This window comes from Callionymus lyra, chromosome 14, assembly GCF_982586985.1.
Source record: "Callionymus lyra chromosome 14, fCalLyr1.hap1.1, whole genome shotgun sequence".
Taxonomy (NCBI): Eukaryota; Metazoa; Chordata; class Actinopteri; order Syngnathiformes; family Callionymidae; genus Callionymus; species Callionymus lyra.
Window position 1 is genome coordinate 16,571,289 of NC_141831.1, and position 68,229 is coordinate 16,639,517.

At 40.5% G+C, this 68,229-nt stretch overlaps 9 protein-coding genes and 2 non-coding genes across 16 annotated transcripts in view; 4 read left to right on the forward strand and 7 right to left on the reverse strand.

Moving 5' to 3' along the window:
• Nucleotides 1–1,609, reverse strand: part of LOC148066189 (cornifelin homolog B-like) — a 3,781-nt gene extending 2,172 nt beyond the window's left edge. The window contains exon 1 of one of the 2 annotated variants that reach the window (XM_087807644.1): nucleotides 1,480–1,609. The gene's annotated coding sequence lies outside the window, so the exon portion shown is untranslated. Of the gene's footprint in view, nucleotides 805–1,479 lie in introns of those variants that run through there. The other variant, XM_087807643.1, reaches the window with a different exon arrangement.
• A 1,584-nt stretch (nucleotides 1,610–3,193) lies between these two features.
• LOC148066190 (uncharacterized) lies at nucleotides 3,194–5,696 on the forward strand. Of its 2 annotated transcripts, XM_087808041.1 has the most exons (3): nucleotides 3,194–3,244; nucleotides 4,973–5,183; nucleotides 5,271–5,696. In XM_087808041.1, the coding sequence occupies exon 3, from the start codon at nucleotides 5,273–5,275 to the stop codon at nucleotides 5,621–5,623; it is 351 nt and encodes a 116-aa protein (XP_087664167.1). In that variant the 5' UTR covers nucleotides 3,194–3,244; nucleotides 4,973–5,183; nucleotides 5,271–5,272; the 3' UTR covers nucleotides 5,624–5,696. The 2 variants fall into 2 exon arrangements, with proteins under 2 accessions (XP_087664167.1, XP_087664165.1); XM_087808039.1 differs by lacking the exon at nucleotides 3,194–3,244 and having other exon boundaries at nucleotides 4,896–5,183.
• A 1,095-nt stretch (nucleotides 5,697–6,791) lies between these two features.
• trnav-cac (transfer RNA valine (anticodon CAC)) lies at nucleotides 6,792–6,864 on the reverse strand. Its single transcript has one exon. It is a non-coding gene; the product is annotated as a tRNA-Val (tRNA).
• Nucleotides 6,865–11,689: 4,825 nt separating this feature from the next.
• On the forward strand, nucleotides 11,690–17,633 carry LOC148066192 (ATP-binding cassette subfamily G member 4-like). The gene is made up of 15 exons (XM_087806869.1): nucleotides 11,690–11,796; nucleotides 12,340–12,584; nucleotides 12,640–12,757; nucleotides 12,832–12,964; nucleotides 13,091–13,141; nucleotides 13,542–13,687; nucleotides 13,751–13,874; nucleotides 13,941–14,055; nucleotides 14,121–14,260; nucleotides 15,004–15,096; nucleotides 15,160–15,328; nucleotides 15,398–15,498; nucleotides 15,730–15,888; nucleotides 15,955–16,073; nucleotides 17,172–17,633. Exons 2-15 carry the CDS (start codon nucleotides 12,353–12,355, stop codon nucleotides 17,428–17,430), a joined length of 1,959 nt encoding a protein of 652 aa, XP_087662995.1. The 5' UTR covers nucleotides 11,690–11,796; nucleotides 12,340–12,352; the 3' UTR covers nucleotides 17,431–17,633.
• Nucleotides 17,634–18,759: 1,126 nt separating this feature from the next.
• trnav-cac (transfer RNA valine (anticodon CAC)) lies at nucleotides 18,760–18,832 on the reverse strand. Its single transcript has one exon. It is a non-coding gene; the product is annotated as a tRNA-Val (tRNA).
• A 531-nt stretch (nucleotides 18,833–19,363) lies between these two features.
• Nucleotides 19,364–21,928, reverse strand: LOC148066194 (heterogeneous nuclear ribonucleoprotein A/B-like). Of its 3 annotated transcripts, none has more exons than XM_087807189.1 (8): nucleotides 21,780–21,928; nucleotides 21,532–21,700; nucleotides 20,995–21,153; nucleotides 20,788–20,919; nucleotides 20,623–20,719; nucleotides 20,533–20,556; nucleotides 20,216–20,308; nucleotides 19,364–19,981 (listed from the first exon to the last, which is right to left on the reverse strand). In XM_087807189.1, exons 1-7 carry the CDS (start codon nucleotides 21,926–21,928, stop codon nucleotides 20,232–20,234), a joined length of 807 nt encoding a protein of 268 aa, XP_087663315.1. In that variant the 3' UTR covers nucleotides 19,364–19,981; nucleotides 20,216–20,231. The 3 variants fall into 3 exon arrangements, with proteins under 3 accessions (XP_087663315.1, XP_087663314.1, XP_087663313.1); XM_087807188.1 differs by having other exon boundaries at nucleotides 20,389–20,556; XM_087807187.1 differs by having other exon boundaries at nucleotides 20,368–20,556.
• A 2,293-nt stretch (nucleotides 21,929–24,221) lies between these two features.
• LOC148066195 (maternal B9.10 protein-like) lies at nucleotides 24,222–26,281 on the reverse strand. Its single transcript, XM_087807550.1, has 4 exons — nucleotides 26,098–26,281; nucleotides 24,926–25,063; nucleotides 24,560–24,824; nucleotides 24,222–24,440 (listed from the first exon to the last, which is right to left on the reverse strand). The coding sequence occupies exons 1-4, from the start codon at nucleotides 26,268–26,270 to the stop codon at nucleotides 24,222–24,224; spliced, it is 795 nt and encodes a 264-aa protein (XP_087663676.1). The 5' UTR covers nucleotides 26,271–26,281.
• Nucleotides 26,282–27,622: 1,341 nt separating this feature from the next.
• LOC148066196 (uncharacterized) lies at nucleotides 27,623–30,502 on the forward strand. The gene is made up of 2 exons (XM_087807186.1): nucleotides 27,623–29,211; nucleotides 30,013–30,502. The coding sequence occupies exons 1-2, from the start codon at nucleotides 27,661–27,663 to the stop codon at nucleotides 30,022–30,024; spliced, it is 1,563 nt and encodes a 520-aa protein (XP_087663312.1). The 5' UTR covers nucleotides 27,623–27,660; the 3' UTR covers nucleotides 30,025–30,502.
• A 1,241-nt stretch (nucleotides 30,503–31,743) lies between these two features.
• Nucleotides 31,744–40,561, reverse strand: slc25a14 (solute carrier family 25 member 14). 2 transcript variants are annotated; one of them, XM_087807920.1, is made up of 9 exons: nucleotides 40,440–40,561; nucleotides 39,795–39,895; nucleotides 38,145–38,283; nucleotides 37,242–37,336; nucleotides 36,825–36,910; nucleotides 35,008–35,103; nucleotides 34,824–34,948; nucleotides 34,551–34,764; nucleotides 31,744–33,814 (listed from the first exon to the last, which is right to left on the reverse strand). In XM_087807920.1, exons 2-9 carry the CDS (start codon nucleotides 39,856–39,858, stop codon nucleotides 33,773–33,775), a joined length of 861 nt encoding a protein of 286 aa, XP_087664046.1. In that variant the 5' UTR covers nucleotides 39,859–39,895; nucleotides 40,440–40,561; the 3' UTR covers nucleotides 31,744–33,772. The 2 variants fall into 2 exon arrangements, with proteins under 2 accessions (XP_087664046.1, XP_087664045.1); XM_087807919.1 differs by lacking the exon at nucleotides 40,440–40,561 and having other exon boundaries at nucleotides 39,795–39,999.
• Nucleotides 40,562–42,882: 2,321 nt separating this feature from the next.
• LOC148066198 (glucose-dependent insulinotropic receptor) lies at nucleotides 42,883–45,391 on the forward strand. Its single transcript, XM_087808130.1, has 2 exons — nucleotides 42,883–43,609; nucleotides 44,775–45,391. Exons 1-2 carry the CDS (start codon nucleotides 43,147–43,149, stop codon nucleotides 45,389–45,391), a joined length of 1,080 nt encoding a protein of 359 aa, XP_087664256.1. The 5' UTR covers nucleotides 42,883–43,146.
• Nucleotides 45,392–48,121: 2,730 nt separating this feature from the next.
• LOC148066199 (dual specificity protein kinase CLK2-like) lies at nucleotides 48,122–54,833 on the reverse strand. The gene is made up of 13 exons (XM_087808132.1): nucleotides 54,829–54,833; nucleotides 54,598–54,671; nucleotides 53,550–53,632; nucleotides 51,231–51,354; nucleotides 51,100–51,166; nucleotides 50,930–51,043; nucleotides 50,694–50,860; nucleotides 49,871–49,965; nucleotides 49,663–49,792; nucleotides 48,708–48,790; nucleotides 48,533–48,612; nucleotides 48,364–48,457; nucleotides 48,122–48,305 (listed from the first exon to the last, which is right to left on the reverse strand). Exons 1-13 carry the CDS (start codon nucleotides 54,831–54,833, stop codon nucleotides 48,147–48,149), a joined length of 1,275 nt encoding a protein of 424 aa, XP_087664258.1. The 3' UTR covers nucleotides 48,122–48,146.
• Nucleotides 54,834–68,229: the final 13,396 nt, after the last annotated feature.

Consider the following 68,229-nt stretch of genomic DNA (forward strand, 5'->3'; position numbering starts at 1 on the left):
CTAATAATCTCCTTGGCAGAGGTAAATATTACTCTTACTGAGCTCTAATGTAGCAGAGTTTGTTGGGGTCTTCATTGTTTCCTTCAACATTTAACTTGTGCTCTCACACAAATTATCATTTTCGGCTTTTTGCCTGATTTGCTAGCTTAAGTTGCTAACCGCCAACTTTCCCGCCTTACAAGGATGCTAACAATGCTAACAACGCTAAAGATTATGAGTTAGAAGAAGCTTTTCTCTCTTCTTTTGGTGAGGCAGAGAAAAAAGAAGGCGAATGTGAACTTCATACGACTTTATTATCGTCAAACTGGCGACAACTTTTGTTTTTGATATTGTCAAAGATAAAAGGAAGGAATGGAAGAAAAGTTGAATAACTAGATAGTAAAAACCAAAATAATACTGACACAAAAGTCTGTTGAAAGCGCATCAGACTTTGTTGATATTCTTTAAATGTTTCTTTTATTTAAGGGACAAAAACTTAAATTTTTATACTAATATTGCAAGTGTTGCTTCAGGATTCAAAGGTGCCACTGAAACATTGATAGATATGACGCACAGACACAACAATGTATCAGAATAGTATTAAAAAAAATTAAGCGAATTAACTTCACGTTGATTGATTGTGTGTGTGTGTGTGTGTGTGTGTGTGTGTGTGTGTGTGTTGTGTAATAGTCCAGCAGCGAGCACAGAGTTCAACATCAATGCTTACGAAAATAAACTCACTCAAATCCTTCAGAGTAAAACATTTCCAGAGTTAAAATAATCTTCAGAAACACTTCTGTCAATCACACGTAAACTATTCAATGGTATTGATCCCAAATCATAAAAGGTATTCAGCCTCAGTGAGTCGCAACACAACTTGTGTGTGAGAGTTTGAAGTTTCGAACAGAATTCTTTGACAGCAGAAACTGGTCTGACCCCGTCGGCCGAGTCAGAAGTCGACACTCTATCAATGCTAACAATACTAACAATGCTAACAATACTAACAATGTTAACAATGTTTACAACACTAAAGATCATGAGTCAGAAGAAGCTTCCTCTTTTCTATCTTCTCGTGGTGAGGCAGGAAAGACGAAGGTGAAAGTGAACCTGACTGTTTTCTCTGAGTTTGAGAGACAAAATTTAAAAAATAAAATAAAATTCTGATACAAAACAACATTTGTAAGTAAGTAAGTAAGTAATTTTTATTTGTATAGCGCTTTTCCAGACCAGGGTCACAAAGTAAATTATAGGAAATTATAGTAGAAAGGTAACAAAAGAAATATTAGACATTGAAATTAAAACTAGCCTGTGAAGAAAGCACATGTTAGCGTGTTATTATTTAATAAATAAATACAAATAAACACAGTATATTTGTAAACATACTAGCATGACATCAGATATGAAGCTATTTCAACAAAGACTGACAAATGTTTCACTTTAAGATTAAAAACTATCTGATGTTGGAAGTATTTTGTCGATAAATGCTTGAGCTCCACGTACCTGCTGATCCTGTCACTGTTGTGGTGCGTCAGGGAAGTGGACGTCTCGTCATAGAGGGACGTGGATCGGTGAAACTGGAGGAACCAGTCAGCCGAGCCCCGAACGTAGAAGCACTTGATTTGATGTGGGCGTTTTGATGACACGGATCGGTCGGGCAGGAATGTTGCTAAACTCATGACGAACTTTTCCTTGTGTGGAAAGAGAGTGGTTACCTCGTTGGTTATGGCCCACCAGGTATTTTCTACGGTCCTTTGAAAGCCATTTTACAGACTCAGATTGAGTTCAGCTAAATTATCTTTATTTGATAAGTTGTGTTGAATTATTCTAAAAGCCTACAATAGTTAAAACGGTTATTCTTTGTTTAGACTCTAATTTCCTGTTTATCATTTTTGGCTTTTTGCCTGATTTGCTAGCTTAAGTTGCTAACCGCCAACTTTCCCGCCTTACTAGGATGCTAACAATGCTAACAATGCTAAAGATTATGAGTGAGAAGAAGCTTTTCTCTCTTCTTTTGGTGAGGCAGAGAAAAAAGAAGGCGAATGTGAACTTCATACGACTTTATTATCGTCAAACTGGCGACAACTTTTGTTTTTGATATTGTCAAAGAAAAAAGGAAGGAATGGAAGAAAAGTTGAATAACTAGATAGTAAAAACCAACTGTCCGGTGAGGAGGATCATGTAATGGATGAACAGATGAAAGGCTTGTATTCATTTAGACTCTAAATTTGTCTTTATAATTTTGGCTTTTTTGCCTGATTTCTTACTGAAGATTTGACCGCCAAGATTCCCGCCTTTTCCCTCGACTTGCCCGATGCGCAGAGAGCATGTTCTTACTTTAAAAGTTCTCCCTCGTCTGAAATCTCGGCAGATAAGAGGTTACAAGAGCGGAGTCCATTATGATGTTATACTAGCTTCACTCCTCCTCCAGCCAGCTGTAATCATCGCTTTGTTTATACAACGAGACTTCCGGGAATGATGACAAGCGATGACGACCCTTGATGTTTGACCAATCACAGCAGAGTGGGCGTGGTTATGATTAACAAGTTTTTAGATCCAGAAAAACAAGCGTGGGCGGGGCTTAAACACATTTTTCAATGTCAATATTTCAATGAAAATAAGTTTTTGTACAAACAGACACATATTGACGAGTACAATAGAGGTCCAACATCGGTGTAAGACACACTTGAATCAACACAAAATTTCCCTTTAAACTAGACTCGTGCCTCACTGCGGTCTTTTGTCGGAAAATTTCTTTCAAGTCTCTGGTTAGAGATGATGCCATGGTTCGACATAATGTTTTTATTCAGTCTCTACCAAAATGAAGATCAGCCACTAGTGTTTTATTTGGGAAGTTGACTGGATAGACTTTACTTTTATAACTCGTTTCCTGTCCAAACGAGTTTGTCATCAGCGGTTGACGCAGGGAAAATAGGATTTAATTCTAGTTTAGTGTTGTACCCGGTACTTGTCGTGAGTCCAGGGTGAGTCCGCCGCCAGGAATACTGTTCCCTTTTGGCATCAGTGCCTGAACTCTTGAAGTGATAGTTCACCCAAAGTTTTACTCGTTTTCTACTCACCATCATGTCGACAAAGGGTTGGAATTATTTTCAGAGCTATCTGTTCCTTTTGAGAGTTACAGACAAAAATGTTTGTTCATTTTAATGTAGCGACTGGAGCTCAGTGGTCGTCGACTTCATCTTGGTCCAACAGCACCATGAAGGTATTCGGATGGTTTCAAGATCCTTTTTGGAAACTTCAGTCTTGGGTGTGCAAATCCTTTATAAGGTGCGTTCACATTACGCACTACAAGCACCCGAGACGTGGTTACTTTCCATCTACACAAGTAGGTCAATCTGCTGTGGGGGGGGTCTAAAGTTAGTGGTAAGTCGAAAACCTAGGGATAATGAAAGTAGACGACGACTGAAACATGTGAAAAATGCCTAATCCACGACCCCTGTCGACCCAAACGTGTCGCATCCCACACTCGCGTATCCTACCGCGGCACCAAACAATGCAAGTCTGCTGCAAAAATCCCCCACATTTTTCCACCTACCACCTGCTCAAACATGAGTCAGCATTAACTGGAAATCTTCGTGGCAATACTCACGGCTTCAGAAACATTTGTTCTTCTTCACCGATTTTCTAAAGGCTTAATGTGACAAAGACACTGTTACTGGTTGAGCCGGTCGTCCTGCCTGCACGAATGATTCCTTGATCTGGTTAATCGTACGGTAGAAAAATAAATGTCAGAATCAACTGATTCTTTTGTTTGCCTTGACCTTGAGTTGTATTTGCCTCATCCATGGATCTTCACAGTTTTTTTTTTTTTTGAACGGTTGAACTTTTTCATATAATGCCGAGTCAGCTGACGTGTATGCTCTCATGACCCACTTAACTGCGAAAACTCCGGTCAGACATTACTGGCTGAGGATAAACGGTCGACACGAGACCTTCCGAGCCGCGACGGGGGTCTCTGCTCCACCGGCCCCTGAACTTTGACCCAGATTCCAACAAGCAGGAATCTGACAGTCACGGCTGTACAGTCGTCGCTTCTACTGGACACACGTGTTACCCTGCTGTCAGCGTGACCAACGTTTAAAGTATGTTTTCACACGTGTGGAAAATCCTCTCAATGTCAACGTGAAAACCTTTCCAGCAATGTTTGAGAGGTTTATGATCTTAATTTGTGTTTCAATTTTGGGTTTTTTTCTTCCTGAGGAATAAAAAAAATGCATAATTTAATGAGGTTACTTTATTCTTTTCCACAAAATATATGTTGTCACAGCAGCTCACAGCAGCTCACAAAACAAAGATTAAACAACACAAACACACTGTATTAAGACATAAAGTACACATGTTAACAATTATAATGAAGACAACAATAAGTCCAAATAATTATAAACGCTATAAAACTTTTATAACATATCAAGAGTCGGAAATTTTGGTCGCAGTGTTTGTATCAACAACAATCACACATTAGTATATAAACATATATATAATGGATATAAAAGAAAGTAAGATTACCATTAATAAAAAATAAACTTTAAAAATCCTTTTAAAATGATATATACAGTTTTTGTCACTAAAATATAACATCTTAAAACTTCTGAAAGTCGTTTTTTAAAGATGTTCAAGATTCAAAATTCTGAGGATATTTTGTCATCTAAAAACGTGACGAACGTGTCGATCACTGCAAGTATGACATCAGAACAGTTAAATAAAGTTATTTCCAAATCAGGATTGGAAGTCTCCGAGAGGACCGTCACGTTGTGAAAGTTTTCAAAGTTCACAAGGCGACCGATAACCACCGGTCTGAACCCGGGGGGTGATTATTACAAGAGCTGACGTACCGGTGGACCCGCTGAACTTGGACCGGGTCCAGGTTCTGCACTCGAGCTTCTGCCGTGCGCGGCACCGGGTCTTGGTCCTGGTTCTGGTTCTGTGAACCACCTCTTTAAGATATCATCCAGGATTTTTTTTTTTTTTAAATCAGGAATTCCAACGATAAAGTCGTGGGAGAACCGCTACTAGTGAGGTCAAAGGTCAGGAGACTTTTGCGGGTGTTCCTGAACATGTGAGCACCCGGACCCTGCTCCTGCCCCCCTGAGCTGTGGGAGGACTTTCTTCTATAAAGGGAGGAACGAAGGAGAGCACGGCAGAGAAGAAAAGACGCTGAAAGTCAACCGACTTTACACACTTTTAAGGTTGTTTATTATATCAACTTACAGTTTTAATTTTGTGGATTTATAGTTTAAAAACTTACCTTTTTTATGACCTTTTCATTTTCTCAGACATGGAGGTGACGGACAGACGCTCGTGCTCGACCCTCAGACAGACTCAGGCGGACCCGGATCCGTTCCTCACGGCGGCCCGGCTGCTCCGGGGCGGCTGGATCGGCGGCGCCAGGACGAACTCGGTCTCCGCGGCGACGCAGGACTCGGACAGGAGGCGGGAACAGACGCCCGAGGTCCGGACGAAGGACACGGGTTCCGGCAGGGACGTCGTCAGGAGGATCGTGCAGAACAAGCCGGACGGCGCCGCCAACGCCGGCGTCGTGATCGTCTGGACCCCCGGGTGCAGATCCGCCTGCAGGAAGAGCCGCCGGCTCAAAGCTCCCATCCTTCCCGCCATCGCTGAGTTGTAGAGAACCGAGTGCCGACCCTTCCTCTCTTTTGCAACATTCCTTTTATATATTTTTTTTACATCAGTGTCTTACGTTTGTGTTCATGTTTCTCCGAGCAGAACCTTTCTGTCTCCAGAATAAAGTCAGGCTTAGGCTGAGTCCCAAGTCTTTGTCTTGGCCCTTCAGTTTTGGTGTCTTTCATATTCATCAATCAAAAATTCTTTATTGACAGACAAACTTCTTCAGCGTCAAACTTTCCACGTGTGTCTCTTCAACGTGACGACACACACATCCGTATTCCATTCAATGCAAATTTGAATTCAATTATTTTTAATTGATGTTTACATTTTTTTTTTCAACTGTAGTTGCTCTAGAGCAAGAGACGCGCGAAGAAACATAACTAATTGTTTTTACGCTTGTGTTACCTTAGTGTCAAGGTCAACCAAAGGTCCGGAAACAAATGTTTTTGTGGTATCCTTTGTAATAGCTCTGGGTCAAGGTGACCCTCCATGGCTTTCAGAAATACATATGCCGTGGTGGTTCACCAGACTGACACATTTGTTTGCAGGACTCTGGGTCACATTGACCCTGAGGTAATACAAAGGTTATAAAAAGCAAGTTAAAAAAAAAATCAGTTAAAATTCCCTAATATGTTAAGACTTTTTCTGAAAAAGAAACTGATTTAAAACAAAATCTTTAATATTTATTTGGAAATTTGAGGGACAAGAGATATATTCACAAATAGGACAAAGAAAAAAAGTCGTAAACACAGAAACGTTGGAATCAAGAGTTAAAGCAATAATAAAATATAAAACATAATTATTTTAAACAGGTATATGTTCTACACTGAACTCATTAGATCCAGTAGATCGCTATCTTATTTATCTTATCGATCTAATTACAGTTAGATGACGGAACGTGGACCCCGGTCGCACTTTGCCCAGGTCTGCTGTAACACGAGGCAATCTGCCGTAACATTATGACCACCTGCTGCAGAGATCTGTCCAAAAAAAACACATGCAAGGAAAACGTGTTAGTTTGCGCAATGTCGCCCTCTTTCGACAGAAAGTCGTTTAGAAGATACAATTATTTAATGTTGTGTTTTACGTCTGTTTTTTCTAAATATTCTGACCCTAAAAATGTTCATGTTGTAATTAGTGCTTTCATTTATTTAGTTTTTAGCAAAAGGTGTTTCCGCCCGGTTTCGAACCGGGGACCTTTCGCGTGTGAGGCGAACGTGATAACCACTACACTACGGAAACTGATGACAAAAATTGGCCTCTAAATACATTATGAAGTGTACAATATTATTCAAAACGTTAGAAACCTTGTCTTCTGTCTCTGGACGTCAATCATTTTCATAGCCTCTGGCAATAATTCTAATATTCGGGGCTTGTTTTGCACTTTTACACCGTTTTCTAATCTTTTTATTTCAATACTGGCTTCACAATGATTCTAGTTTCCCGAAGGATAAATAGTCTATTTGATGCAAATTGAATCTAATTACACATTTAACTATTGTATTATTTTTAATTGCCATGACATTAAAGCAGGTTTTGAGCTCAGTCCATTAAAAGTGACTCAAAGATCCATGTGATTTGACTTTATTAATTCACGTTCAATTCGTGTACAGCTTTAAACATGTTTTAAACAATTCTTAGGTCACATGATAGCACTAGAACGATGTTTAAAAGATTTAATGAAGCCAAAGGTGATAAAGGAGAGAGTGCCATCTAGTGGCCTTTTAAAAAGAAAGTATCATAAAACTGTTTCATACAAGTATATCCAGCTGCAGCGGCAGAGGATTCAGACAGGAAGTGGGTTTAGACGAGCGTTGGTGGGCGTGGCCAATTCCGGAAGTGGAATTAACTACGCCTTTTTTTATTATTTCGTGAAAGACTTATCGAAGACTAAGATGGAGGAATTTGTACAAGCAAACAAAATACTAACACAATTAAAACTGTGACAACCATGGCGGCCAACACTGCAAAATAAACAAATGGAAAATTTGACCTTTCTTTTAAATGTTTACTGTAATTCCATGTCATGTCATGTATACAGTATATCTTTAGTTAGTTCCTCATATGTTGCAACATAAAAGTCTCTTGTGGTGATACAGCTGTCATGGATGCTTGTATCTTTAAAACATGTTGAATAACAGAAAAATATATTCAGTATTAATACTCTTTGGTGTGTGTTCAATACTAAAAATCCAAAGGGACTTTTTCGTACAATGGCAACAAATAAATCTGTTATCTTTGTGGTAAGATTACATCCAAAGTATGTCCTGGCAGCTGATGCGAAACAAGATTTGCCAAAAAAAAAGTGTGGTAAAGCTCACATTATCATTTACCTTTCTTTTTTATATTTTATATAATTGTTAATGTAATTTTATAGCACACTCCACAACAAATTGGTGGGCTTCACTGTGGAGTCTTTATGCTGATGGTGGGATATGGTTGTAACCATGTATATGTATTATTCTTATTTTATTTTTTATGTATTATTTTTTATTGTTTATGAAAAATTGCTGGCTATTGTAAAAAAAACAATTTCCCAAAGGAGACCTCCTGAGGGATCAATAAAGTTTTACCTTACCTTACCTTACCTTACCTTAACTATTTCAAATTCGGGTTCTACTTAACACGTTTATTATTTAACTTGTTTCCAATTTATCTTTTTTATTGTTTTTTTAGTGAGCCTTGCGTTAATAAATATTAACCTCTCTTTTATTTTAAACAAACATTGAGTTCTTCCAATACATATTTGTCTTCCAGTCTGACCTGGTCTGGAAAAGCGCTGTAAAAATAACAATTACTTACTTACTTGCCTTCCTACAATAAGGAAATGGTGGACCCTGGTTTTGATGGAGAACTTTGGGGACTTCCATGAAAGACAAGTCCTACAACATTACTGTGTGAAGAACCCATGTCTAACCAACTCATTGCATGACAGAGAGGGCCAGCATTGACCGCCTTTTATTAAACCATTCGTTTTTTTATTTCATAGTTTGGGTAAGTTGGTTTGTTTGTTGTGTGGAAGTTTTATGTAAATAAAGTTTTATGAACAGTGCAACTGTGTCTTTATATAATGTGATTAATATATATGTGTTAACATCAATAAAAATGCATCTTAGACTTAGACTGCACTTTATTGATCCCTTTGAGATGACACTTATCTTGATCTTTAAAGTATGTACTTTTTTGAGTATTGTTTTGATTGTTTAAGCGCTTTGTGACCCTGGTCTCGAAAAGCGCTATATAAATAAATATTACTTACTTTCTTACTTACTTACTTACACTCTCAGGGAAATTTCTGTTTTCCAGTAGCACAGAAGGAAAAGAGAAAAACCAAAAAGCACACAGAAGAGGACGATAGCATTAAATAACAAAACAGTAACTGAATATAACAACAGTATAAACAAAATAAAAATAGAAATAAAATAAAATAAGCTAAACAAAGTGACTTTATGTTATTTCAAATGAAAGTGTCAGTGTTGTTAATCCACTGTAGAGGTAGAAGTGTCAGACTCCTTCGCCTCCGACTCCAGCCCCAAGCAACCTCCTCCCCCCAAGTGAGGAGTTGTACAGCCTGATGGCGTGAAAGACAAAGGAGTTTCTCAGTCTATTGGTCCTACACTTGGGGAGCAGCAGTCTCTGAGTGAACCGGCTCCTCTGGTTGGTGATGACAGTGTGCAGAGGGTGGCTGGTGTCATCCATGATGTCCATCAGTTTGTCCAGTGTCCTCTTCTCTGCCACCGACACCAGAGAGTCCAGTTTATTGCCGACCACAGAGCCTGCCCGCCTGATGAGTTTGTCCAGTCTGGATGAGTCCCTCTTGGATATGCTGCCCCCCCAGCATACCACGGTGTAAAAGAGGATGCTGGAGACTACAGATTGGTAAAACATCCGCAGTAGTTTGCTGCAGATGTTGAAGGACCGCAGTCTCCTTAGGAAATACATCCTGCTCTGGGTCTTTTTGTATTGGTGGTTGGTGTGTGTTGTCCAGTCCAATTTATTGTCCAACCACAGGCCAAGGTACTTGTAGGACTCCACTGCCTCCACCTCAGCTCCATCTTCACAGCAATGCAAAAATGAATACATCAGATGAAAACTACTGTTGAATGTGTCTCATATTTAAGCATTATATTGGTTTTATTCAGATACGAAGAATGACACTGCCAAGATATTGTTTACAGTGTTCAAGTCCGCATTAAAAAAAAAAAATGTCTGAGTAGACTACACAGTTACAGCTGCCTTACCAATGACCGTCCATTAGCAAGTGTAAGAACTCATGCCGTATGAGAGCAACACCTTAAGTGTTTTAGATACTCAGATCCAAGTATGAGGACGCTGGAAGCGGGACAGAAATATGGACACAACACCCATTAGATATTGGCGAAGTGGATTGACGGAAGATGGTGGACAAGGCTTTTAACCGAAAGGCAGAGATCGTCTCAAGGGAAAAGGATTTTAAAACATTCATCAGCCTATGACAGCTGTTCAAGTCCATATAATAGTAAGTAAGTAAGTAAGTAATTTTTATTTGTATAGCGCTTCTCCAGACCAGGTATCACAAAGCGCTTAAACAATCAAAACAATATTCAATAAAGTATATATTTTAAAGATCAAGATAAAACTGATAACACAACAGGAGTTCCAGAAAATCAAGGAAAAGCCTGAACAAATAGTAATGTCTTACTTAGTAAACTTAGTAAACTTAGTAAAACGTTTCTTAAAGGAGTCAGTAGACGCGCAAGACCCCTGCAGTTTGCCTACCGGCCAGCGGTTGGTGTAGAAGATGCCATACTTCCCCTACTACATCGGACCTACTCCCACCTGGATAAAGGAAGTGGCTCAGTGAGGATCCTGTTCCTGGACTTTTCTCACGATACAGCCCACGCTGCTCCAGGACCATTTAATATCTGCAGGAAACTCCTCCGCATGTTCTACCAGTCTGTAGTGGCCAGTGTCCTGTTCCGTGCCGTGGTGTGTTGGGGTGGGAATGTGTCCAAGAGGAGTGTCAACAGGTTGGACAGATTGATCAGAAGGGCTGGCTCAGTGGTTGACATGAAGCTGGACCTTAGTCTTTGTTATTTGTCCTTGATCTTTGTTCTTTATCTTAGACTTAGATGGTGTCATCTTGTACTTTCTTTTTATAGAACCTTTGTTCTTGTTCTTATTTTTATGAATTATCGTCTATTGCTGTGTATTGCTATTTGGAAAAACAATTTCTTGAAGAAGACCTCCTGAGGGATCGATAAAGTTCTATTCATCCATCCATCCATCTATCTAGAATAGTTTAAATTGTGCATATATAAGGCAATGGGGGAAACTGGGCATTACAATGTCACCCAGATTTTAGTTCCTAGGCGAATTCAAGACAGACACAGTCTTGCACTCACTTCAACCTGTCGAGACAGTGAAGTCTGATTATAGAACACAAGACATTCATACTCAACGACATAGATGTCAGAGTAACCCAACTTACCCTCAACTCATTGTCTATCCATTAGGCAAAATCAGACAGTAATTCACATCGAAACATATCCTTGAGAGAGCAGGAAACCCATAAATAGCAGGGCTTCAAACAAGTGAGCAATCACTTCCACAAAGAAATCATGCTCTAGACCTCAGCAGAATCTAGAAATACCTAAAGCAAAGCGGCCCCGAATGCCAGGTTAATCACACCGACTAGTTTGGTGAAGGTTAGTGATGTGCATCCCCAGGAACTTTATGGTTTCCTGTAGTCTGTCTCGTCCACGTTGCTGATAAGACCCAACACAGTTGTCTTCACCCTTGATAAAGAGTTGCATCGATATGCATTCATGGGTCATCAGGGTGAAGGGGAGGGGGCTCAAAACACCTTCTAGAGAGAGGGACAGAGGTTCACTGAATATTTATTTTTTCGGCCCACTGTATCTTTACAGTTTTATTTGACACCCCCTAGTGGGATGTGTCTTAAACGCTGAGTCTACTGACAACATCTTGGGTCATTGTCGGTCATGACCTGTGTTAACCTTAGAGCTTGTTATTTAGAGCAAAACATTTAGATGTGACTATGTTGTAAAGGATGAAGGCGGTGGGACTTTATTCCTATGACAGTGGTTCCCTGTAAATTATTTTAACAGTTAACAACCTTGAATTCTGCTGTAAGCCAAACTAGCTTGTTCAACATCTGGATCGCTTTGCCAGGTAAGGCAGAATTTATTATTTTGTAGTGACCCTGATGACTTTTCTGTCATTTAAGACGAAGACTTCGTAGGGGGTTGACTAATCAACAATTAGCTGACATCAGTTGGTCGAGAATCGCAGATGTATGTTTTAAAATAAATGTTTTATAATTTGATCTTTATTGTTTATGTTCTGTTAATGCATTTCAACGACCATGCCACAAAAACGTAACAAACTACTTAAATATATCCAGATTCAAAATGCTTCTACACAATGGCAGAAAGAAAAAGGCAGTAACATTTCCCATGAGTATACGAGTCAAGGCAAAAAGATAATGAAAATATTTGGAAACAATGTCTGGGAATCTGTGTCCGACACAGAAATTTATATTTCTTGTTGCTAGCTTATTGACAAAACAAAGACACAATTTAACATGGTTACACAATTAAAGGGGAATAGTCATAAAACTAGTTATAATTTTAATTAGATATTTCTTCAATAAAGCCAGTTTAAAGAATGTTTTTGGGGGGTTTTGCCAACACTTTTTTGTTTTGGTATTTTCAGAAAGAGAACACGAATGAATTCGCAGGAGCAGCAGCCTCTTTCTGTTACTGTGGAGATGGGCTCAAAGCGTGGCCACAGTAGTCAGCAGCTTCCTCAAACCCTCGAGAGGTCGACCTCTCAGAAGAAAGTCCCGGACACTATAACAGTCCAGCGTCTGACACATCTGCCGCCACGTTCCAGCGTGAACCTGGAGTTCAGTGACCTGTCCTACTTGCTTCCACAGGGTCCCTGCTGGAAGCAAACAGGTGAGACTCAGAAGATTAGTCCGTTCTGGCATTTACCACATTTCACTCTATGCAGGTTACAAAGCGTTACTGAACTGCATCTCTGGGAAATTCTGTAGTGGAGAACTCACAGGAATCATGGGTCCCTCTGGCTCAGGAAAGTCCACGTTGATGAATCTTCTGGCAGGATACCGGTTAGATTGATGTGAAGATCGTAAACTAGCGATGCCTTTAACACAGAGCCAATCTTTTTTTTTTTTTACTGTAGGGAAGTAGGAATGAAGGGTGAAATCCTGGTGAACGGAAACCCCAGAGATCTTCGGACTTTCAGGAAAATGTCTTGTTACATCATGCAGCGGGACATATTGCTGATGAACCTGACAGCAAGAGAGGCCATGATGGTATGTTGATGGTGGGATGGGTCATGAATGGAACAGTGGTTAGGAGTAGGTCTAAATTAGGGCTAGGGTTTTAACCTAAACAGCTCTTGGTGATTTTGGATGACCATGTCACTTGTGTCATTTCAGGTTGCTGCCAACTTGAAGCTCAATAAGTCCAGAGATGAAAAGAAAACCCTGGTAAGCGAACGGATGAATTAACAGGAAGACGATGTGCCTTGTACTCCTCCTTGTTGTCGCCTGTGACCACGTTGCCTGATCAGCTTAAGCCACTTGGCTCTCTTTGATCATTTATCGATCCTAGTTCTAAAGATGGAACTTGTCAAAGTCGAGGCATATCTTTTGTGCAATACCAAAGGCCAAACATACATGAAACTCCAGCTCAAGGATTCTACCTGACTTAAAACCAGTTACCGCACTAAGCTCTGATCTCGTAAATGTGTAAAAGTCATTTTACATCAGCTAACCAACTAGTCTTATTCCTGCTCATGTTTGTTTAGCCTCCACAACCCTGTAGAAAGAGTGGCCGACATGGTATTAAGTAAACCTTCCTCCCTTGCTCTCTGGCTTTCTCCCTCAGGTGAATGAGATCCTAATCGCTTTAGGACTTCTTGAATGTGCTGACACACGGACAAGCTCCCTCTCCGGCGGTCAGTGTAAACGTCTTGCTATTGGACAGGAGCTGGTCAACAACCCGCCGGTCATGTTCTTTGATGAGCCCACCAGGTAACGAACCCTTCACTTCTCTTTGCGGGATCTTCATTGCCACATTATTCTGTTTCTACGTAGCGGTTTGGACAGCGCGTCATCCTATCAGGTGGTGTCACTCATGCGTTCACTGGCACTGGGAGGGCGAACCATCGTCTGTACAATCCACCAACCAAGTGGAAAACTGTTTGAGCTATTTGACAAAGTACATTTCACCAACTAAGTAGTTGTTTATTGAGACAATTTTGATTGATCACTCTTTCTTTGGCAGCTCTACATTCTCAGTCAGGGCCAGTGCATCTACAAAGGCAAAGCACGAAACCTAATACCCTTTTTAAGGACTTTCAATCTCTGCTGCCCCACGTATCACAATCCTGCAGATTTCGGTGTGTTTTTATTCTCCTTCTTTGTCTTGTGTACCCTGTTAAAAATCCCTGCTGCGCTGCTGTAGTTGTCGAGGTGGCTTCCGGGGAGCATGGACACCTGACTTCAGCTTTGAGCGAGGCAGTTAAAGCAGGAAAGTGTGGAGATGCGAATGAGAACCTGCGTGGTACAAAAAGTCTGTCCGCCAATAGACCCAGGTGTTCAGCGGTGAGTTTTTTTCAAACTTCAAACAGTCTCATAGAGTCTTTTCACGCCTTGATTGAAAGCATGTGCGACACTTCCTTACTGACTAAACGTTACTCCTCTATAGGGATAGTTGGCTTCCATGTGGTGGAGAGATTTTCTCCAAACAGATGATCTTCTTCATTTGTTGGTGGACTTCAAACACCTTTGTCTATGTCTATGGTTCTGAACACGCTTTTGTGTTTGTGCTGGCCCAGTGAATTAGTATACTGCCTGGCCGAATGAGAACGTTTCGTAACACATACTCCTTCAACACCTGTGTCTTAAGGGGCTTTTACCCTGTTGACCAGGGGTAGGCAACCCGGTCCTCAAAGAGCCGCAGTGGGCGCAGGTTCAGCTGACACCTCATTGGTTAAACTGTGCATGCTTGATCGGTTGGAACAAATACCTGCTCCCACTGCACAATCCAGGTTGCCCACCCCTGCTATAGAGTCATATCTGGGTCAATTTTGACGTAAACACAAATAAATAGGAATTTCTTTCAATACCTTAATTTACACAAACAGGTAGATTTTATCCTGTACTTCATTGGCAATGCCTTAACAACATATCAAGCAGAGAACGTGTGTTGTCTAACTTGTATTCTGGAAAATAACAACTTGAGAATGAAAACCCCACTGTATCGCAGGGTTAACAAGTATAATAGCCTTGTTTTGTATCTGACTGATAACCTGCTTTTGATACATGCAACTATGTGTCTGGTCCAGAACACTCAAGAGACCCACACGTTTGGCACCGGCGCGCTGACCCAATTCTCAGTGCTCTTCAAGAGGAGCTTCATAACTATCTGGAGGGATCAGGTAGGTGTTTACAATGAAGAGAGTATTCGCCGTCATTGACAAGTCGTCCCACTGTGTTTTCAGGTGCTCACTAAACTCAGGCTGAGTGCCCACATTGGGATGGGATTGCTTATCGGCCTGCTCTATCTAAATATCGGCAATGACGCCGGCAAAGCCTTTTATAACACCGGCTTCCTCTACTTCTCCTTGCTCTTCATAATGTTTGGGGCGCTCATGACAACTGTGCTGACCTGTGAGTTACTTCCTGGCGTATTAGGGAAGGTTTGGAAGCAAGTTTCTAAAATAGATTTTCATCTTCCAGTTCCTCTAGAGATGTCTGTGTTCCTGAGGGAGCATCTCAACTACTGGTACAGTCTGAAGGCCTACTATATGGCGAAAACCATGGCTGACATCCCTTTCCAGGTGAGCATTATCAGAACAGTTAAAATAAAAGACAGGACCGCAAAAATAAAAGGTTGAGGGCATTAGCTCCGTCAGAGATTTGACTCAACCAACTTAGTACGAGTCAATCCAGTCCTTCCGACCATTTACAAGACTCTCTCAAGGAAAGTCAACCACTAAGTTCACAAGCCTATTGGTTCATATCTTCTAGTGTATTTGGGGGCCCTCTCTTTATTCAGGTCTCCTCCTCAGGTCATGTGCCCCATCATCTACTGCAGCATTGTGTACTGGATGACTGGACAACCTGCTGACGCCGTTCGCTTCCTTTTGTTTGTCACCTTGTCCATTTGCACCTCTCTGGTATCCCAGTCTCTTGGGATGCTGGTTGGTGCTGCAGCGCCGTCGCTTGAGGTATATCCATCGTCATTTATTTGAGGAACATTAAGTATGAACTTTTATACTTTCTCCTGTGAAAAGGTGGCAACTTTTGTCGGACCCATCACCTCTATCCCTGTGCTGCTCTTCTCTGGATACTTCATCAGCTTTGATACCATTCCCATCTACCTGAAGTGGAGCTCTTACATGTCGTATGTAAGGTGTGTGACACAATCAGAAACCTTGGCTCTGAAAGGGTCTTGGATGACAGTTGGATTAGATCCTAGCAATTTTTTAAACACATCCGTCCAGGGACTTCAATAACGTGTGATTAACTGATATGGAAGCTTAAGTAAATCCAGTTGTGTGAACTCAAGAAGAAATTTTCTGATTCCTGGTCACAATAGTTCAAAATAGGAAATTCCAAATAGGAGTCCGAACCAGCCAGTAGTTTACCTAGGTCAGGATTCATCAAGCGAGCCAAAGCTCGGTAACTAGGCATAATAAAAACAAGTTACTTTGACAGATACTGAAAGAGCACTTGCCACCTAGCAGGGGGAAGTATGGCCTCACCTATGAAAGGCCTATCCTCTGCATACAAAATCAGTATTTTCTACTTTATGCATGCTCTGCCCTCTACTGGCTTTTGCTATTGGTTACACAGTGCGGGCGTAGTTGGATAAATGTCCTCCCAGTTCCTTTGTTAGGAGCACTCACCTGGAGCGCCTCGGCGCGAGCCACCAAAGGGGCGGAGCATGCATGACATAGAACCTTAGAGATAGAATAGAATAGAATAGAATAGAATAGAATAGAATAGAAAACGTTTATTCATCCCCAGAGGGGAAACACACTTTTACAACAGCAGCAGCAGGACAATGAAAATAAAGTGCATGGAAAAAAAAGAAATAGTAAAAGAGATAATAAAATAAAATAAAATAAAACTTATCTTAAAAATATACAAATTATTTACAGTAATAGAAAATTAGCACTATTAACAGAATAAAATAAAGTAAAATAAAAAATAAAATAAAATAAAATAAAATAAAATAAAATAAAATAAAATAAAATAAAATAAAATAAAATAAAAACACACGAGAAGAAAAACACACTACGGATTAGCATCAGGATATTTAAAGTAGAGAGTTAAATATCCTGACACAAAAAAGTAAGAAGAAAGAGGGAGCTGTTGTAACCAGCTGCTGCTCGTGCAGCGCCATCTTGTCAATGCATAATTCGTCATTACTGCATACTTAAGCTTTGATCTATTTTCACTTTCCAGTATCCCTATCTTCACTGAAACTTCTCTGTGTTATCTCCAGGTACAGCTTTGAAGGAGTGATCCTCTCCATCTATGGGATGAATCGCACAAAGCTGGAGTGTCTGGATTCTTCTCCCTGTCGGTTCACAGACTCACAAGAAATAATCAAGCTGCTGGACATGGACGAGGCCGTACTCTACATTGATTTCATTTCCCTTGGTGTTTTCTTCGTGATCCTGCGTCTGACCACCTTTGTGGTCCTGCACTACAAGGTCAAGTCCGAGCGTTACCTCATGTCATGTTCCCCATCGAAATTATGAGAACATGCTTAAGATGTGACGTACGTGTGATTTTTACAAGCTAAAAGTGTGGCGAACAAAATGTTAATTCACTGAAGAACCTATAAAAAAAAAATCTAAAAACTATATTAGATGATTTTATTAAGACACTTTCATTGCAGGTTCTTTATCTGCATTTTGTGGATTGTTGACGTTTATCCAATAAAAACCTGTTGAACAGCAAAGCTTGAGTGTAAGTATTTGTACGTATTTTAGGTTCACAAGTTTCACAGACAAATAATGAAAAAAAACTAAACATCACTTGGTTTTGGCTTCGGTTTTATGTGATTTAAAAGTGCAGCAGTAAGTAAGTAAGTAATATTTATTTATATAGCGCTTTTCGAGACCAGGGTCACAAAGCGCTTAAACAATCAAAACAATACTCAAAAAAGTACATACTTTAAAGATCAAGATAATACTGAGAACAACACAGGAGTTCGAGAAATTCAAGGAAAAGCCTGAACAAAATTTCAAACATGAGGCCTTCAGTGGCGCACGTTTGAATGAATCCACCTCAATAACTACTTTAAGGTACTTTATACACCACTGGGCTCTGACCGTGAACTGTTATAGGTCAATAAGATGTTTATCATCAAATGAACATCAGTGCATTATATCAATATATCACTCCCACTACAGTCTGAGTGGTTTCCATGGCCACGACACACACTATCTACGTGCTTCAGCGACAAACACACACACGCTAAAGCGACACACACAAGCACCACAATTGATCTCATAAAGCGCAACATTATTTATAAAAAAAAATGCATTTACTCACGTAGTTCATTGAGGAAATAAATAAATCCTTCGAAACTCTCAGAGTTAGCATAACTTTCTTAACAACGTCCAGCTTTTCTTGAAATATCTGAAAGCTGTAACAAGAGTAGCTTCCAAAGCCCTGACTTTGTGTCGCTAACTCGAATCTGATTGGTTATCACAATCCTTCGGCTGCCGTTGATTTCAATGGACAACAGCCAGCTCTGAAACGACTGAAGGCCTCGGGTAACACATGACCTGCTGCTCAAATATGATTGGATGAAAACTCTCATATGAACGTGCAATCCTGGAAGCAGAACACAACTTGCGCAAGCAAGAGGAAAGAAATGAAATGAAGAGAAAAGACAATGAGGAATAATTTAATACATATTTATGAAAAATACTTTTTTTTTTGCTTAATTAAAACATTTAATTTATTTTCTGATTATGTTAAGGCCAGCAGAAAAGTCCTTGCCCGCCACTGAATAAATTAACTATCTTTTACTTGGCGGGAATAAAATTTCACTTTCCCTGACTGGCAAGTAAAAACAATGTTTCCGCCCGGTTTCGAACCGGGGACCTTTCGCGTGTGAGGCGAACGTGATAACCACTACACTACGGAAACGGTGACCTCCTAGCCAGCAATGTATGAATTTAAAGCACATCCTGCCCTGCTGTGTTAAACGTGTTGATTTGAAACGCGATGAATATCTACATTGATCGATTGCTAAACCACTGACGTCATGAAAGTTTGAATCCGCCATTAAGAGAGAGACGTCAAAGCCGATCCATCTTTCACTTAAAATGTCCTGTTCTTACTTTTCATATCTATTAATAAAAAGCCTTCGTGTAACAAAGGTGTTTACATTTTCGTATATATCTAATAAATTACCTATGAATAGAATGAATATACAGGTAAAATCTTTATTATTTTTATTTAAAGGACCAGAAATAAGTATTGGGCTGCACAGTAGTGTTACAGTTAAAGGAACCACAATAAGGACAAATGTTTAGTTTGACATCAGCCAATAAAAAACAAATTACACAAATATTAAATCTATTAGGTGCATTCTACAATTGTGTTTTTAGACGGTCATTAGCTCCAGGCATTTAAAGTCACTTTATTCTTCTCACTGTTCAGAATAAAAAGACGAAGTACAAACGTGAATGTTTATTACCAGTTTTCCAGATCTAAAGACTCCACAAGTCTGGAGTCGGACCAGAACAACAAAGCAGAAACTTCATGATCAAAAATAAAAAAGCACTTTCAACGAAAACCAGCAGAGAAACAAAACAGACAAATGAGCGAGTGTCGCTAGCCGGCTTTTGTTCGGTCAAATTCAGAGGTCGAGTCATCCAGAGTCTACAAGCAAAAACTAAAATGACTGAAAACTGTTTATTGTCAAAAAAACAAAATAAAATCAAAACCTCTACAGCATCGATCGTTTACGGCTGTAAAGACGGCGAACATGTAAAATACAACCCTCACAAATACATTAGAATCAAAACAGGTACCAAAAAGTACAGTAAAAATTACACTTCCATGTTGGAAATGTGGAAGGGAGGGAAAAAAAAAAAAAAAAAAAAAAAAAAAAAAAGAAAAAAAACAACACCAAAGGGAAAAGTAAAACCTAAAAAATAAAAGGAAAAAAAACAACATGGAAAAGTTACATTTGTTTATGTGATCTTTTTCTGTACAAAAAGGTTTCTGTCATAAAAGAGGTCGTCCAGGTCCGGAGATCCAGCGGGTCCACGTCACCGGAGCGCTGTAGTCCTGAGTGACAGAAGAGTTCATCACAAGAGGATCAACACTTTCTAAAGTGTCCCGCATCACATCAAAGGGTTCAAGAGTTTTAAAAGTTAGACTGAAAATAAAATAAATAGTCACGAAACTGCCATTAAATAGTTAAACTCTTTAAAAACACCTGATAAGACTCGTGGCTTGTGCAAGTATAAATATTGATGAGCATACAGATGTAGTTTTCTTGAAGACTTTGTATGGACTCACCTGATCTGTCACATCATCAGTAGGGTCTGAAGCTTGACGGGTGTGACCCGCCCCTCCTGGGGGTTTTTCCATAGCCGGCGCCCTGAGGAACATCTGTGGATCAGAAACCTGGTCAGAACTCCGGACTTTGGTGGGGATCTGCAGATACCCACTGTAGTCATATCCACCCTGACCATATCCCTGACCACCATAGTAACCAGACGGGTAGTCGTAGCTGCCTCCGTAACCACCGCCATAGCCACCGCCGTAACCTCCTCCATAGCCACCACCGCCGCCATAGCCGCCACCACCATAACCTCCGCCGTAGCTCTGGTTACCGTAGCCTGAATTCCATTGTTGTCCTATTGGTTGGAAGACACTCAAGTCAGAACCATGCCCTCTACTGCTCAGTGCACAGTCAGACTCACCACCTCCTCTGCCACGCCCCGCGAAAGCTCCGCGCCCACCACCGTAGTGCTGCTGCTGCTGGTAAACCTCCTTCGGCTGAGCAACCTTCAACTCGCACTAAAGAGGAAGTCCAAAAGTCAGATCCACAAAACCCGTGTTTGCATTAAAGTGTCGAGCGAACGTACCCGGCCTCCATGGATGGTGTGGTACTTCTTCTCCAGGCACTTCTTCACACAGGCCTCCTCTTTGAAAGTGACGAAGATGAAGCCCCTCCTCTTCTTGGATTTGGGGTCAGTAGGGAGCTCGATGGCCTCGATCTGTGAAGAGAAAACCAGGTGAGACTTCAGATTTGTATCTTAACGGACGGAGGGTGCTCGATTGGCGACACAAACCTCCCCGAACGTCTCGAAGTATTCCTTGATGGTGTCCTCTGGGGCTTCTGGATTGAGACCTCCGACGAAGATCTTCTTCATGGGCTCCTTCTTGATGGCCATGGCCTTCTTGGGATCGATCTGACGACCGTCCAGCTTGTGTTCGGACACTGCCAGAACCTGAAGAACACGACGAGGATCATCATTATGGTGCAACTGGTGACTTTTGTACAACTTTGCAAGACTAAGGAAAACTTCTGCCGTCTGTCCACATAACAACATCTCCTAGTAATGCTTTGCTCAATTTATAGTAGAGTTCTAGACCAACTACAACTCTAGTCTAGAGCTGGAGTTGGTCTACAGCTCTAGACTAGATGTTGGTGGTACATTTGACCACAACAACACAGGGTTTTAGTCCCACAAAGACCATTTTCTCTAAGAGACCCTGAGACACAAACCTCTCGGATTCAAATTCCAATTTAAGAACTGAATATCAATAAGTCGAGCAATAGCAAGAACAGTTTGTTCTAAATAACAAGAGATGAAAGGACTACCCACCTTGTCCACACTGGACGAGTCTTTGAAAAGAACAAAGCCGAACCCTCGGGATTTGCCACTGCCGACGTCCATCTTGATGGTGCAGTCCGAGACCTCACCAAATTTAGAGAAGTAATCCCTCAGGTCCTTTTTAGTCGTGTCCCAGCTGAGACCGCCAACAAACATTTTCCTACAACACAGGAAGTCAGTAAAGTACATCCAAGAGAGGACTTTTTGGTTCTCCTCACACAACAAATTTTAAAACTCACCCAGCATCCTCCTCTCCCTTGCTAGCATCAATCTTTCCCCCCTCGGTGCCATTGTCCTGGCCTTCCTCTCCACTGCACATCTGCTCAGCTCCATTCTCGTCTCCGTTCTGCTCCGACGTCTCCATGAACAAACTGTCGTTATCGGCCATGTTGATAGTGGGTTATTTGAGACTGTAAAAAGAGAGAGAAAGAGTCAGTAACACAGCAAACAAAGGGGTCACTCCAGATTTATCTTCCAGCTGCAAATACAATACAAAACAACATCATGACTGACTCAAACTATTTAGTTTCCCAATTTATAATCCTCCGCGCCAGTAGGGGCAGTGCAGAAGCAGAGAGCAGTTCTCCACTCGCCATTGAAACGAAGAATAAATAATCGTCCTCGTCCAAAAAGGCGGTTAAATGTATAAACAACAATTTACCGAGTTTACGTGAAACAAACAAAGCAGTTGATATAGACTAAATTTGACATTTGCTTTTAGAGAAAAACGAGATCAAGCAGTTCTGTTCGATCACATAGACCGCTGTTCAACAAACGCAGAAAACGCGACACATTTCCCTCCAACCATGTGTGATGCATTACTCGGCTCCTGAGCGCAGTAAATATTAGCCATTTTGTGTTCACGGATTATTTACAAACTCAAGAAAACACGCGTGTGTCGAAAGAGACCGCGCTTACTTGCAGCGCTCAGGACTGCGTACAGGCCGGGCTACACCGTACGACCAAACATCACAATAAAAACATCCCCGCGTTTAAACATATCTGATCTTTGTTTGACTCCATTGCTTCAAAACAACTACTAAAACCTCCACGCCTACGTTACCACGAGTAAATAGCCCTACTTGCGTAGTAATACGCTATGTTAGCATTCGGTGGCTAATAGCCGACAAGCTAGCTTCGCAAAATAAATTAAGATTACAGTGGATGCAAAGGGAGCTGCAGGAAAACGTACTGAATGGAAAAACGCGTGCATCGACGCCCGCGGATATTCGCCCAGAAACCAGCTAAAGCACAAAGTGGAGCTCTTACGTTAAAAGGAAAATGCCGGAGTCGAAGCTCAAAATGGACTCTCTCCAAATTCGCCGCTAACTCGTGGCAACATATAAACGACCTCAGAGCGAGCAGGGGCCGCCTGTGATTGGACGGCGGGGTCACATGGGTGACCGACACCGCCGGGTGATTGGCTGGTTCTAGATACGTGGTTGCGTCATCACATCGTCCCCTTTGTGCGCCTTCGGTGGGAGGAGAGAAGATTTTTCTGCTGCGACTCCGATTTACATTTTATACATTTCGGTTCATTACGAAAAATACAAATGCACTTTCCACAGGCAGTGAACGATTAATTATGTTTTAAAACATTCGACTTTCTAGCAAAGCGGAGTGTTACTCAAATGCGTCTTTAAAAATTGCAGCGCGAGGGAGCCGAACATCCACCGCTTTATTCTAGTTTTATTTCGATTTAATTTTCCTAAACAAAGCACAGAAAACGAAATGCATTTTAACTTTTAAGATAGATAACGGATTTAATTACAATTTCCAAGATTATTTCGAGTTAATGAAATGTCTTGAGAGTACATTAAGCGTAGGTTTTCTCAAATATGTTACTGAAATTGGGTTTTTCTTTACACTTTTTCCTTAAACTGTTCTGGGGGAATTATTTGAAAGTAGACTTGTCGGTGGGAGGGTCCTCGCTCAGCAGGAGGAAGCCTGGAGAACAATGTGTGGTAAACAATGCTTGTTTATCAAACGTTTTCCTGGATCACTAGATTTTTTTTCTATGGAAACAAAAATAGTTTTGAAGACTATTAGCTTCTAGTAACGTTGGTCAAGAGTAATAGTTTGTTGGAATTTAAATTACAATAAGCCCTCATTCATAAAAATGGTACTCAATGCTGGTTTCAAACAAGGATTCCGGGCCATTTGCAGCCCATCAAGTTTTTTTTTTCTCTCCGGCCCACATCAGCTTTGAATACTTAATTACAAACATTTAAAAGTCAAATTAACCGAGATCTTCAACCCCAAGACTGCGTCTCACGATCAGAACTCACCTTCAGCGGTTAAAAATGAAAAAAATTCAAACTCGTTTTAAACCTTTTTATTGAACCTTGTTTTGGGTATATACAACATTTCAACACAATACAGACATTAGCAACAGTCACCATGGCAACAGTCCAAAGGTTTACATTATTTACAGTGTTAGTTTAGAGCAGACAAAGTTTGAGGCGACGAGAGCACGTTTATTTCTTTTCAGTGACATTTCCACGTTACTTTATTCACAGCTCGTTTAAAAACCCTGTCATTTTTAAAATATGGGAATATATTTAGTTTTAAAATCATGCTTAATCAGCATTTTAAATCGACAATTAAATTTTAAATACAAATAAACAACCTTTTTTTTCCCCCCTCTTCTCTCTTGAATCAAGTATGAACTGGGATTACCATCACCGGGACTTGCTGACCCAGTGGTACTTGTCCACGCGAGGCCCGGTGAAGGTAAAAGTGGCTCGGTGAGGCTTGAAGGATTTCTGGGCGGAGAACTGAGGCGGAGGACCCGCTGTAGTCGGCGGCGGGGCGTGAGGCGGGAACGTCTCCCCGGGAAAAGGCTTCCTCTTCGGGTGGTTGAGCCACATCTGAGGCGCTCCAGGAGCAAACTCTGTGAACTGGAGAAGAAGGTTTTGATTCATGACCAGACGTGGAATCATAAGGGTTCACAATCTCAAGAGTTGGATCACAGGAAAGATACCGTTGGCCTCGTCGGGATAGAAAAATTGGATCATACCCTGTAAACACTGTTGGGGTTGCTGACCGTCGGGATGGTTTTGGGTTCGAGGGTGGCCGACAGCGTGGACCCCGAGGATGAAACCAAAGAACTGCATCCGCTGCTCAGACTGATGTCGGTACCCTCGTCCTCGTCCGAAGAACTCCCCGACTGGATGTCCAGGCTCGCCCGCTCCACCGCGGCGTTGATACGCCGAGGAAACTCCGCATCCCGGCGACGGCCGTCCACCAACGACACACAGAAAGGAGTCCCGTGTTCCCCATACCTGGAACCAACAACGGATGGAATCCCTTTGATCGTTCCAGTAGGTTCCAGATAGAAAAGGAAGCGGACTTCATTCCTGAAATGGATGAGGTTCAAGCTTACCGGCAAGACACCTCTCCAGGGTCCACCCAGACCGTCAGCTCCTGAGGCAGACCCAGGTCCTGGTAACGGATTGAGCATCGTTCACACGCCTGAAGCAGAACTGGGTCCTGGAGCTGAACCCGGTTCATCCTCAGACACCTGAAGAAGCGGAGACAAAGACATGAGCTGGTTTGAAAGCAGGGAAGTTTTAAATGAGTCATGAGACCGCTAGGTTTGTCTTTGACTCCCTGGTCACAGGAGTCTGGTTCTAATTGGAGTTTCTGCCTGGTAAAAAAAGTTTGTTTCTTCGCCACTGTGGTAGGCCGGGACTCCTTTTTCTTATATAGTGCCATTTAAACCTTAAAGTAACCGAGTCGACACTGTCAATAAGATTGAATATACAGCGAAAAACAAACTACATTTTGCGCCAAGCTGGAGATTAAAGGATCAATAATACATTGAGACAAATCAGGTTTAAATCTACATACAATTGCTCTACAATATATAAAAATTAGATTGTAGAGAAAATGTTTAACATTACAAACTTAAAAAAATATAAATGTATGCAATTTCCAACCGCTTACATAGTTGTATAATAAAATCACAATACCATGTTAAAACATGCATTTAATTATAAATAAAGCAAATGACAAAATCTTAAAATGATCAAAACGTGACTCTTAACGTAAATTCAGGGTTTGTTGAACAACTGATGCAATATATTTGCACTTTGTTCTTTTTTTTTTAAATGAAACTATCATCTGATATAAACTGGAAACCTAATTTCCCAAAGATCTCCAGAGGAATTAATAGAGTTTATCCATCTATAAGAAAAACCCGAAACAAAACTGTTGCCGTTCACTTGTTATATTTGCCTTTATTTTACCATCGCAGTCATTTTATGTGGCCGCTGGATCTATAAATGAAAGTAGAAGTTCATGTTCAGTTGGTGGCCTGTAACTATGCTGATGTTCAATACAAGATCAGGGACATGTGTTAGGAATGTCAACAATACAAGTAAAACGTAATTGGCCCCAAATTCCATCCATTTTCAACTTCCTTTTGGATAAATATTAATTTAGTTTGGCCTTAGACTGCTTAAAGGTTAAGGCCACTTGTTCGATGAGTTGAACTTCCGACTGTGTTGGGGTCTTTTCCCCTTCGGTGTCGAGTCGATAAAAGGGTGAACCGACCTGTAGGCCTGACCCCGGGCGGGGACGCTGGGGTGCCAGTGGTTCTTGTAGTTCTCAAAGAGACACGAAGTGAGAGCAGCAGCGAAGCGCTCTCTGCTGTCGTTGTCCACACAACCGTATCTCTTCACCAGGCGAGCCACGAAGAAGACGGCGGCGGCGATCTCCTCCTTCATCTCCGCACACTTATAAAAAAAAAAAAAAACAGGATAAAAGAGGAGGTCCGGCTGAGACCGCTAAAAGGAGCTGGAGCAGAGGGGGAGCTCCAGACGTCTCGCTGGAATTAAAAAGAGAAAATGCTACGAGAGGAAGATTCCAGAGGCTGATGGCCGTGAAGATCAGCTGCGAGGCAGGAGAGCACACCTGAGGACACTTACCTGACGAGGGCGAGACACACAAAGAGAGAGAGAGTTTCCACAGACATTCAATTCAAATTAAAATACGTCTTAAGACAATATGATTGAAGGATTTAAGCAATAAATCAAATAAAAGTTTGACTGCAGGATTTATGTCAAAATACAAACAGTTTATTATATCCATAGCTCATCTGATATGAATTGAAGAATAAACACAAGTTACTATGACGACAAAGTGTCGCATGATTTCATCATAGAAAGAGAATAAAGTAGCATTAGCAAATGCTAGCTAGCAAAACGTTCACTGTGCCTCAATTTTTAATTGGACACAGATTCTTTTGAATAAACAAAAAAATTGACACATGGTTGTGGGTTCAAGTCTATGGAAGTACCATCAGAATCTTATATTTTTGAACATTTCAAGAACTTTTTTTTTTTAATAATTGTATTCAATAACCTGAATATTTTCCAAAAAAATAGATTTTTGACACATACTTTCAAGTTCTTATTTGGAAATACATTTAAAATATATATTCTAAATTCAGTTTTTTAGATAATCCTTATTCATTCAAAGCCTTTTAAATTCAGTATGAAAATGTTGCTATCATAGTGCCACAAAACAATACATGTACTTTGAATGATGAATTAACGCCCAAGTGCTTGTATGTCATCACATGATCGCCTGCATGTCGTGTGATTGGCTGAAAGATCAATCGAGTAGCTCGGTACTCTTATGGTATCGTCTGGTGGCACTATTACAAAATCATTTTAATATTGAATTCAAAAGGGTCTAAATAAAATCATATAGAATTAAGAAAATGTATTTTGGAATTATTGGAATAAGAATATCAAACTCTATGTGTAAATTATTTATTATAAGAAAAAAAGTTTCAATAAATAGATTAAAGGTTTCAACATTTGAAATGTTAAATTAAACCATTCGACTGATACACTTCCATACAAGGGCTTTCACAATGAACAGACCACAACAAAAATGAGAGAACAAGGCCCTTCAAGGTTTGTAGCGGACTCTGATGACGTGTCCAGTCCCGTGATGTCACCAGAGAAGCGCGAGCGAACAAGGGAGCTAACTTTATTTAAATAGCAGCTCAGTTAATTGCTCAGATCTTCTTGGGGTTCCTCCATTTCTCACAGATGTCACTGCACTTCCACTCGACTCCCACAAGAAGACTCCTTCAACGGTTGAATCATGGACGAGTCCCAGATGCTGGTGCAGGCGGTGGTCAAGGTCCCCCTGTACCCGTCGGCCGACATCATCCTGCGCTCGCTGCTCAAGCAGGTCACAGAGAGCCCGCTGGACAGCGTGGACAGCGACGGCTCGAGCGACAAGTGCAAGTCTCTGATCGCCCAGACGTGCCTGCAGCTGGTCTCCGTGTCCAGCACCATGCTCCTGGAGAACCTGGCGCCGCTGACCAACTACTGGTGCAGGAAAGCCCAGAAGCTGTTCGACAAGATGCCGCCGGAAAAGTGCTTCTTCGGCGTCCAGAAGAAAGACATCGTGATCATCATGAAGAAGGTGCTTCTGGAGTATATGATGAAGGTCCGCCGACGGAGGAGGAAGCTGGAGGGGTGCAGCAGTTTTTACAACCTCATCCACCTGCTGGCGGAGGAGATCACCAAGAAGATCAACTCCCACCTGGCGCTGCTGGTCCACAGCCCCAGTTTGCTGGACTGCGAGTGCCAGTGCGTCCCTCTGCCCCTCCTCAACATCCTGGCGTACCACCTGGCCAACACGCTGCAGTGCTGGCACCAGCGCGAGTGCAAATGCCCGCTGTTGATGAAGGCCGTGTGCCACGCCAGCCCCCCCACCGTCCCGGTCTCTCAGCCCAACAAAAGACGCCTGTGCGTGAAGCTGGGGATCTTCGAGGTGACCTACACGTCTTCGGACGTCCAGAGCATGCAGATCCTGTCCCACATCACGGACTTCACGTACGCCCGGCGCACGGAGGGGCCAAGTCCGGTCCTGCTCCCGCTCCCGGTCCAGCACACCAACTGCACGGTTGAGTCCACCAGGTGCGTCGGAGTCTGCGAGGCACCCGTGGCAACAAATCCGGAGATCTTTGCCACAGTACAAGAGAGCCCTCTGTCACCTCTGCCTGTGCCTGACCCCTTAGAGGTGGAGGTGGTTGTTGAGGACAGTCTACCGGCACCCCCACCCGACCCAGCAGCAGACGAGTCCTCCATCACGGCTCTTCCACAAGACGCCGTCGAGGCGACCGTCGACACCGAAACTCCTCCGAGTCACTCTCAGACGGCGGAGGTCGACAAAAAGCACGAGGTGGTTTTCCTGCTGCTCGTCGGGTTGCTACTGCTCACCCAAGAGAAGGCTGAGACCACGCTGTCCCAGGAAAGGTCGGACACGGCCATCAAGACCCTGTACGCCAAAGCCAAGTCCCACAAGGCGCGCTTCGAAGACATCACCATCAGCTCAAGGAGGGCAAGTGTGGACAGAACCAACAGAAAACTTTTCAACTACTTTTGTAAGATGTATAGTTCCCCAGGGGAGTTCCTGCGGGCGCTGACCTCGGAAGATCCGAAGATCATCACTTTCATCATCACCAACATGATTACTCAGCTCATTTTGTGGTCCTCGACGCGACCGGGGCCAATCAGCAGGTGCTTCTCACAGGTGGGGAAGACCGTCGGGAGGCCCTTCAGGGCGTGTTTCAGAGTCCTGACCCGGTGGAGGCAACCCTCGGCGCCGTCGTCCCTACAGGGCGACTCCTGCGGTTCAGAGAGGGTGAGCGCGGTGCTATATTTATAAAGTTTAGTTAAGAAGTTTGTGCATTTGTAGTAAATTGGTTGGAAATACAAAACACTAGTGATGGGTCGAGGAGGCTTCATGATTGAGTGTCATGATACAGTGTCTTCATTTTGACAGACCACTAGATGGCACACTCAGTTAGAAAATGATGCCATGCTTCAGTGGATTAGTAGAACAGATCCAAAGATTATAAAGCAGAGAGTGCCATCTAGTGGCCTTTTCAAAATGAAGCCACTGTCATGATACTTCTTCAGCTGTTTCACGACAAAAGGAACATGGGATTAATAAGCCCTGGGAAACAACTCCACTGTTGCACTGGAAATTTAAAGCTAAACTTAATTTGTATTTTTTTTCTGAAAGATTTGGCAGTTTTTTGTTTTCTTAAAACGGCGCTCTACACTGAGTTGCCTAAATTTGTTTTTTACCCTTGTGTTATGTCAGGGTCAAGGTGAACAAACGACTGCCTTCGGGTCACCTTGACCCTGAGATAACACAAGGCTTAAGGACGACATTAACAGACACAAACTACAATATGCTAAATCAAGAAAAAAAAAAAGGTTTGACCTTAAGCTTTATTTTTTGATTTGGTAATTTCTGAGATATTTTTGCAAAGAACTTTATGATTGGTTCAAAATGAGTAGCATCACCCACTTTTGAAGTCTTTTTTTTTTAACATATTTGTGGTCTTTAACATTATCAATACAAACATTTAAAATAATATTTTTTAATAATGTTGCTCCTTAAAGTGGTTGTTGACGGTTTTTATTTCATTTCCAGGTGAACAGTTGACCGCTCCGTGAGAGGAAATGAAGGAATGACTGCACAGAAACAAATGTTAATAACAATAAATTGATAAACATGCATTTATTTTATTTTTTGAATGTTTAAATTTATTTTCATCTTCCTTAGCTCATCTTTATTAAATGTATATTTATTCCAGAAGTATCATTGTGGAAAACTGTTTTGAAGATAAAGGCATATCTTGTACGGATGCAAAACCTCTTATTTAAATAAACCCTTTAATGAAAATAACTGTGACATGAATATTCATAGAACAGCGTTCGTCCAATAAGTTCCGCCATTATTTGTCGTTTAGGGTGCTAGCTGAACGAACAGAAACATAGCGTACGTTTGTTTATTAAAAACCCACGATGGCTGAAGGAGAAGATATTAATTGGTTGCAGATTTACTATCAAATCCATTTTCAAGAAGGACTTTTCAAGAACAGCAGGACATCGTTAACGATGCTTCTTCTTGAGTTATGGGAACTCAAGCCAGTCTGTCACGAGCGGTCAAAGGATTTCTCCGCCACTTTTGTCCATGAACTATGTGAGTAAATGCAATATTTCCTAAATAATGTTGCGATTTATGAGGTTAATAGTGATGCTTTTGTGTGTGTCGCAGCTGAGTAAAGATTTTGTTTCCTCATTAAAGACATTTATTCTGGCCACATGAGTTTCTGGTCTGTGGTGCTACTGCCTTTCTGCATAATGTTTTCTTTAAATCGTCAATCTGTAACTCTGGAGGAACGATTGACTCCACACGGTTGTCATTTCTGGGAGTCAAACAGGCTGGTCTATCGATCTTTGATATAACAGTTAATCGCGGCTCTCAATGTGACGCAACTGATGATTGAAAGCTGGCCGATATTGTTCCTCAGTTTCATAAAATTAACTTTTAAATGCAGGAAGGTTGTATTGTAGCCATGGAAACCACACAGACTCATAGTTGGAGTGATATTTTTTATATTATTATTTTCATGATGTGCTCATACCCTTGTGTATAAGAGGCTGTTAATTTATTTAATTTAAAGTATTTTTCAAGTAAAACCAACAAAAACATCCCAAAAAGTTTTTGTTGTTCTTGTTTTGTCACGTCAGATTCATATGTTACAATGAAGTTGTATTTATTACATACTTCATGAATGATTTAAATCGTCAATCTGTAACTCTGGAGGAATGATTGACTCCACACGGTTCTCATTCCTGGGAGTCAAACAGGCTGGTGGTCCAGGCTGCATTATTGTGTGTCTACCTTTGATATAACGGTTGATCACGGCTCTCAATGTGAGGCATGTTCCTCAGTTTCATAAAATTGACTTCTATACTAACTTTTTGATACAGGACGCTTGTATTGTTGCCATGGAAACCACACAGACTCAGTAGAAAATTTTTTTTTCAGTGATGCGCTGATGTGCTCATACCCTTGTGTGTATAAGAGGCTGTTAATTTTGAAGTATTTTTCCATTAAAACCAACAAAAACATCCCAAAAAGTATTTTTGTCCGTTTTTTCACGTCACAGATTCAGTGGAGCTGATGAGCCAACAGCATGAAATTATGTATTGAGGTAATAAAGTTAAGAAAAAACACTATCTAATCCTATTTTCTTTTACTAACTACGTATTTTAATCTCTTGCACGGCTGCATAAAATCAAGCGGTGGCCTTAATTTAATCAACGGAATTTAGTAGTAGGTACTAAGGTTTTGGAGAAGTACTGATCAGACATAACGCTTACAAACAGCAAGAGTTTTATTGAAGATTAAAAGTGAACAGTTTCTGGAGTGACAGAGGCGTCTGAACTGAAATGATCTGCTACAATCTGAAAGAATCATGAAAGTATCAACATTTGTGGAGATAAAACGTCGAATGTTCGGAAGAGAAACGTATAAAGCGTTGCGAACACAGCAGGAGTCAAAAGTGCAAATGAGCCAAACACACACAAACCGTGTACTTTCAATCCTAATCCCCGTCAGATCTGCGTCCACACAAACACACCTGGACTCTCGGCTCAGACCGTCGTCACGTGACTGACCTCGTAACGTCCGACATCGCACATGGATCACCCGGGTTTACATTTAATCCAGCTGTTAACTGGATTATCCAGGAGGATTAGTCCGAGTAAAAGAAACTTAACCCCTTAAAGTAAGGAAGTATAACAGTGCCATCGGAAATAACTTATTATTCTTTAGCATCTAATTGTTTTTTATAAGTTAATATAATAGCAACAATTCTATTTGGAATTTAAAAGAAATAGTTAATTTAGAAAATGCATTTTTGAATATTTGAAATTATGAAAAGTGTAAAAATCCATGCTTAAAACCAAAATTTGATAGAAAAAGACAAAAGTTTTCATTTAAAATATTAAATTCAACCATTGAACATTCTGACGTCACTGATACACGTCCATACTTAAGCATTAACATTATTTTACTTACAACTGGATCGTTGTTTTTTTTTTAAGATGCTTCAGTCAAAATAGCGGACAAAAGACGCAGAACTCTGGCTCTAGAAGAAAGTGTGACATGTTCAAAACATCATATCTGACAAGTCTACATTTAAGTGTCAAGAACCCGGGCAGGCGTTGTGTGGACGCAGAACTCTACATTCGTGACAACAAAAAAAAGAAGTTTTGGCACGACCTCGGATGAGTCTCCTAAAGATCTCGTGTGCACGTGGACCCGTTGAACGCACCCGCGTCAGAGTGCGAGGATCAAGCCTTGATCAGGACACTAAAATAAATAGCAAGTGAGTAACATGAAGCTTAGACAACAAATCAACAATAAATACATGAATTCACTGAAGCGGTTTTCACACGTGCAGTCAAACACACCTTCAACACAACATCTGTAACTCAAGAGGCGTATTTTGTTTGTGAGAATATTTGAGGGGAATGTTTCAGAACTTTTTTTTTTGTTAATAAAACGTTGACGTGTCGGAGTCATGTGAAGATCTTCTTTCATTTTCTAATTATTTTAGTTTAGTTTTTACAGTTGCTAGTGATGCAGAATTTTGCCAAATGCCAACAATAAAAAGAGAAAAATCTCTCCTAAATCCCCCCAAAAAATCTATATTTGGAAGTAAAACTAACAAAAATAGATCAAAAGGAAAAGATTATTTTAAAAAACGACAACTATCCATCAAATTAAATGCAAAATAATTGTCAACACATGATGTTTAATCAGCAAGAAGTTTAGAAAATAAATAAATATATTTGGAAAAAGAATGATGAAAACCTCACATGGCTCAAACACGACCAGAAGATTTAAATCCACCTTTAAAATAAAACACACCAGTGCTGAAACATCTGTCCGTCATGGCCCCTCTTTTCACATGATCCAGCGCCTGTCTGTGCAGCCACAAGGAGGCGCCACAGAGTCCAACTCCTTCATAGTTGCCTGAAGATAATAAAAACATTAATAAATCCCAGATTTTCTCTGACTTTGGCCTGACTGTTCATGACCTGTGTCACATGACCTTCAGTGGCGGATTCAAACAACAAATTAAGGTTTTCTTAAAGAATCAAATTATTTAAAAAAAAACCCCAAAACATTTAAGCGCGTTGACGAACCTCGTAACACACATGTAGCTGCCGGTGACTCAAAATTCTAAATCTGTGCAAACTAAAGTCCCCAAAAACAAAAAGCCAACACAGGAGTTTGGACGAGCGACCGACACTGGATTGTATCGATGCCATTATTTTGGGGGAGTGCACGACCCCGTCTCAAGTCCAGCAGATCCGTGCAGTTCCAGCGTCGGCTAGAACGGGAGCTTTTTCAGCTGCTCGAATGTGATGAAGAACTGAGGGGGAGTTGAGGAAAAACAGAGCTGAAGACAGAATGTCAAATCACCCTGGCTGCACTCCCTTCTTCACCTCCTTCTCTAGACAACGTTACGATATACTGTGATATCGTAGTAACAAGGATATATTTGTAGTACTGCCGAGAACTTGACTCTGGTGTTGCAAAATTTACTGACCAAATGACTCCCGACGAAGTCGTAACTGCTTTCATTCGTTTTAAACTAAAATATGTCCAAATATCAGCTTTAAAAGCTGTTGGAGTCGACTGTATCCTCTCGTGCTCAGTCATCGTAGGGTTTTTTTTTTTCTTTTTGCTGTGGAGGAGGTAGTGACTGCTGCCATCTAGAGGCGGGGAGCTTAATTGCAACACAAAAATGAACAAATATAAACATTTTAATGTTCATTGTACATTTAAAAATGTAATTACTTTATTATAAACCTAACAATAAATAGTATAAAAATAAAATGTGATTTGAAAGCTAGTATATATATAGAGATATATATATATATATATATATATATATAAATATATATTAAGGAAATAGATAAAGAGCTGATAAAGATTCTGCATTTTTTTTAAGCTTATCAATATTTTTCTCACACACCTAGCAAATACCAGTATCTTACCAAGAGATTAAAAAAATAAGATGATTTTGAGTCAGTTTGAAGACCATATAATAGACTATTCATTCTCACACTCATCTAAAAGCACAATTGACTCTCGCGAAAGGATACGATGATGTTCCAGGGCCCGAGTCTGAGCCAGTTGGGCCAGAAACCTTTGTACAGGGCGAAGAATCCCTCATTCTTCCACGTCTGCATCACCCCGTCCAGCGTGCCTTTGTACATGGGCCCCCCCGTCATGACGCGCTGGTTCATCATGCGGGTCCGGACCACGTCCACGGGGTTGGACGCCAGCGCCCCCGCCAGGCCGCACGAGAAACTAGCGCTGCGACGACATGGGAGCGTGAGTGGCGGCGGCCGAAGCTCGCGGCGTCGCCGACTCACATGAAGTGTGTCAGGATGGTGTCTCCGAAGTGGCCGGAGCGAAGGAGGTGCTTCTTGGTGATGTCGTAGACGGGAAGCTCCACCCCGACGACGATGGCGGCCCTCTGAGCCGTGGGGATGACGCCCTGCGGGGAACAGGTGGTGAGGGATCAGGACATTTGGCAGCGACCACACGAGCACTTACTCTCCACAGGCCTCGGGTGCCTTCGGTCTGGTAGATGTTCATGAAGTTGGACATCATGCTTCCCTGCAGCAGACTGCCCTGCGCCTGCATCCTGATCTGAAAGACAAGAGCTCGTCATAATCATGCCGTCCATCTTCCAGTCACATTGAAAACATTTTTAAAAGATGCTTTTGAGCTTCAGTTCCAGCATTTATCTTGTTCGTCACCATTTTTCATCAGATGTTGAACTATTTTTTGTCTGTAATTACTCAGAAGTTGTTGAGTAAACTTACAAATTGTGCTTTGCTGTTCAAGAAGAACTACAGAAAACATGCATCAACACCGTTACTGTTAAAATTGTGTAATTTCAAAGGGTCTAAACTGAAGTGTCCTCTCAGTACTTCAACCCCTATGGAAATGAATGCAACCGACATCTCCAGGCCTACCACCATACAGCAGTTTTGGGTGGTCGAGTGAATTACCCATGGAAAAAGTTCACTGGTGAAGAAAACTACCGTATTATGTGGACTATAAGACGCTGCTGTATTTCATCTAGTTGTACCTATTGACCTCGAAACGATAGTAGGTGGTACACACGCTCAAAAACCTGTCAAACATGTTGGTAAACTAAGACGCCGCAAAGTCTTGTCTTCAAGAGACTCGTTGTATAAACAAAGCGGGGTGTGATTACAGCTGGTTGGAGGAGAAGTGAAGCCATTATTACTTCATAATGGACTCGGCTCTCGTAACCTCTTGTTCGTTTTCAAATTTCAGACGGGGAGAATTTTGTTCAGAACATGGTTGGGACGAGTTTTGTCTGTGTTTTATCAAGTAATTCCCTTCGGTCAGAAGAGTGAAAGAAGTTTCAGCATAGGAGCAAAGGTTGTAGTCCGAGTCTCTCCTGGTTGCATGAGCTACACCTGCTGAGAAACTCTTCTATCCATAAGCTTTAGTTACTGCAGAACTCATGAGAATAGAAATCCACCGACAGTATCTTCTGGCTCAGCTCTTTCTTCACTAGCACAAAGTACTCCTGACTCCACTTGTTTATCTCTTGCTCCATCTTTCCTTCACTCGAGAAAAAGACCTCAAGACTCATCTCTCTGTGGAAATATCGAACATCCACCCTGGACAGCAAACTCTACGAGATATTTTAGGATAAATATGCTAAAGCACACGTCTAATACACATGGCCCAGGGGCCAAATGCGGCCCGCCAACTCTTCTTAGGCGGCCCACACAAGCCTTAAAATAAAAAGTCAAAAATAACGCCAGGACTAGCATTGTGATATATATACACTGAATGAAGGCATTAAAGAAAGCAGTCGTAAAAATGTAAATCGCAGATAAAAACGTCAATATAACTTAATGGAAAGGGTCTGAAGTGAACCTTGTTTGTGCTTAAATCAATTAATAGACATAGGCTGAAATAATAAGAAAATAATAAAGAAAGTCAGACCAATATTTAATCTCTTTGGTCCTTCTTTATCCCACGACCCACATAGTGGTTAATATTTTGGTGAGATTGAGTTTGACAGCCCTGTTCTAAGGCCCCACAACTCTCCATGAAAACTCCCTAAATTTAGTTGATCATAAAATTATGGCTGGTCGTAGAAAGTGCATTTCTGCTCGACCTTTACTTTATTTAACCATTTTATCCCCCCCCCCCCCTCCAGCATCAGTAGCTAAAGGTCTGGATCTTAATCGGATCGATGTTTCGAGAGACAACAACCAGATGCAGACGATTAGACCGGCCAACATCTGACCAGGCTCCGCCGAGACACAAATGGGTTCATCCGTCATCCAACAAGGATCATAAAAAGAATATGGACGAGTCACCTTGAGCACGTCGGTGGGGTTGGCCAGTGAGGACGACAGCACGCCCGACACCACGCCGCAGAACACGTTGATGACCATCGTTTCATCTAAATAAAAAAGAAAAGGACATTAAACTTTCATATGTAAACATTGGTCCAGAGGGAGACGAATAATCACAAATGCTTTTATGGTTTATGCCTTCAGACGTCCGACTAGAGAACGATGATGACTTCAGTTCAAGAGGCTCTCATGAAGAGGATTGGAGGAATGTTTTTTTATTGTAGTTTAGATATTTATAATTCATGACTCAGAGTAGCTGATGGTGCCGAGGACGCCGCTGAAGTGAAAATACCTCTGATGTTCTGTCCTTGGTTTTCCCCTGGAACATCTCAAACTGAGGTCTGCAAGTGAAACATCATCAACATCGTCAGATCTCACCTTCAGGTCGACTGACAAACAGCCTCTTCAGAGAGTTGTAGGTTCCAATCTTGATGGTCCCATAGGAGGCTTGTCTCAGCAGTGCAGGGGAAATACTAAGAAGTGAAGCAACAGTCAGCATTTACTGATGAATCTGATCGCCACATATTTACAGAAACAAATGGATTTTTATTACTCAGTTTTCAATATGGAAGTATATGTGTCAGTTCTATCTGAATATTGAATGATTTATTAACATTTCAAATGTTGAAACCTTTTGAAATTAAATAATGGTTTCAATAATTTCCATATCAAAGAATGAAAGCCTTTTAAAACATTAGACCAACCTGACACAGACCAAAATAGATTTTTTTTTACTTTGACTGCACGCATTTAAATACAAAAATCTTGCACAAAATCCTATCCACCTTCTTCCCACCGTCTTTTATATGTTACTTGGAACCGCATTCAGCAATGAAGAAAAAAAAAGATTGAATTGAAGGCCAATTCTTATCAAAAAAATCAACAAAAACAATATGATTTTAAATTGACACAATATCTTAATTTGTGTTTTTAGACTTAATTTATTGATTGAAGAAATTTTAGGGCAATTAATTTATTACTAAAGTCAGGAATTAAATACATTCAAAGAATTGTAAGCTTTGAATGGTAAGTTTCAATTTGTTATTGTTTGAATAAAAAAAATAAAAAAATTTAAAGTTAAAAATTCAATTTCTAACTCCAATAATTCAACAATACATGTTCTTAATTAAATATTATATCAATTTATGGCCTTTTCAGTTCAGTACAGAGCACTTGATCGATCTCTCAGCCAATCATGTGAGGAGCAAACGATCATGTGACGACATAGAGAGCCCTGGCACATCAATTCAGGTTATGAGTGAGGAAATCATTGATCTTTACCCGGAGTAGAGTGCACGGATGCCCTCCTCCTTCCCGATCCTGAAGAGGGCGTGGAACATGCCCCGGTACCTCACCTCTGTGTACTGGCACTGTCCCTGGACCTGCAGCCTGGTCTTGGTCAGGTCTACGGGGAATGTTCCTGAGAATGGAAGAGGAGAATCTTGATTTAACACTTCATAGGGAGAATACATGAGAGTGGTCAGGGAAGGGAGCAGGAGGTCTGGAAGAACTGCAAAGATAAAAGATCTGTTAAAAACAATCTGGTTGATCCATGTTTTGGAAGCATCCTGGGTTGTAGGGTTTTGATAAAACCAAATGTTTAAGATTCAAGATACTGTGATGATTCTCTACCCCAAATATTTAAAGAAGTTTATTTAACGACTTAATGAACTAATATTAGACTTAGTGGCAGCAGCTGGATTCAAGTTAAAGTTGCCTAAAACAGGTCGAAAGATAATTTGGTCAGAAGAAAAAGACTGATCACAGATATTAAATAATAATATCTAACTAACTAACTAACTATAATAAATAACAAGACATTTATTTGAATCGTCAATACATTTTATATTCTTGAATGAATAAATACTGTGATCAAGCACTGTCGCTCAACAATGGTTTAAATAGTGTTTAAATCAAAGCACCTACTTAATTCTTGTGTTGACATAAACTTGAGGCGGTATAATGAAATTGTCAGTATCTCTCTCCAGTAGCATATACATATAAAGCTTTATTTTTAACATCATAAAATGTTTTTTCCATGTCTTGCCATCGATATGAGCTACACTTCAGATCACGACTTTTGTTTCCTACAGCAAAGGGCAATTTAAATACTAGACTTTTGAAAAATACCATTAATTAATTCAAGACAGACTTGACAATCGACCGAAATTGAAAAAGAAAAAACATCATGTTACTGAGTTTAGGGATAATTTTACCCAAATGTTTGTTGAAACATTAAAAAATAATTCCAGTTGTGTTAACAACACTATCAATAAAACATTTTTTGATTCTGAAAATCGTGCCTCGTCATGTTCTCTGGTGCCATGAAAAAGAAAATGTTTGATGGACAGCCAATTCTCATTATTTTACTACAAAGACTTGAAAGGCCTTTTTTAGAATTGTACATTTTTCATATTGGAAAACCCTGCATCAATTCCAACATCATCATCACAAAGCTGGTGCGAGGTGATCGTGAAAAACGAACACCACCCCCGCACTATTTTTTCAGCACACTCTGACTTAAATGGAATGCTGAAGTTAGTAATGGAAAGTGAATTTTAAACTGTAATAAAATGTTTCAGAGATGACCGGCTTCATAGTATTTCAACTTGCCTACATTCAAAGTAGTACAAGAAGAGTGTTTGATATTTATGAGTACCATTATAATACATTTTTTACTGCTGAGCTTTTGTCAGCAAACACGTGGCGACAATACGTTGATATATTATCATACAGATAATAGATCCTGAGTTAGACTTTATCAACAACATACAGATGTTTATAAATAATTATTAATTTGAAAGAAATACATTTTTTTAGTGGAGTTATCAGCAGATGAATTGAATATTGATTTAACATCATCTTAAATTGTGATTATTTGAACTGGTCGCCCTATGAATATGTGATCACCGCGGATGCTGCATCACGTACCGAATTCTGCGACAATCGAGGCCATCCCTCCGTAGATGAACGGCTTCCAGTTCAGGTTGTTCATCTCGGCGGCGGCCGCTGCGGCTTCCACCTGCTGCAGCCTGGCGAGAAACAACAGCAGGACGCCGAGACACAGGTCAACGCACAGCTGCCAGCCAGCACCGCGGATCATGATGGAAGTGGTTCGGCAGGTGGAGATGCTACAGCTCGGCGAGGCTCCTCAGCATCAGCATCCGCACGGACCGCACCGGAAAGAGACGCGCTAACCCGAGTGAGAGGGGGGGCGTCATCTTTGTTGTGGGGGTCACCATTGGCTGCGAGGGCTGTCACTCAAATCTAAGAGCGAGCCGATTGGCTGAGCGGCCGGTGGGCAGGCGTTAATAACGACATGGGGGCGTCCAATGCGAGCAACAGTGTCACGAGAATCACATTTATGTGTAAATAATCGTAAAATAAAACGATGATAGAAATGAAAAAACAAACGTTTGGATTAATCTAATGATTCAAACCGTAGATATGTCACTTTTTTCCGCTTCGCAATAAAACCCGCTATGCTAACAGCTACCGTTGCTAACATTTAAGCGCTTTTTGCTCCGGTTAACATGTTTAAAACATGTATGTTAAACGCGCATTATAGTCTCTTACCTTTGCTGTCGAACTGGTCCAGTCGCTGTTATTTCAAGCGGTTCTCCATCGCAAACACGCGACTCTTAAATAAGTAAACGGAGAAAAAGTTCCGCGGCGGCTATCATCCGTGTAAGCTAAAGTCAAACGCATACAGTTGAACTTCCGGACATGCTTTCAAAATAATGTAGCAAAGCAACCGTTTACCGGAAGTTGTAAATCTATTTCGGTGCTGGCGTTACAATTACAGAATCTGCCAATGTTTTCTTTTAAAAACAAACTTAGAAGGAAAAATAACAATTAGTTGTTTAACTACTACTTTAACGTAGAAAATTAGTTACCGTACATCCATGCTATGGGGTAAGAAAACTTTCTAAAAGGTGTGTTTTCTGTCCTTTTCAAACCTTTAAACTGACAGGGTATGGAGGTACATTTGATAATAATAATAATAATAACAATAATAATAATATAAAGACTAAAAAAATATAGAAATACTTTATAATATGTTTTACTTTAATTAAAACAACTATAAAAGGACTTCAATTGATAAAACAATATTGAAAAAAGTTTAAAATATCCTTTAATATTGAGGCAAAAAATAAATATATATATATATACCTATCATTAAAAAAAATAAAATAAAGTAACTTTTTTTGATTAAATAATGGAGGAACAAATCTACCTTCATAGCTGATCACTCAAAGTGCATGTTTTCTGACAAGAAATATTACATTAACATAAGCTTTTATTTAAATAAGGAGATAAAACAATAGAAAAATCTCATATAGAGTTTGTGTTTCACTATTTTTTTACTAAGATTAAATTTAGTTTGGAGCAAACTTGACTATTAGCTTGTGACTCTTGACGAATCAAGAGTCACAAGCTAATACTACTTCAGAGAAAATAATCTTTTATTTAACAAAAAACTGTAATAGTAAAATACAACAGAAAGTAAATAAATCGTTTTTTTCTATCTGTACCACATGATCTAACTCATGGGGATATAATATTTAATATAACTTTATTAACCAGTAAATAAACAGTGAAGTGAAAATATGATGTTTAATTGGGTCAAACATAAGAGCGCAGAAGGTGTTGTGTGGACTGTCGTCTGTAAAATGGAGGATCTTTATTGACACACATTTCCACTGGTCTTCTTATCAGATCTTGGCTTCACTCGATGTGACTGGCGGTGTTTGAGCTGCAGGACGTGGCTCATCAGGCCAACTATGTTTGTCTGTGAACTGTGGTGGAAAATGGCTCCATCAGCCCGACGGCCCTGGTTAGACTTTAACTCTTAAGTGATCGGGAGCCGAGCCGGTCGTATCATTTGATGCACTTATACTTCTCGCCATGAATCAAGTCTCCACATGAACACAAACATGTGTTCGAACGTCTCAACTTCAGCTGATTCTATCTTTTTCTTTCTAGTCGTTGACAACCTCAACATCTTCAACTCTGACTCCTTTAACTTTCTGACTCACTGAACCGTCACCTTAGATAATAGCAATTATTTATTTTAATCAATGAAGTACATCGTATGTAATAACTGTAATAGGTGTATAACATATTGATACATTCATTGGGTCTTTAAAGTCCCACTTATAATTTCAATTTTGCAAGATTATTACAATGCAAATAAACAGATCAATAAGAAAGAGACTTTATGGACATAATGTTTTTGAAACAATGTGTTTCTTGACCTTTTAAGTATATATTTTATCGAGTATTGTTTTGATTGCTTTGTGACCCTGGTCTGGAAAAGCGCTCTATAAATATAAATTACTTTCTTACTTACTTACCTAATAATACTATTAATACACACAGTATATAAGTTAAACGTTATAATAAATCAACAACCACTAAAATACAATCATTATTTTTGAACACTTTTAATGCAATCTATTTAAAAAAAATACATTATACTGAAGTAAGTGCAGCTGGACTGTTTAGTTACTGAATTGAGATTGAAATCAACATCTTAAAGGTTTCTTTCTAAATCAAAGTAGACAAATGTACATGTTGATATGGTGACCAGTGTTTAATATTACATCAGGAACAGAGATTATGGACATCACCAATTATAAAGAGGCTTTGAATAAGAATAAAATTGATGTTATATGTATATGTTATATGTTGTATATGTATATCCAGTGCAGACAGTAGCCTGTGTTCTTGAGTACTTCCTGTCTGTATCACTTGTTCTGCTATAAAACAAGCTTAAAATATAGACTTGTTTAATAATTTGTTTTAATAACAATTAATCTCGTTCAATACAAGACGGACGTTACAGACGAGCAGTACGGAGGTATTTAGATGTTTTTAAGTGTCTTTTTGGACGAAGATGAAGATGAAGACCACTGAACTACCGTCGCTACATTAAAATGAACAAACATTTCTGTCTATGACTCTAAAAACAAACAGATTTCTCTGAAAATAATCCCAACCCTTGGTCGACATGATGGCGAGTAGAAATGTTGTTGTGTGGAAATAAGCGTGTCCTCTGAAGCAGGTGAATGGCGGTGTGTGTGTGTGTGTGTTTTCTCTGGGAGTGGTCGAGCGTGATAATCCGTGGGCCGACGGTGCTCAGCACATGTGAGCAGGACGCCGGACACCCACTCGCCGCTCCCATGAGGCATCATGAAGCGTTTGCACAGGAGAGTCGTGCTCGCGGGTCGTCGTTGAGAAGATGTCGGTCCACCATGACTGACCGGTCGCTCGGAGCAACATGCCGCCTCTGGGGATGGGATGCATCCTGAGCGTCATCTCCAGTCTCCTCATCTCCACCAACCTGCTGGTGGCCGTCGTCCTCCTCAGGATCCTCCTGAAGAAGAGCAGCCAGAGCTGCTGCTTCGTCCTCAACCTGGCGCTGGCCGACGCTCTGGTGGGCGTCGCGGCCACGGGCCTGGCCACCGAGGACTTCCACAACAACGTGACCCGGAGTCTTCACTGCGACCCCCACGTGTCCAACTCCACGCCGGCGGCCCCGGGGAAGAGCCGCTGTCTGATGAGGATGGCCTTCATCATGTCGCCCTGCACCGCCTCCATCTTGTCCATGTTTCTGATCTCGCTGGATCGCTACGCCGCCATCAAGATGCCGCTGAGGTACTCTCAGCTGTCGGGGAAGACGACGGCCGGAGGATCCCTCCTCGTGCTGTGGAGCTGCTCCTTGGTTCTAGGATTCTCTCCAGGTGAGGTCTCCAGACCAATGATACAAATGATGAAATCATGTTTACCACCTGCTTACTAACAAATTACATTACGCCGTATTATAAACGACATCTTTGTTGTATATCATTGTAGATTTACAGATTTACAGGTGCTCAATTTAAGGTAAGGTAAGGTAAGGTAAAACTTTATTGATCCCTCAGGAGGTCTCCTTCGGGAAATTGTTTTTTACCAATAGCCAGCAATTTTTCATAAACAATAAAAAATAATACATAAAAAATAAAATAAGAAGAAGAACATAAAGAGGAAGAACAAGATGACACAGTCTAAGTCTAAAGATAAAGACAAAGAACATAGGTCAAAGAAAAAAAACAAAGACAAAGGATACAAAGACTAACATAGAACAGAACATCCAGATACTTTCACCTCCCTGCAGCTAGCACTGTTAGCCACTAGCTAAGCTAACAAGTATAGCATTCTGTTTAAAATGACTTTACGGTTACGGTTTCTACCTATCATGTATTATGGGGTGGTTAGGTTAGTTTAACCACTATTATAAGACCCAAATAGCAACTGTTAATATATTAAACTTTGACCGGCTCCTGCTGGTTTTTAAGTTATGCCACATAAAGAAACAGTGTCTTTGTACAGAAGGATGTATAGGTGTTATGTAAAACTGCAGGACAGACATCATTTATTATTTTTAAACAAGAAATTACCTTTTACTAAGTATCTTGAGCATCATTTTGATAATGAAATGGTGAATATTTGTAAGAAAAGAAAATCTGGAATAAAAATGTATCAATAATTCTATGCGGAACTTTCAAAGATCAATAAATACGTTTGATCCTCTCAAATATATATTTTCAAACATTTTTAGACAGACATGAGACACCAACAGCTGCAGTTTATGGAAAGACCTGAAAATACTTTTTATGATGTTTTGAGTGACTTGGTCTTTGCTTTCATTGGGTAACATGACTCGGCACTTTTAAAACCAATAGTACTTGTGTGGTCCTTATGGTGGCCTTTAAGGACAAACTGTGCAATGTTCAATGCTTAATAAGTCGAACAAGAAAATGTGCTTTTGGTTTTTGGGTTGCATTTTACTTTACTTTATTTATTATTTGGTTGTAATCGTTTTGGACACTGAAGCCTAAGGCCTTCTCTAATAATGTCTCTCTCCAGTCATGGTCCGACAGCTTCAGACCGTCGGCTACAACGGCGTGTGCGCCTTCTTCTCCGTCATCTACCCGGCCGGCATCATCATCGTCTTCAGCGTCTGCTTCTTCCCGGTTTTCTCCGTCTTTGTCTGCATCTACCTGGACATCCTGAAGATCGCCTGCAGCCACCAGAAGCAGATCTTCAGGATCCGGCAGGCGGGTTCAAGAACGTCCGAAAGCCAGGAGCCTCAAGGTTGCCACCACCAGGACGGAAAGCGCTACTGGAGCCACGTCAAAGCCCTGAGGACGGTGGCCATGTTGGTCGGATGCTTCCTGCTGCTCTGGTGTCCGTTCTTCGTGGGAGGCATCGTTCAGCTTCTGTGCAAAACTTGCAAACTCATCCAGGTGTTGGAGAACTACCTCTGGCTGCTCGGGCTCTGCAACTCTCTCATCAACCCTTTGGTTTATGCCTACAGACAAAAAGAGGTGCGGATGGAACTGGCCGCCATGTTTTGTTGCCCTTCAGGAACACAAGCGAGAGCTGACCCCAAACAGCCCGGACAGGCTCAGGAGGCTAACGTGAACCAGCAAGTACCCGGCAATAAAGACTCTCAACGTCTGGCAGTCACCGTCGGCCTCTAAAACAAACAAGACCTTTTTAATCGCTCCTCAATGAAGTTTCTTGGACAGTTGAGCTGACACGCTTTAATATAGACATAGTTTTCACCGACTGACCTTCAAGAACAGGAGAAAAAGTAGCCTCTGACTCCTTAGTAGGCATTTCCCCCTGGAGGCACAGATCGGAACCGCCTGTGTTTGTTTACCAAAGTGACCTTGAATAACTCTTGACTCATTGTGAATCCGGTCTATGTTTAGGTGCAGCAGAATATATCAGAATAATATCAGTTATGTTCTAGACTGGATAAACATTTGAGCAGCCATGAGGATCATGACTCAAGACGATGTATGATGGACCGAGCCAGCCCGGCCTGATAAAACCTCTGGGTGTAGAACCCGGGGAAAACACTTTCACTAATAACACATCAGGACATTTAAGAGTCATGAGTTTTCTGTCTGCTCGTCAGACTCTGCGACCCGGTTCTCTCCTGCAGTGAAAAAAACAAAACACTCAGCACTTGGCTGGCCGCTCTGATTCTGGTTTATTACATGTGATTTAGTAGCTTTAAGCAGATGGTTCCGAGATAGCAGCCGCGTGTTTGATTCCGCTCAGGTCATGGGAACTTCCTTGTCCTTCCTCACGCTGTGGACGAATGTTTGCGGGGGTTTTCGGTCAGCTAACATTTGCTTTGGTGTGATATACGGCCACATCACGGAAGTGTAATCACTGATAGAGCTCGATCACATCAGGTATTTTGTATGCAAAACTCGTTTTTGCTCCGAGACATCCATAAGTTTTGAGTTCAGTCCGGAGAGGAGCTTCTGAAATAACACGTATTATTTGGCCTATGAGATTATTTTCTATGACATTCACCCTCAGGATTGGTAGAGCTGGTATTTTGGCCTTTAAACAATCCATGTATTTTTCGACTTGTAGATGTTTTTGGCTGAGATACCGGTATCAAGTGTTCCAGAAACTATTGGATCGACACTATCTTCAAGTTGCACATCCCTACATACTCGGCGAACAGGCTTTGCTATTGATTTATCCCTGATGTATTGAGTCTTCTTTCTCTGCAACTGACTACATTTGATCTACTTTCTGTCCAACTAGGGCACCAATTAGTCCAGACAGGGGCCCTTTCCTGGACCAGTTTGACACCCCCGAACAAGGGGAATGGTCCATCCCTTCCACTAGTCTCCCCTTTTCACCTCCAATTAAGACATTTAACTCAAGCGGGTCCTATTCAAAGACATGCATCTCCTGCACAGCCATCTTGACTGCTTTCACAAACACATCAGAATGTCCGATGAGAGATTTGGAAGTCGAAACCTGACCCTAAAGCTCTGTTCGACGACGCCCCAGCGACAACCCGGACCCACACTGAGCACTGCAAATTGCCTTTCAATTTTACACAGGCGGCAGCTCGGATTGGGTTGTTGGCATCTAAACCGACCATGGACATCCCCTATGTATGATTGAAGGAAGACAGATCCAGTGGAGTTTTGGCGTAAGACGGACATCCTGAAAGTTCAGAGAGAAGACCACGACAAATGTTGCACATTAGGCGGGTAAGGACATTGTTATATGGTGGATGGCTTTGACTTGTCCAAAGGAATACCTTGGAGGACGATGTCTGACTATTTCTTGAACCAACTACTTCATTCTGTGCTCCTGTAGATCAGCCCCTCTGGAAAAACAGGACCGGACCATTGCTGTACTTCTGAACGGGGCCTTTGCATCTGGATCTTAGATGTTAGCATTGGCTAAAAATATGACCATCCTCATCTGCTCATCAGAGAGCATTATTAGGGCTTCGACGCCGGCAGCTAACCGCAATCTTTGGCAAGGATTGGTCTGTCATGAGTCAGCGAAGCCTGAACAGTTCTGCATGGTTGAGAAGTACCAACTAGATATTGCATCACTCACACAATGCATAGTCAAGAACCTAGTCAGTACCAATCTGATAGTTGTAACATAGTAGAGACACAAAACCGATGTAGCAGAATAAAAATCATAAGTTTATTGACAAAAAGGACACGCAGTGGTTAGTACGATTGCCTCACAGCTTCCAGGTCCAGAGGGAGGCAACTTGTTCCCCATGTGTTTTGGGGGTTTACTCCGGGCACTTTGGTTTCCTCCCAAAGTCCAAAAACAGGCAGAGGTTGATTGGGAACTTGAGGAAACAGTCCATGGATATGAGTGTGTGTGTGAAGGGATGTATGTCTATGTGTGCACTTTGACAGACTGGCGTCCTGTCCAGGGTGTCCCCCGCCTCTAGCCCGAAGAAACGGAGATAGGCCATAGTCCCAGGTGAGGTGTGACGACATCATGGTCAGAGTTTAACACGTAAAGGAATGCGCAACCGCTGGGACAAGTTGAAGGAGAATCCACCAACAGGAACCGCCTTACAACTATGGACGGTCCAGTCCTGATAGTGTAGACTGATATTAACCAAAATGTGCATATCAGTAAGAAAAGTTCTGGATAGCAAGAGAGCCAGAATCATGGATTGGTATTAAAAAACTCATTAACAAATCTTTCACTACATCCACAGGTACATGGATTGATATTTACATTCAGCCGTCAACCAAAACATTACGACCACTGTTCTGTTTTTGTGCCGTGTATAAAGTCGAGAAAATAAAATGACAAAATATAACAAAAGTCGTGAAAATTAGATGTGTAACAACATGATAACAACGAGAAATCTATAAAAAAGAAGTGTGAGGTGAGGTAGATAAGGAGTGTGTACATGTGTGTGTGTGTGTGTGTGTGTTAGCTGCGTTGCTGCTTCTTCTCTGTTCTCATGGGGGTGAAGAAAGGGTGCCACAGCGCCTCCTCCAGGGTGATGCGCCTGCTGACGTCGTACTCCAGCATTAAGGAGATCAGGTCCAGCAGCTGCCGCTCGTCCTCGCTCGCCCTCTGCTGGTGCTGCTGAGAGACGCGCACGCGACATCACTTCCTGTTCCCATCGGCCCGACCGGAGCCTTACCTTCAGTGGTTTGCAGTGTTTCCTGACGTAGTCGTCCGTCGAGTTGCTCTCGTCCCAGTCCAGACGTCCGTCTCCGCTCACGTACTGTTGCTTCCTGCGCACACAACAACACAACAGCTCAAGTCTCACAATCTCACACACTATGGCAAAGACAGGAAGTGTGTGTGACCTGGTCTGCTTGAGCAGGTGAGGCGGAATTGGACCCAGAACTCTCTCCATCATGGCCAGATGTTCTTTACTGTCGTGAGTCTGAGAGAAAATCATAACACAGGATAGTCTTTTAGTGACAAAGTCATTTTCTCACAAAAGTGCGTGTGTAGGCGTGTGTGGGCGTGTGTGTGTACCGGAAAAAATGTGCGTCCGAGGTAGTACTCCATGAGAACACAAGCCAGACTCCAGACATCACACGACTGGTTCCAGCCCAGATCTGAGTCAAGACCAGATCAACTGATGAGTAAGAGTGCAGGTCTGTGTATGTGTGTGTATTTGTGATTTTTACAAGTTTTGTCTGCATGTGTGTGTGTTTGTATTCGTGTTTTTCATAAAGTGTGTCTGCAAGTGTGTGTTTGTATTTGTCTTTTTTATGATGTGTCTACATGTGTGTGTTTGTATTTGTGTTTTTCACGAGTTGCGGCTGCATATGTGTGTAGTGTGTTTGTGTGTTGTTTTATTTGGTGTGTGAGAACCTTTAGGTTGTATGTGTGGAAGTGTTTGCCTTTGTGTGTACTTGTGGGTGTGTGCAAGTAAGTGTGTTTTCTGTATGTGGGTGTATTTGTGAGTGCATTTGTGTTTATTTTTTGTCTGTGTGGGGGTGTTGGTGTATCTGTGTTTGTCAGAGTATGCTTGTGATTTCAGTATAAAGGTGTGTTCCTTTATTTAAGAAGGTGTGTGTTTGTGTTTTTAATAAGGTGTGTCTGCATGTGTGTGTTCGTATTTGTGTTTTTGTTTGAGTATGCTCGTGTTTTCAGTATGTCGCTGTGTTTCTGTGTTTATGAAGGTGTGTCTGTGTGTGTGTTACTGAATGTGTGTTTAGGTGTGTTTTTGGATGTGTAACTGTGTTTGTGTCTTTATGAAGTTGTGTCTTTGTGTGCTTTTATGAATGTGTGTGTGTGTTTATGAAAGATTGTTTGTGTGTTTTTATGCAGGTGCTTGTTTGTGTGTTTTTAATAATGTGTGTGTGTGTTTGTGTGTTTATACAGGTGTGTGTTTTTGTGAGTTTATGAATGTGTGTGTTTATACAGGTGTGTGTTTTTGTGAGTTTATGAAGGTGTGTGTCTATAAATGTGTGCGTGGTTGTACCTAGAATGATTTCAGGAGCTCGGTAGTGTCGTGTGGACACGAGGGACTCGTGGTGTTGATGGTCAAACGTTGCAGTTCCAAAGTCCACCACCTTCACATCCAGACTCTTAAGCTTCTTCTGCTCACACGTCTGACACACACACACAAACAGACACACAATGAGACTCACACAGAGGTCTTCTCTTCACCTCAGAGGTTGTTTCTGTACCATGTATTTGCCGTAATCCTGCTCGTAGTCAGAGCAGACCAGCAGGATGTTCTCGGGCTTCAGGTCTGTGTGAGTCAACTTGTTCCTGTGCAGGACTAAACAAATCAGAAGGTCTCATCAGGACCACGAGAGAGTCTGAACACATCAGAAGGTCTCATCAGGACCATGAGAGAGTCTGAACACATCAGAAGGTCTCATCAGGACCATGAGAGAGTCTGAACACACCAGAAGGTCTCATCAGGACCATGAGAGAGTCTGAACACATCAGAAGGTCTCATCAGGACCATGAGAGAGTCTGAACACACCAGAAGGTCTCATCAGGACCATGAGAGAGTCTGAACACATCAGAAGGTCTCATCAGAACCATGAGAGAGTCTGAACACATCAGAAGGTCTCGTCACAACCATGAGAGAGTCTGAACACATCAGAAGGTCTCATCAGGACCATGAGAGAGTCTGGACACATCAGAAGGTCTCATCAGGACCACGAGAGAGTCTGAACACATCAGAAGGTCTCATCAGGACCATGAGAGAGTCTGAACACATCAGAAGGTCTCATCAGGACCATGAGAGAGTCTGAACACATCAGAAGGTCTCATCAGAACCATGAGAGAGTCTGAACACATCAGAAGGTCTCGTCAGAACCATGAGAGAGTCTGAACACATCAGAAGGTCTCATCAGAACCATGAGAGAGTCTGAACACATCAGAAGGTCTCATCCAAACCATGAGAGAGTCTGAACACATCAGAAGGTCTCATCAGAACCATGAGAGAGTCTGAACACATCAGAAGGTCTCATCAGGACCATGGACAGCGTCACTCACAGCAGACGGCTCTGAAGATCTGGAACGCCATGTGTCGGATCTGCTCCACACTGAAGGGCAGGAAGTGGTTCTGCCGCAGGAACTCGAAGGTGCTGAGGCCGAGCCGCTCGAAGACCATGCAGACGTGCCCGTCGTGCTCGAACCAGTCCAGCATCCTGACACAGGCGCTGCCAAGAGAGCCACGAGTGGTCACTCATCATCATCATCATCACCGCCTCCTCCTCCGCCTCACTCACAATCTGTGGTCGTCGTCCAGCTCGTTGATCTCCTGCAGGACCTCGATCTCCGACTTGGCCACTTCGGTGAAACACTCGATGTTTCGTACGACCTTCACCGCCACGCGCTCGTCCCTGCAGACACGGACGCTGTAGGCCTCCCTCAGCGAAGTGAAACTCACGTCTCTCACCTGTGTCGGTCCAGGCAGTCCAGGACTTTCCCGAAAGCTCCGACTCCCAGCAGGCACTGCACCTCGTCTGGGGGGGTCACAGGTCGTGGACTCTCAGTCACAGAACACAAGTGTTTCATGGATCGACCTACATCTGTCTTTCAGCAGCAGCCCGGCGTGATAGACCAGGTGTCCTTCCTCGTCATCCTCGCCGCTCTTCCTCGCATCGCTGTTCGCTGCTCCATCATCGGCGTCACTGACAGCCTCGTCGGGCGACTGCAGGCGTTGAGAGGACAGTGGAGAAGACGGGTCAGTGAGGACGAGGACGGACGTCTGAGGTTTCTGACACTCGTCCTGGACGACTGACGACACATCCAGAGTCCAATGTCTCTCATGAGCGGTTGCTTCTGCCGAGCAAGACTACGAACACTTCATGGTTGTCTGGCGTAAAATGTTTTAAAAAGTTGTGTTGTGACACAAGCAGCCCAAAATGTGTGACATAAAAATCCAAAGTGGTGTTTTGTTCTAAAGTAATAATTCAATGTTAAATGAAACGTCAAAGTAATTAGTTATAAAATAAAATTTGTGTGACACAAAAATTCCAATTTGTGTCACATTAAAAGTCCAATTTGTGTGGCATGAAAATATCAAGAAATGTGTGAGACAAAAAGTCCAATTTGTGTGGCATTAATAGTCCAATCTGTTTGACATGAAAAGTCCAAGAAATGTGCCAGACACAAAGTCCAGTTTGTGTGACTTTAAAAGTCCAATTTGTGTAACATGAAAAGTCCAAGAAATGTTTTAGACAAAAAGTCCAATTTGTGTGACATGAAAAGTCCAAGAAATGTGTGAGACAAAAAGTCAAATTTGTGTGACATTAAAGGACCAATGTGTTTGACATGAAAAGTCCAAGAAATGTTTGAGACAAAAGGTCCAATTTGTGTGACATGAAAAGTCCAAGAAATGTGTGAGACAAAAAGTCAAATTTGTGTGACATGAAAAGTCCAAGAAATGTGTGAGACAAAAGGTCCAATTTGTGTGACATGAAAAGTCCAAGAAATGTGTGAGACAAAAGGTCCAATTTGTGTGACATGAAAAGTCCAAGAAATGTGTGAGACAAAAAGTCCAATTTGTGTGACATTAAAAGTCCAAGAAATGTTTGAGACAAAAAGTCCAATTTGTGTGACATTAAAAGTCCAAGAAATGTGTGAGACAAAAAGTCCAATTTGTGTGACATGAAAAGTCCAAGAAATGTGTGAGACAAATGGTCCAATTTGCGTGACATGAAAAGTCCAAGAAATGTGTGAGACAAAAAGTCAAATTTGTGTGACATTAAAAGTCCAAGAAATGTTTGAGACAAAAAGTCCAATTTGTGTGACATGAAAGTCCAAGATATGTGTGAGACAAAAAGTCCAATTTGTATGACATTAAAAGTCCAAGAAATGTTTGAGACAAAAAGTGCAATTTGTGTGACATGAAAAGTCCAAGAAATGTGTGAGACAAAAAGTCCAATTTGTGTGACATGAAAAGTCCAAGAAATGTGTGAGACAAAAAGTCCAATTTGTGTGACATGAAAAGTCCAAGAAATGTGTGAGACAAAAAGTCCAATTTGTGTGACATGAAAAGTCCAAGAAATCTGTGAGACAAAAAGTCCAATTTGTGTGACATGAAAAGTCCAAGAAATGTGTGAGACAAAAAGTCAAATTTGTGTGACATTAATAGTCCAATTTGTGTAACATGAATAGTCCAAGAAATGTGTGAGACCAAAAGACCAATTTGTGTAACATAAAAATATCAAGAAATGTGTGAGACAAAAAGTCGAATTTGTGTGACATGGAAAGTCAAAATTCATATTACAAAAAGGAAATTTTGAAGTTTTGTGACACAAAAAGTATACCTTCTAGGACAAAGTTGACATAACGGGTAAAATTTGAGTGAAATACCAAAGTGGGGTGACATAAATAGTAATTTTTGCATTTTTGTGTGACATAAAATAAGCTATTTATCTGTAAAACATACAGTAAATAACAGAAAACATGACACAAAAAGTCCAATTTGTGTAACATTACAACAAATTAGCATAACATAAACATTTGTAGAGAAGTCAAAGTGGTGTGAAATAAAAACTTATATTTCAGTAATATAAAAAGTGAAATTAATGTTTCCTAAAAGTAATAAAAAATGTGTGACGCAACAAGAAAAAATAGTTTTAAATTAAAAAGTCATGAGACATAAAAAGTGAAGCTTGTGGGAGATTAAAAGTCAAAATTAGTGTGACATAGGAAATAAAATTTGTGTGAACTTTCTTTTTAAATGTGTGCGACATTAAGCTCACGGTTCCTGTTGCATTCATACTGACTAATCTCCACCTATATGTCAGCACCAAGGTCTGTCTTGCTCAAGGGCAGCTTTGTAAGGACGGAAAGATTCTTTTTATAGACGACAAATGTGACGGAAGAGGAGGATCTCACCGAGTGTTGGCTAACTTTGGAGCTGATGTTGCTGCGGTCGTCGGATCCTCGGTCATCGTGGAGCCCGGAGTCGCGCTCCGGACCTGACAAACAGACGCTTTATAAGAATGATATTCAAAGTCCACACGCTGAGAGTATCAAAGAACATGTTTGTACAACTAATTTGTCAATACTACTACTACCACTATTACTACTACTACTACTACTACTAGAAAAACGCTCATTAATAATTATTAGATTACTGCAACTGCTACTTGTACTTCTTCTACCACTACTACTTCTACTAAGATTACTACTACAACTACGTCTTCCACCACAACTACTACTACTACTACTTATTCTACTTATTTTTCCACAATTACTACTACTACTTATTATTCCACAACTACTACTACTACTACTACTACTTATTTCAATTCTACTACTATTACTTCCAATTCTACTACTACTACTTCTACCACAACTACTACTACATCTACTTTCAATTCTACTACTAGATTTAATTAGATTACTGCAACTACTACTTCTACTTCTACTGCTACGAATTCTACTACTATTACTACGTGCACATTGTCCTTTTACATAAACTGAAACTTCTTCCCCCACTACTACTACAACTACTTCTACCAATAATAATAATGTATATTTGTATAGTGCAAGTGCTTGAAATCAGGGGTCTCACATTTATGGCCTGTTTATACAGGATTATACAGATATTATACAGCTTTGATTATACAGTTAAGCAGAGTAGTAGTAGAAAAGGTAGTAGTAGGATAAGTAGTAATAAAACATGTAATAGATGCAGTAGTAGTTGTAGTAATACTGTAGAAGAAGTAGTATTAATACAAGGAGTAGTTGTGGAATAAGAAATATTAGTAGTAGTAGTAGTAGCAGTACACATAGAAGTAGTAGAAGGAGTAGTAGAATTAGTAGAACATAGCGAGCAATTAAATAACCTCATTAGAATACATTTATGGAATATATTTCTATATAAAACATACATTACAATTTTTCTTATTTTTCTAAGGTGAGTTTTTTTTCGACCCACCGATCCAGAAGTCGTTGTCCTCACGACCCATGTTGTCGACTTCTGTGACGGAGGCGAGTGTCCAGGAGTCGAGTCTGTGTCGTCACTGATGAGGGAAAAAAACAAAACAATTACCGATGATGTCACTCGTGCCACAAAAACAGTTCCGTCGTGTAGCAAAAGCAGATTCAGATCCTTGAGAGTTCTTTAGTAAAAACCATTCAAACACAAGTTAGCTTAGCAGTTGCTAACGGCATCCATAATTTCCCCTTTTAATCATAATTATTTTCATTGCTAGTGTTAAAACACAATGCAAGATTCTTCTGTGGCTGCATAAAATAATGAAGAAATATGAATGAAATAAGAGAGATTAGTAAAATATAATAAATTAAAATAAAAGACATTACCATAGAAATGGCAAAAAGAAAAATTTGTTAATGTGCTTTAAAGTCATTTATTTTTGTGAAAACCAACTTAATTATTCTTGACGCATGAATCTTGACTCTGTGACCTTTTAGTTGCTGCCTCGCCTGGTTGGACTGTTTATCTGGTATCGTTGGCTCTGGCCTGTGACCCGGAATCTGGCTTATCTCTTGATGCCGACTTGTTCAGGATTGAACTTTGACTTGTGGTCGAGTCGTGCTCTTGACTCTGGATCTTCTGCTAGTCGACTTTTTTCCTTCCACAACTAAACATAGCTTTGGAACGTCTAACCGTCACTGTCTCCGGGGCTTCCCTGGTCTTCGGGGAGGACTAGTCACGACCCCCCCACCCCCGGGCCTTCAGGAACCAAAACAGCCCCGGGTCATTAGCTTGTCACTGGATCTGACATCAGAACCGGAATGAAACAACAGAGTCCTGGGTGGCGTTCAGAACATTCTTGGACGACGAGTGGAGACAAATCATATAAACTGTAACGGGACCCGAGAGGACGATTATATCTGTTTATCTACAACTCTGAGGAAGAAAAACTCACTTAATATCAAATAGTTTTCCTTTGAATACTTCTGACCAGGAGCTGATATCATAGTCAGTATTGGGGTGTGAAGAAGTATGAATGGACTTTTATGGCTCCAGTTCTTAAACTTAATCTAGTCACAAAATAATCATGACAGAATTTATATATCATTTACTATTATCTGCTTGTATTAAGTACTTTAATTTATTTTCCAAATTGAATCAATTTTTGTTATTTTATATTAGAATTCGGACAGATTCTGAAGATCAATGACATAATCATAATTAAATCATAATCAACATTTTTATGTTTAATAACTTATTTTTTTAAATTGTTTTCGTTAATCGTACTTCATACAGAATGGCTGTCAAATTACCTGTTTGTAGAACTCATTTGTCAGTACTACTACTACTACTACTAGTTCTAATTCTACTATTACTTTTTCTAAAACGTCTACTTCTACTACTGCCACTACTTCTACTTGAACTACTTCTTCTAATTCTACTATTACTACTTGTAAGACTACTACTTCTACTATTACCTTTACTTCTACCGCCACTTCTACTAATAGTTATTTCTCAAGTACTTCTTCTATTACTACTCATTCTACAACTACTACTTATTCTTCTTCCACAACTACATCATCTATTACTACTACTACTCCTACTACTACTACTACTACTTCTCCTTCCACAACTACGTTATCTATTACTACTACTACTACTACTACTAATTAATTCACAACTACATCATCTATTACTGCTTCTACTACTACTTATTCTCCCACAACTACGGCATCTATTACTGCTACTACTCCTACTACTACTACTACTACTACTTCTCCTTCCACAACTACGTTATCTATTACTACTACTACTACTACTACTAATTAATTCACAACTACATCATCTATTACTGCTTCTACTACTACTTATTCTCCCACAACTACGGCATCTATTACTACTACTACTACTACTACTACTATTTGTAATTTAATACTACTTGTATTACTACAACTACTAATTCAATAAATTAAAATGTATTTATATAAAAATATAAATAAATAATTAAAGTTCTACCTTACCTTACCTAACTACTAATTCTATTACAATAACTACTACTACATCTACTCCTTCTATTAAAACTAAGTCTACTACTTCTATTACTACTACCTACAGTATCATACTACTACTACTTCTACTACTACTATATAATCAAAGCTGTATAAAACAGACCAGAAAGGTAAGGTAAGGTAAGGTAAAGGTAAAGGTATTGAGAAAGGTGAGACCCCTGATTAAAAATGCCAAATAATCAAAGTTAAACAATTAACTATAAGTTAATGAATATTTAGTAAAATATAGATAAAAATAATAACAAATAGAAATAAACAACAAAACAGCAAGTCATTAAAGACATATTTGTTTAGCTTTGTAAAAACATAAAATAGGAGGAAAACATTTCTACTTAATCAATAATGTTTCTCTTGGACTTCACCAGGGCCACTTAGATGCAGAAAAAAGGGCCACAAATGGCCCTCGAGCCGCTTACTAATCAGACCTTCAACTCGGGTCGGACAGAATCCTCAGCGAAGCATCTCCAGACCCACAAATGTCCCCCGAAAACCCGAGATAACGTTGTTTTTTTTGATGCCATGATTGACGTCGTGACAACTGCGTGTCCACAAGTTTACAGCTTCTGCAGCGAACGTGACGGCATGCGGGTGGATTTCAGCGACGCCCCCCTTCTCGACCGCTGTCCCCCTTCCACAAATAGCGAACATGCCGCTCGCAGTGGGGGTCTCGGTCCCCCCGGGGTGTCGTCTCTAATTCATCCCATCACCACCTCCTCCGTGGCCGCGAGCACGACGCTGCCCTGACCCGGACCAGACTTTTATAGTCCGGATTATTTTTCATGTTTACTTTTTATTGCTGTTCCCGAGGCGCTGATGAACTATTTCGAAGAATGTTTACAGCACTGGCGTCATGCTGGGCGGGGCTGGTTTAACCTTTAACTTTTATCTCAACATTTATTGGATTTTAATGATTTTCACTTGACACGTCAATGTCCAGGTGTCTGTAGCGGCTTTGGTAGGACTTGAATCAAGGAACTAAAACCAATATGTCACTCTACAACTCCCTCTTCATCTCACTCCCTCTCAGTGAACTCATGCTGAGTGTGTCAAGTGCATCTTATCTTTATAAATGTGCTTCCTGAAACAATGTTCTTCTCTTCTAAATGCCGTTTCGCGAGTCATGGTGGCAAGACATCTGCGCAACTCTTGTGGTTTTTGTGTTGGTCCTCTTGTGCTTCAGTTGTTAGGATACATTTTCGATTAATTGCGATTAATTAATTTACAGTCAGCATATAGTGCTACTTTTTTTTATTATTTTATTAACCTTTTTTTTTTTATCTCAACCTATTGTTCCTGTTTGCATTTTTTTTCCCGTTTAAAAAACAAAGTTTTTGTGTTGGTCCTCTTGTGCTTCAGTTGTTGGGATTAATCTGCGATTAATTCGATTAATTAATCTCAAAGCTAGTTCATATTAAGACACTGTCTATTCTTGCTGATATCAAATTACTCCTCTGAGTGGGACATGCCAAGAACACCTGTCCAGTAGGGCTGTGTATTGGCAAGAATCTGGCGATACGCATCACGATACAGGGTCACCGACACGATATATTGCGATACTGTAGCGACAAGGATATATTTGTAGTATTTTCGAGTACTTCACTACATCCACATGACTCTTAACAAAGTTGCTACTGCTTTCATTTGTTCGGCAAAACCAAAATGTGTCCAAACGTCAGCTTTAAAAACCCCCAGGAGTCGACCGTATCCTCTCGTCCTCAGTCAACGCTGAGTTCTTTTAATGTTCCCTTAACCGCGAAGGACGTAATGACTGCTGCCATCAAGCAGCCCGAAGTTTATTTGCAACAAAATAATGGCGTTAATAGTTGAAGGTTCATTTAAAATAAAAAAATATATATTTTACACAGATTATTGAACTATTAACCTTTAAAAAAATAACACAAAAATAGGATTTTCAAGCCAAAACACCCCTGCTTTCCATATACCACAAGTAAAAACCTTGTTTCCTTGTCGTTCTGGTCGTTACCACAAGTTTACGATCAAAGACAGCCGTAAGTGTCCACCATAAGATTTGCCTTCTGGCTCAGCTCTTTCTTCAAAAAGACATAGACTGACCACCTCACACTCAATCACTCTGATACGAGGACGGGTTTGCGTCAGTCTTAAGAGGAGGCACGAGTTCCACTAGGGTGACGGTCACGCTGTGCTCAAAAGGCTGCTGAAGGTGAGAGGTTCTAATCCCGGGCAGCTCTGGCTGGCGATGGGCGTGTAAATCTGGAGGCTGCTCTGCCTGCTGACAACATGCCCGACTGTTAGCACTCACTTAAGCTCCTCTAAAGAAGTCGGTCATTCGAGCAAACAGTCGGAACCCGGAGCGCTGGACACAAAGTGTCGATACTGTAACACAACGTCTGCTGGGCTCGTCTTGTGTTTGTTCATGTTTGTATGAGCGGGTTCTATAAGAGCGATATTTTTAGTTGTTGTGTGGAAAAGTCTGAGTGACCTTGGTCCAGACGGAAATACCGGAGTAAGACTCCCTCAGTTGTTTGGATCAGTCAACACTGGAGGAGGTCGAGAGTGAGGGAAACACTGTGTGTGTTCAAGTGTGTGTCCAAGTGTGTGTTCAAGTGTGTGTCCAAGTGTGTGTTCAAGTGTGTGTTCAAGTGTGTGTTCAAGTGCGTGAAGGTAAATTGAAGTTAGAGAAACCAATCAAAATTTGATATCAGCAAGAATAGACAGTGTCTTAATACGAACTAGTTTTGAGATTAATTAATCGAATTAATCGCAAATGTATCCCAACAACTCAAGCACAAGCGGACCAACACAAAAACCCTTTTTTTATATGGGAAATAATTAAAAAAAGGAACAATAGGTTGAGATTTAAAAAAAAAAGATAAATGAAATTAGAAAAAAAGAAGCACTATATGCTGACTGTAAATTAATTAATCGCGATTAATCGCAAATGTATCCCAACAACTGAAGCACAAGAGGACCAACACACAATTTTTTTTTAAAAGGAATAAATTGCAAACAGGAACAATAGGTTGAGATAAAAAATATATATATTAATGAAATAATAGAAAAGAAGCACTGTATGCTGACTGTAAATTAATTAATCGCAAATTTATCCCAAGGACTCAAGCACAAGAAGACCAACAAAAAGGCAAATTGAAAACAGTAACAACAAGATAGAAATAAAAAAACATGATTAATGAAATAATTTAAATAAAAGAAGCACTATATACAACTGTAATTAATTAATCGCAATTAATCGCATCATTTTACACACCTATGTATACATTATAGACCTTGAATTTAAAAAAAAAGTTTAATTTTTAGTTCACAATGAGCACATTCTTTCATACCTAAACAAAAACAGTTCAACAGACTTCTTATCAGCAACACATAGTTTGAAAAGTTGATGTTATGTTTAAATAAATATGAATTAAAAACTAAAAGTATTTCATAGTTGTGAGCTAAATGCAAGATCAAATTTAAATTAGCGATTCTTTCAGTTCAAGCAACTGTTTTATTATCTAACACGACTCAAGCAAATTAAATCAAATGTTTCAAATTCTATTAAGTTATAAAAACATGATTTTAGTTGCAATACTTTCAAAAGTATTAAGATAAGTTAAGGATTTTGGTGAAAATCTTTGGATTAAAAAAACAAAAAAACATGTTGAATATGTACATAGTTTAAGATGTTAAGCTCATTATAACTGTTTGTTTTTTTAATTGTTAATTTATATTTATTAATCATTAAAAGCGTTCTGTTTCCTCCTTGATCAATCCAGAGAAATAAATCACATTCAACAAAATTCACATTCAAAATAAAAAATGTATATTTTCGGATGAAATTGAGAAAAAATCAAATGAAAAGTGAATCTTTAAAGATCCCTCCATGTGAGGTGGAAGTTTTACCTGACGGTGTTCAGGCTTCTCTTCTTCTGCCTCTTCTCTCTGGGGTTGTTTGCTCTTCTACTGCCGACTAACTACTCCTCCTCCTCTTCCTCCTCCTCTTCTTCTTCTTCTCCTCCTCAACCGTGACCACTCGCCGGTCGGTTCCATACCGGGAGCGACAGAGTTGATGTCCTGCCATAAAACATAAAATGTCTGAGAAAACCAGGACACGGACATTCCCGCACACGCTTGGGTTTAGAACCCACAGCCAGCTGCAGTGAAAACAGACACGGCAAGCCAGGGCGACCTCCAGCCTGACCCCGCCGGGGCTCCTCTTTCAAACCCGGGGCCCGAGGAAACGTTTGGTTGCTCGTCTCCGGCTGATGATGCAGGGGTTTGTTTTATGACTCGGCACACGACACCTCCAGCCCACATTTCACATGTAAACAAACGGACTCACAAACACCAACCTGACCCGGGACTCGCTCTTGAACAGAATAAACAGAATAAATGTTTCTGACAGAAAAATAACATGTTTTTATTTCGCCTTTTTTTTTTTAGATTCATTACTTTTTTAAACTTGAATTATAATTTCTTGACTTAATGTTGAATTTGAGTTTTTATTTGAGTTTTTGTTAGTTTCTCAAAATGGATAAAAACTTTAAACGAATATTTTAAGTCTTTATATTATATTTACTTATATATATTATATTATACAACTTGCAGCTTCACTCGTGGTGTTTAAATTAACTCATGATCTTGTTTTGTCTTTAAAAAGGTTATTGTTTATATATATTTTTTAAACGTGTATGTTACATTCTCTCTATGAAAAATTGAATTTAATAACAGAAATTGCGGTCCAAATTAAATCTGCTCAAGAGAGGAAAAAGACCCCCCCGGCCTGACTTTGGACATGCCTGAGTTTATATTATATATTATACGTATTATATATACTTATATTTCAATAAAATCACATTACATACCATACAACCACAATTTAGCTTGTTATCTTAGTGTAATGGTAGAATTACACTTACAATGATTTGTAAATAATATTATTAATAAATGCGTTTATCTTGATCTTTTAGGTATATATTTTATTGAGTATTTTTTGATTGTTTACGCGCTTTGTGACTCTGCTCTATAAATATAATTTACTTTCTTACTTACAAAATCTTTAAATATTTTATCTTTTTTTTTCTTAATGTTTGTAATTCATACAATTATTTTAGAACATCCCTTTCATCAACCTGCTCCCAATTTGACATTATTTATTTGTCATGTTATCTTCAAAAATATTCAACGATACCAAGCGCTACAGTGTGGCACTGAAGCTATCTCTGTTAGCCACTAGCTAAGCTAACGAGCTTACGTTCTATTTTATATGTTTTTCACTTTACACGTGAAACTTAAATGTTAGAGTCTTTATCTATCATGTGTTACGGGGTGCTAGGGTTAATTTAACAACTTTCTAGCTAACCAAAAAAAAGAAAATATCTTGTCTGTTGCTGTCTGTTAACGCGTAAAGAAACAGTGTCTTTGTACAGAACAGGGTAGTTAGAACCAGCGGCGACTCTCTCTCTCCCAACATGGGAGACGTCTGGCGCTCGGCTCGCATTAGCGACTTTAATCAGCTGCTAAAGTTCAGGCGCCGACATCGCGCTCCGACGTGCCAAAGTGTCGACCGTCTGTTTACCTTCGCTGAAGTGTCTGCAGGACGGAACTTGGCCAGAGGTGTGGAAGGATGGAACACAAGCATGTGTACATGGAAGCCACTTGTCGCCCCGAAGTGGACTTTAAACGTTGAATCCGATCCTCGAGCCTCGCAGACTTCAATTTGATACACTGGGTTAGAAGTGTCTGCCCGAGGGATTACGACGGTGACACTAATGTGTTTCCTTGTCCATTAACTCGAAGAAAATATATATTATTTGATAAATCACCTCTTATTAAAGACATTATTTTCACAAAAGTGTCTTTATTGATTAGTTAAGAAGTCAAAAAGTCATATTAAAAGCTAATATTTTCAGTCTCATCCATAATCGTTTAACACTTTCGGTATCTCTGGGTCAAGGTGACCCAAGATACCTCAAAAAAGTTTGTTTTCGGGCCTCCGGGTCACCTTGACCCAGATGTAACGCAAGGTTGAAGTCCGGTCCAGTTTAAGTCTAGTTCTCATCAAGAAAACTTTTATTTTTTAATTCTATTTTAGTTGTTGCCAACATAAATGACCAATATTTATTTTTGTTACACTCGTTGTTTTTATCATTTTTGATTAAGATGATGATTAAAATGATTTAAGTGCACCACAATTACAAGTTCATGTCATTCTATGTTAGTCTATTCAGTTTTTTTTTGGTCAAAGTGATGCCTTATATCGTTTTGGTCGAAAAGGTGTCAGCATAGTTGATTTTTACGGTGAGCCAGAATTAAATACACATTTATTTGAAACAAAATTGAAGGAAAAATCAGGAAATTGTAAATTTGTTTTTGGGAAAATATTCATTTGTTTTATGGAAATAATAATGTAAGTAAGTAATTTTTATTTATATAGCACTTTTCCAGACCAGGGTCACAAAGCGCTTAAACAATCAAAACAATATTCAATAAAGTATATACTTTAAAGGGCAAGATAAAACTGATAACACAACAGGAGTTCCAGAAAATGTAGTTTTAGAAAAAATTGAATTTAGTCTTAGGAAATTACAATTTAGTTTCAGAGTTTGTAATTTTGTGTCAGTAAATGTGCATTTTTTGAAGCGTCCGTACATTGTTTGGTACTTCCTGGCCACCGTAGACATACCATAAACAACAATAAGTCAAGAATTTTGAATTATATATTGTCACGTGACCAAAGTGTTGCATATTGTCTAGTTTTTTCACATAATAAAGATAGTTTGACGATATTAACACCAATGGCGAAGAGAAGTAAACCAAAAATGGATACAAAAATGTGAAAAGTAACCAAAATTAAAAACTATAGGTAAGATAAATATGATATAATAATAATTGTGACAAGTCAAATAGTGATGAAAACAGTTGTACTGTTTACTGTAGTAACAGTTGTACTGTATAGAATTAATAAAGTCAAATGTGGACCACGGCACTTGTTCAGCCTGCTCTAGATCTTATCAAATGTAGTTTTCGAAAATATTGATTGACCTCCATGCTAGTGCTAGCCACGACCCTAGCTAGCTGGCCATGCTACGTTGCAGAAAAGTGAACGTAAAAAAGGACATTTTTGACTTTTTGAAAGAGTAAATCATGGCAGTTTCATCGTAGCAAACATTTATTTACTTATTCCGGTTAAGAAAGAGGGTTCCAAAGCGTGAAAGGTGTCGTGCGGAATGTTAACGGCGTCTTTGACGTGCCCCCCCGTCCCCTCCTGCAGGATTGTGTTTCCTCCTCGACATAAAAAATATAAATATCTCACCTTTAACAACTTTCACGGCTCACGTTCCCGCACCAGCTGCAACACACGGGGTTCTGTTCCTGCAACAAATCCCACGGATCCAGATGATTCAAAATCTCAGAAATAAAGGATTTCAGACTCAAGTGTTGCTTGATTTTGTTTCCACCAGAACAACTAAATATTTTATTTACGTTTGTCTAAATATTAAGAAAAGAAAACATCAGGTCTTAATAACGTTAACACATTAATAAACTACTATTAAACCATTTTATTTTCTTGTAATAACCTTGTAATCACATTAACACTGTTTGTTTTATTTATATGTATTAACATCAATTATTATTATTTAACCATTGAGGGTGTGTTTAATGTATATTTTTGCTACATTTTTACAAAAAAAAACAGAAATCTAATCTAAATTGTTGAGTAAATGCAAATGTTTTAAATGATAGTGTTGAAAAATTATTGTTTTATTTAAAAATAGAGTCACGTACAAAAGAGTCACAGTACTGACTTCGTAAAAGAATATATACACCATTTATTTAAGCAATTATTTGAAGTAGTTTTTATTTGTTTTTATTTAAGTGAATACGTGTGTGATGGACTTAACAAGAAAAGTGTAGTGTATTTTAGAATGTGATATATTTCCAATTAACATCTTTATTCTGTCCTAATTTTAACATGTTTACAGTGAATAATGTGAATTAAATTATACGATTATTATCCATCAAAAGTCTCTACATCTTATCTTTAAAAGAAAACATATTATTTAATTAAGCCATTAACAGACCATTCAAAAATTGTATTCATTTATATGACATTGTTTGAATACAACGGTTTAAAAAAAAGATGTCACACACAATTCAAGATGAAGATTTAAAGTACTCAATACATTAAATATTTAGTGTTTTTGGAGTTTATTTTGCATGTTTTAAGTCACGTTTGAGCGGCGCTGATATCTGGGTCAGTGTCTCAGCTCACACTCGCTCGTACGTGATTTACTGCAGGTCGGGAGCAGAAGATGTTTTATTTTAGCCGAGCACGAGTCGACTCTGACGCAGGTTTGGATTGAAAAAAAAATAGCTGCTGTGATGTTGATTATATATAAACATCGTTCCGACCACATCTGACACTACCTTGTTTCACAGGTGATGAAAAGAGTATTTGTCTTCCAGAAGTATCCCATGTTGTCCACCAGGTGTCAGGTTACCAGGGAATCTCTCCTTGAAGAGCAGCAGATCGTAGCAGCTCACCTGAGGACAGAAGACGAACATTAGTGTCCATTTTTATTAGTTAGTATTCAAGGATAAATCCATCTGTATCTATAAACGGCACTTGAGTCATCTTGATTCTCTCATCGGTCCTACAGAGGTCTTCTTTGCCTCAAAATGGTCGCCATGAACTTCTGTATCTGGGCTTAGCCTGATTTTTAGTTTTTGGTCTTATTTGTCTGCAAAGTCCCAAAATGCCATAATCAGTTGCATGCTAACTTTTACTAGTGTAACAATGACTGGAATGGACTAATCTCTAACAATTGTTTTGATTGTTTAATTACTAAGGTCAGTTGGGTCTAAGCCTGTTTTTTTGAGCAGAGGCTCCACAATGGCATGTTTAAATGCATTGGGAAAAACTCCTGTGGAAAGAGAGAGGTTCACCATATTGGTAACCCAGGGGCCAATTACATCAAATACTTTGATAAAAAGCCTACAAGGAAGGACGTCATCTGAGCAAGAGGAGGGTTTCATCTTGTTCACTAGTGCCGAAATATCACCCAAAGATACAGCAGTGAAGGAGGACCAAGAGGAGGAGAGGGGCTCAGAGACAGTAGGGGTTCCAAACAAAGGGGGAGAGATTTTCTCTTTGATCAATTTAATTTTGTCAATGAAAAATCTCAACAATGCATTGCTATCAGCTTCACAGAAGACAGGCGCGATTTGAGGAGCAGGAGACACGAGAGAATTAATCGTGTCAAACAACACTTTGGGGTTTTTCTTATTTGCTGCTACCAGTTTTCTGATGTAATCAGATCTAGCACTTTCTACCATCTCATTGTAAGAAGACATCAGATCCCTGAGGTGAAGTCTGTGCACCTCAAGTTTAGTGGACTTCCAGAGACAAAGTCGACAAAGTCTCTTCAGACTCAGGAGATCTTCATTTGTCCAAGGGCACCGTTTTTTCTGAATTTTCAAGTTTGATTTAACAGGTGCCACTTGATCCAGTATTTCAACACAATGACCAGTGAAACAGTGAATCAAACTGTCCACGTCTGGGCAGTCATCAAAGGAAAGAGACTTGAGAGACATAGCAGAAAAACTGTCTGCAGTATCAGCTGAGATGACACATCTCTGAGTCAAGGTGACCCGAAGGCCTGAAAATGAACGTGTTCATGGTATCCCTTGTGTTGTCTCTGTGTCAAGATGACCCGGTGGCCCAAAAACAAATGCGTTTGTGGCATCACTTGCGTTGTGTTGTCTCTGGGTCAAGGTCGACGACCTCCCTGGCTTCCATAAATACACATGCAGTGGCGGGAGCTCCTGTACTTTGCATGGTCTAATTTGACCCGATGCAAAGAAACTGGGTTGTACTTGGAAAAAAGAGGGTAATGGTAGAGTTGAACTGAAGGGAGCTTAGAGCTCTTTCTCCCTCAAATAAAAAGCAAGTTGCCTTTTAAAAGTCTAAAAGTCTTTTTTGGCCTTAACTTTGCTTTTAGCGGCTTCCATGTAATCTTTGGGGATAGCACGAAAAAGACATTAGCACCGTTTTAAGTTCCTGCTATCATGGCCTTTGCATTGGAATGTTTTTTTTTCGCGGGTGCTCAGTGGCGCAGAGGTTAACATGACCTCACAGCAAAAAGGTTTCAGGTGCGGTTCCAGGTTGGGGAGATACCGTGCGGCCTTTCTGTGTGGAGTTTGAATGTTCTCCATGTGTTGCGTGGGTTTACTTCGAGCACTCCGGTTTCCTCCCACAGTCTAAAAACGTACAGATGTTGATTGATAACTTGAGGAAAATGCCCGTAGGTATGAGTGTGTGTGTGAAAGGTTGTGTGTCTTTTGATGTCTTGGGATAGACCGGCGTCCTGTCCAGGGTGTCCCCTGCCTCTCGACCGAAGAAGCTGGGATAGGCTCCAGCCGGATCCTCATAAGCGGCAAAAAAATGGATTCATATTTATTGCATCTTTGGCCACGCCGGGTACTTCATCTAGTGGTGTATATTAGGAGGTGAAGAAGAAAGTGTAGACAGGGTGGAAAGGACACAGGGCAGATATTAAGGAGCTTGTGAAGAAGCTCGGAGACAAATTAAAGCTTTCATTGACAAACATATAGAATCTAGTCCTTATTATAATGAAATACAAAAGACAAGATCAACATGTTTGATCGTTTCTTTTATTGATTATCAGCGAAAGGTCGGAGAATCCACGCGGAACCTTAAATTAAGAGTCCGAGCGAGAGACACGGGACTCATACTCTTAAGAGTTCAAGAGTTGACGGGACCGCCCCTCCCTTCGCTTTTAATGTCCACTTGAATCATGATGACCGTGAGTGTGAGTGTGTGTGTGTGTGTGTGTGTTGCAGCAGATATTCTGCCAGTTTCTCTCTCCTTCTCTCTGGATCTCTCCATCGCCATCAACCGTGATTACTTTAGTAAGACGGCGCTGCGTCGCAGAGAACCAATTTTGTTAATGCACATGGCTTCACGCACACACACTGTCGGGTTATTGATGAGGTGGATGGGGAGGCGGGTGGGGGGGACAAGGGGGCGCACACACTGCTGGGAAATAAAGAGAGAGATAGTGAAGAGACGCCGGACGGGGGGACAAAGAGAGGGACACATCAGTGAGACACGATAGAGGGATGATGGAGGCACTTGGGAGGAAGATGGAGCAGCGTCGGTGAAGAGCGTGAAGGTGAGGAAGATGGAGGACTCGGCGGCCGGGAGATGGAGCCTGAAGTGACCCCCCCAGGACCCGGAGACATGAGGGAACCCCCAGGAAGAGGGTCGTCCTCCGAGAGAGACCGTGAAGGTGTCGGAGCCGCAGAACGAAGATTCTTGTTTTTAGATGATGTCGAGTCCTGAAGACTTTCTTCCAGGAACTTCCGTCTGTTTGAGAAACACATCGTCAGCTTTTTCAGAACCGTCCTAAGATTGCATCATCTTCGCCAGTGACTTCAGGTCCTGAGTTCTGGATCACGTCTGGCCGACGTTAGTAACTTACGAGGACTGGTCCTCGAGAGATAGACGTTCTGAGTGAAAAGCAGGTGTTAGCTTGAATACTTTAGCTCCACACCTGAG

Excerpts from the sequence above, each read along its gene's own strand:
- LOC148066190 (XM_087808041.1), top strand. The coding sequence starts at position 5,273 with ATGGAGGTGACGGACAGACGCTCGTGCTCGACCCTCAGACAGACTCAG.
- LOC148066192 (XM_087806869.1), top strand. The coding sequence starts at position 12,353 with ATGAATTCGCAGGAGCAGCAGCCTCTTTCTGTTACTGTGGAGATGGGC. Across the intron at positions 13,142-13,541 it reads GAGATGAAAAGAAAACCCTG|GTGAATGAGATCCTAATCGC; the intron begins GTAAGCGAACGG and ends TTTCTCCCTCAG. Across the intron at positions 15,097-15,159 it reads TAACTATCTGGAGGGATCAG|GTGCTCACTAAACTCAGGCT; the intron begins GTAGGTGTTTAC and ends CTGTGTTTTCAG.
- LOC148066194 (XM_087807187.1), bottom strand. The coding sequence starts at position 21,928 with ATGGCCGATAACGACAGTTTGTTCATGGAGACGTCGGAGCAGAACGGA. Across the intron at positions 21,701-21,779 it reads AAGGGAGAGGAGGATGCTGG|GAAAATGTTTGTTGGCGGTC; the intron begins GTGAGTTTTAAA and ends CCTGTGTTGTAG. Across the intron at positions 20,720-20,787 it reads ACACCATCCATGGAGGCCGG|TGCGAGTTGAAGGTTGCTCA; the intron begins GTACGTTCGCTC and ends CTTCCTCTTTAG.
- LOC148066195 (XM_087807550.1), bottom strand. The coding sequence starts at position 26,270 with ATGAAGGAGGAGATCGCCGCCGCCGTCTTCTTCGTGGCTCGCCTGGTG. Across the intron at positions 25,064-26,097 it reads GCCCGGGGTCAGGCCTACAG|GTGTCTGAGGATGAACCGGG; the intron begins GTCGGTTCACCC and ends CCGCTTCTTCAG. Across the intron at positions 24,825-24,925 it reads CCTGGAGAGGTGTCTTGCCG|GTATGGGGAACACGGGACTC; the intron begins GTAAGCTTGAAC and ends TGTTGGTTCCAG.
- LOC148066196 (XM_087807186.1), top strand. The coding sequence starts at position 27,661 with ATGGACGAGTCCCAGATGCTGGTGCAGGCGGTGGTCAAGGTCCCCCTG.
- slc25a14 (XM_087807919.1), bottom strand. The coding sequence starts at position 39,966 with ATGATCCGCGGTGCTGGCTGGCAGCTGTGCGTTGACCTGTGTCTCGGC. Across the intron at positions 38,284-39,794 it reads CTCGATTGTCGCAGAATTCG|GAACATTCCCCGTAGACCTG; the intron begins GTACGTGATGCA and ends TTCCATTCTCAG. Across the intron at positions 36,911-37,241 it reads GTTTGTCAGTCGACCTGAAG|ATGAAACGATGGTCATCAAC; the intron begins GTGAGATCTGAC and ends TTTTTTATTTAG.
- LOC148066198 (XM_087808130.1), top strand. The coding sequence starts at position 43,147 with ATGCCGCCTCTGGGGATGGGATGCATCCTGAGCGTCATCTCCAGTCTC. Across the intron at positions 43,610-44,774 it reads GGTTCTAGGATTCTCTCCAG|TCATGGTCCGACAGCTTCAG; the intron begins GTGAGGTCTCCA and ends GTCTCTCTCCAG.
- LOC148066199 (XM_087808132.1), bottom strand. Across the intron at positions 51,355-53,549 it reads CCAAAGTTAGCCAACACTCG|TCGCCCGACGAGGCTGTCAG; the intron begins GTGAGATCCTCC and ends CAACGCCTGCAG. Across the intron at positions 48,791-49,662 it reads AGCTCCTGAAATCATTCTAG|ATCTGGGCTGGAACCAGTCG; the intron begins GTACAACCACGC and ends GTCTTGACTCAG.